At 33.0% G+C, this 63,440-nt stretch overlaps 6 protein-coding genes, 1 long non-coding RNA gene and 2 other non-coding genes across 19 annotated transcripts in view; 6 read left to right on the top strand and 3 right to left on the bottom strand.

Moving 5' to 3' along the window:
* The window catches only part of LOC135147317 (uncharacterized), a 2,343-nt gene extending 203 nt beyond the window's left edge, over positions 1-2,140 (bottom strand). The window contains exons 1-3 of one of the 2 annotated variants that reach the window (XM_064080362.1): positions 1,955-2,140; positions 439-539; positions 1-315 (exon numbers count right to left, since the gene is read on the bottom strand). The exon at positions 1-315 is cut by the window's left edge and continues 202 nt beyond it. In XM_064080362.1, the coding sequence (XP_063936432.1) occupies positions 281-315; positions 439-538 (135 nt within the window). In that variant the 5' untranslated portion in view covers position 539; positions 1,955-2,140 and the 3' untranslated portion in view covers positions 1-280. The other variant, XM_064080360.1, reaches the window with a different exon arrangement.
* Positions 2,141-19,542: 17,402 nt separating this feature from the next.
* Positions 19,543-20,381, top strand: LOC108224840 (large ribosomal subunit protein bL12c). The gene has a single exon (XM_017399574.2). The coding sequence runs from the start codon at positions 19,670-19,672 to the stop codon at positions 20,234-20,236; it is 567 nt and encodes a 188-aa protein (XP_017255063.1). The 5' UTR covers positions 19,543-19,669; the 3' UTR covers positions 20,237-20,381.
* Positions 20,382-24,186: 3,805 nt separating this feature from the next.
* LOC108226803 (uncharacterized) lies at positions 24,187-25,675 on the bottom strand. Its single transcript, XM_017401795.2, has one exon. The coding sequence runs from the start codon at positions 24,862-24,864 to the stop codon at positions 24,433-24,435; it is 432 nt and encodes a 143-aa protein (XP_017257284.1). The 5' UTR covers positions 24,865-25,675; the 3' UTR covers positions 24,187-24,432.
* Positions 25,676-27,752: 2,077 nt separating this feature from the next.
* LOC108225379 (uncharacterized) lies at positions 27,753-32,226 on the top strand. Of its 5 annotated transcripts, none has more exons than XR_010284225.1 (10): positions 27,753-28,113; positions 28,323-29,388; positions 29,507-29,592; positions 29,685-29,881; positions 30,014-30,039; positions 30,543-30,976; positions 31,148-31,225; positions 31,312-31,385; positions 31,510-31,669; positions 31,940-32,226. It is a non-coding gene; the product is annotated as an uncharacterized LOC108225379 (long non-coding RNA). The 5 variants fall into 5 exon arrangements; XR_001807580.2 differs by having other exon boundaries at positions 27,762-28,113; positions 28,323-28,382; positions 29,292-29,388; positions 31,148-31,385; XR_001807578.2 differs by having other exon boundaries at positions 27,762-28,003; positions 28,323-28,382; positions 29,292-29,388; positions 31,148-31,385.
* Positions 32,227-33,657: 1,431 nt separating this feature from the next.
* Positions 33,658-33,746, top strand: LOC135147454 (small nucleolar RNA snoR1). The gene has a single exon (XR_010285028.1). It is a non-coding gene; the product is annotated as a small nucleolar RNA snoR1 (small nucleolar RNA).
* Positions 33,747-33,797: 51 nt separating this feature from the next.
* LOC135147459 (small nucleolar RNA snoR77) lies at positions 33,798-33,934 on the top strand. The gene has a single exon (XR_010285033.1). It is a non-coding gene; the product is annotated as a small nucleolar RNA snoR77 (small nucleolar RNA).
* A 1,038-nt stretch (positions 33,935-34,972) lies between these two features.
* On the bottom strand, positions 34,973-38,432 carry LOC108224695 (cinnamoyl-CoA reductase-like SNL6). The gene is made up of 5 exons (XM_017399387.2): positions 38,099-38,432; positions 36,669-36,850; positions 36,164-36,358; positions 35,933-36,086; positions 34,973-35,312 (listed from the first exon to the last, which is right to left on the bottom strand). Exons 1-5 carry the CDS (start codon positions 38,355-38,357, stop codon positions 35,011-35,013), a joined length of 1,092 nt encoding a protein of 363 aa, XP_017254876.1. The 5' UTR covers positions 38,358-38,432; the 3' UTR covers positions 34,973-35,010.
* A 6,015-nt stretch (positions 38,433-44,447) lies between these two features.
* LOC108227970 (probable phospholipid-transporting ATPase 8) lies at positions 44,448-54,029 on the top strand. 6 transcript variants are annotated; one of them, XM_017403388.2, is made up of 12 exons: positions 44,448-44,858; positions 45,204-45,721; positions 47,205-48,562; positions 49,376-49,486; positions 49,589-49,865; positions 50,050-50,138; positions 50,224-50,332; positions 50,404-50,613; positions 50,720-50,845; positions 51,427-51,525; positions 51,851-52,042; positions 53,117-54,029. In XM_017403388.2, exons 2-12 carry the CDS (start codon positions 45,329-45,331, stop codon positions 53,696-53,698), a joined length of 3,546 nt encoding a protein of 1,181 aa, XP_017258877.1. In that variant the 5' UTR covers positions 44,448-44,858; positions 45,204-45,328; the 3' UTR covers positions 53,699-54,029. The 6 variants fall into 6 exon arrangements, with proteins under 6 accessions (XP_017258877.1, XP_017258876.1, XP_017258879.1 ...); XM_017403390.2 differs by having other exon boundaries at positions 44,451-44,858; positions 45,600-45,721; XM_017403393.2 differs by having other exon boundaries at positions 44,451-44,858; positions 45,643-45,721.
* Positions 54,030-57,565: 3,536 nt separating this feature from the next.
* Positions 57,566-59,004, top strand: LOC108226643 (uncharacterized). Its single transcript, XM_017401634.2, has one exon. It carries the CDS (start codon positions 57,724-57,726, stop codon positions 58,480-58,482), a length of 759 nt encoding a protein of 252 aa, XP_017257123.1. The 5' UTR covers positions 57,566-57,723; the 3' UTR covers positions 58,483-59,004.
* The last annotated feature ends 4,436 nt before the right edge of the window (positions 59,005-63,440 follow it).

Below are 63,440 nucleotides of genomic sequence, written 5' to 3' on the forward strand. Positions count from 1 at the left end.
GTGAGTAAATGGTAACTTAAGACATCTTTATAAAAGCCAAGGCCAACTCCATCCTCTCTTCAACTTACACAAATAGTATCATCTTATGAATATACATATTCATACTATTACTGATTCTTCCACACCCCAGCTACCTAGCTTAATTACACCCTCCTGTCTACTCTGTTTCGAAAATGGACCGGAAAGCTCAGCAGCAGCAGCAGCAGCAGTTGGATGTGGAAGTGAGGAAGGGGCCTTGGACTATGGAAGAGGATCTGATTCTGATCAATTACATCGCGAATCATGGGGAAGGTGTCTGGAATTCCCTTGCTAAATCTGCAGGTAATTGAACACACACACAAACACGCTCTATTGGTTTTTAGTTACAAGAGCTAGGTAATTGAGTTTATGTTTGATTACCGATAAGAATTGTGGGAATGGAATAGGATTGAAGCGTACCGGGAAGAGCTGCAGGCTCCGGTGGCTGAACTACCTGCGTCCTGATGTGAGGAGGGGGAATATCACGCCGGAAGAACAGCTGTTGATCATGGAACTTCATGCTAAGTGGGGAAACAGGTACGTACATGCATGCAGATTCAATCATATTATTGAATTTATGCCTATTTGAATATTTCTGATACTTCGAATATTTCTTTTTCAATTGTTGAGTAAAGGAGCTACTACATATAGGTTTCTATTTTCTTCGATTCTTGAATCTTAAATCTCGTATCATATTCATCATGCACCTTATTTCGCTTCAATCCATTCGTATTTTATACCAAATTTCCCTACTTTGCATTCATGTTTTCGAATAGATCTCACGGCCAGATATCTGGATTTCAGAAATTGTTCAGTTAAGTTATAAATCTCAATTTCTTGGCTACGTACGTACAAAAACCAGTATGCAATATGCAGAAGAGAAATATTATGGTTTTGTGTTTTGTTTAATCGCGAAAAAAATGAATATCAGTCTAAATCTGCCAGTAGTTTTCCATATGCATGATGCATGTTCTAAACGCTTGTCCGCCATCTTACTTGTTGTCGATGAGCTTTAAGCGGCAACACCTGTCAATCATCAAATACATCTGCCTTCTTAATCATTAGAATCATCACTTGCTTCATCAACAACCTACGACCCATCTAGCTTAGCTTGTCACCACTCTTTTTCCTTCCCTTCCCAAAAATCTTTCCTCCTTTTTTCTTTCCATATTAACAAAATAAAAATCTCTGTACGTAAAAATTTCTTCTGAAACTCAATATATTCATGTTACTAGCTCGTTATGATGTTTGCAAGGACTTTATTGTTAAACAACCAGTTCTCGTGAAATCTCAGAGTGTTGGGAGAAAGACTTATCAGGATCATATTGTATTCTAATATTTGATATTGTATATGCAAGACTTAATTTTAAATAAATAAATGATGGGAGAAAGCAATATAGATATATACTGCTAGTGAAAGATGAGTTTAGAACGCGGCATAGCTAGCTAGGTAGCCCCAGGAAGCGTACGCCAATGGAAGTTTCCATTTCAAGGTGTAGCCATTTCAATGGCCATACTGTAAAGCCCTTGCCCTTAGTTAAAATAGCCCCTATCCAAGTCAATTTGATGATTTACTTGATCCTGACTAGTGCCCTCAATGTTTTGGCTCTTCAAGACATTGTGGCCCTCCCTACTTAGTCTTTCATCCCCATTAATTCCTCAATCCCCCAGGCCCCCTTTCCTCATTACCCATACTAATCTATGGTGCTCCTTTTATCAATAACCTTATCTACCTAGAATCCTTTTAATCCGTCTTCTGTACTTATAAGTTATAACCCTAAAGTAGCTAAACCTCGCGAGGACTCTACGTGCAATTATTCACTATCCCTTCCGGTACAAGAATAAGTACATGTGAAATATGTGTCCGAAGATATGATAGATTTTTGTACATTGTCTAACATGGCAAGATCATGAATGTAGCATTAGAAAACCAAACCTTGTCTCCACCGCGATGAATACACTGATCCATTCTGCAAAATGCACGATTCTATTGAGATTTTCAGAGCACGAGCTGTCTGTCGAATGAGATTGAGTTTCGCATAATGCAGCTTAGAGCCTGTTCCTTTAAATAACAAGCACAACATATGAATTAGGCTGAGCTCATTTCAGGACCGTGGAACATGAGCTTATTTCTCTTGATCCACTTAAAAGAAACATGTAACATGCTTCAATTTCAACATATGTTGTATTGTATTTACTCTGTTTTTACATTTTGTAACTAATAGTGGGCCGTAACCTAATTTTCAGGTATTTTCTTTACCATACCTTTCTGTGTCGGGTCGAATTAAATTTTGTATTAATATTAGTCTCTGTTCCGTAGGTGGTCGAAAATTGCTAAGCACTTGCCGGGGAGAACCGACAACGAAATAAAGAATTTCTGGAGGACTCGAATTCAGAAGCATATGAAGCAAGCTGACCAGCAGAATTTCAGTACTGGACAGAGCTCGAATTCTGAGCACATTATGTGGACCAATGATAATCAAGCGAGCTCGAGCCACTTGGCTTCGGGGGCTCCACAAGATCACGCGATGGAGAATTATTCGCCGCCGAGCTACCCCGTGAACATGGACACTGGGGCGGCTCTGCCGCCGCCTTCTTTTCCGGCGGATCAGAGTAACGAGAATATGTGGAACGTGGAGGATTTTTGGTCTATCCACCTGCTAAATAATGACTAATTATGGAGTAAGGCGCGGGTTCTGGTTTAGTACAAGGGACTTAATTATAATTAAGTTTAATTAATCGACATAACGCCTTGTATTATAATATTTGTATAAGGAACATATAGCATACATCTATATGATGTATGGATGCATTTTCTATATTCGAAGTAGGTCCAAATTTGATTTGGATCATGAGTATATCAGTACAGTGTTGTTAATCGTTATTGTTATTACAATCTGTTATTCAGGTCTTCCAATATTAGGGATTTTTTTTTTTTTGAATATTTAGTTGGCAAAAGTAAAAAAAAATTCTGAAAACAAAATTGAAAGAGAAAACAACCGCAATGAAATTACGACTTCCAATATTATCCTAAAAATCAATGACCAATCATAACTAATTCGCGTCTCATAATTCGCCAGATTAATACTTAGGATTCTCAATTAAGTTATTTGTCCAATTTCTGATTAATCTAATTAATCTTTAATTCATATATTTCATGATTAAGTCTGATCTCGGTTTTTTATCGCCTAAACATAGTTAAGACTATCTATTGCATATTTTAAGAAATTTTGCTATAATCTAATTAAATCGATCGTCACTCGTAACTCTTAAAAGTATTGACTTCGTGTCATAGAAATGACCACGTCAATGAAATCGTCCGTACACCGCTTTATCTAGCAAATGTGATCAGTATTTGATAATCTCTACTCCCTCCGTCCCAGTCAATAGTATACATTGGGGTACGGGGGCGCGGCACGGACTTTAATGCTTCAATATAGTATAGTTCTGTAAATTATTTTTAAGATTTTCTTTTTTTGTATAAAAATATAACATTTATACTTTTATACAAAAAAAGAAAATCTTAAAAATAAGTTGTAGAACTATGTTTTATAAGAGCCTTAAAAAGCGTGTCGAGCAGTGAAAAAGAAACGTATACAATTGACTGGGACGGAGGGAGTATTAGAACTAAACTTTGATTTGACTGATGATTAAAAGAGTGATAGGTGGGAAAGTATTGCTTATATATCATGAGTAGACTTCTTAAGCTTAAAAAAATTGTGTTTATCTAACAATATGTTTATCCTGTTAAGGTTAGTTTTATGTTAATTTGCACATAATTATTGATACTTTTATATGGTAATCTTAATCCGTTTACCAACTTTTGTCAAAACTTAATTAGGCACTTACGTTAGTCACAACTCACAAAAGCTGCATGTGAAGTATTGTCCAATCTAGGCGGGCTCCTCTGGTGCGTGCTTAGGCTCAGAGTCTTCTACGTAAGTTTAAAATAATAATTTAATTATAAATGATAAGTGTTGCGAGTTATTAAAACTATAACAAAAGTTAAATCTAATAAATTATTTATTTCAGTGTTAAAATTGATTTTTATTAAAAAATTATAAAAATAAAATAAATTATTTAAGAAAGTACATGCGGCTAGGTTCACTACTAGAAAAACGGCTGGTTTCGCCTGAAAGCTAATTTCAACCGTAAACGTCGAAAATAAATATTGTTGAAAATAACCGATCAAAAATGCGAATAGATACGGTCAAAAATAAAAACAGTCGAAATTAGCCGGTCAAAAAATAAATTTATATTCGACAGCACAAATTCGACTACCCACTCCAGTTTTTTCCGTCATTATTTCAGTCGAAAATAAATTTGTGATGAGAAACTACTTTTCACCATAAACGATCGAAAATAACTATTTTCGATCGTTTTTTGACGGTCGAAATTAGCTATCGTAGTATTTTAGTGTAATATCAGATTTACTTTTAACATAAAGATAGCTTCTAACTTTCCTAATATTTCTCATGTTAAAGTCGAACACTCGAAAACGACCGGAACATTACCTTTCAATTAATCTTTCCTGCTCTGCTTAATTAATTTAATTCTTCCCGCTCTGCTTAATTAATTTGTTCTCATGTTTATGTTACTATCTGTGTATGAGTGTTTAAAATTAAACTCATGCTGTTAGAACGTGAAAAGGATAGGCATTTCAAAAAGAAAAATCTAAATTTCTCAAATTCTAGTTAATAATATTTTCTTTAGTTTAACTCATATTATTAATAATAAGATTGTGTTCATAAATTAGTCATTTATATGATACTTCATTAATAAATATGCAACAAAACTTGGACAATCATCCATGACGAAATCATGATTTTAAATAACTAATTCAAAATTTAAGTAGCTCTATTTTTTTTATTTATAAAAAACGGATTTCTATGATGTGCTCGTGGGCACATTATAGGCACTAATATAAATTTGAATGATTTTGATCGTCTACTATTCTTTAATAACGATGGACCCCGCATATACAACAACCATACTAATTTGAGCCAAAAGTGTGAAATTTAGTCATTAGCATGTGCTCACGCGTGCAAACAAGACAAACAGCGTGAAAAATTACAGAAAAGCTATAATCATTTTATTCATTGAAAATTTTGTTTATAGCTAGCTGGGTCTAGTGTGAGTACTGATGCTAGCATATTGATTTCATAATCTTCTGTATCTAACTAACAAACGTAGGTTATGGCGATATAATTAGGGTTGGCGAATACCGAAAGCACGCCAAACTAAATTACTTGTCAGATGAAGTAAATAATGAAGTAGTTTAAGAAAATTGAACAAGTGATGCTTCTTAAACCATATATGTGCCTTACCTTTTGTTGTATGAAAGTTAAGGGAAGCCTAACTCAGAAGTGCTAATATAGAACTCTCCACATGGATCTTCTTTTCCTCATCTATCTAACTTTCTTATGTAATTCCATACCCACTTGCACATATTTCACATGTCAGGTTGGCTCGATCATTGTTTCATGTTATGCAATTTTCATTGCCGGATGATACCGTCATCATTATAGATGTGAATACAGTTCCTTAAATTTTCGCAACAGCTATTATGATGTAACGAAAAGTCGAAGAAAATGTAAAGCGGGAAAATCTCCGAAAAGATGACTAATAATGCAAACGGTTTCGGGTGATCAATTTATCGGTTGAATAATCAAGTGTTCAAAAATTTCTTCTTTGTTGTTTCATATACTCGACCTTAGCTTTCCTCAAAAATTTCTGACAACATATACTTTGATCTATTAAGGAGACTTCTATTGGCACTTTACAAATTGCAAAGAAAACAAATATATACTTGTTTACTGTTTACGTTCACTGTTTGCACGCATTTTGGGCTCTTATAAAGTATAATTTCATAAATTTTTTTTTCAAAATTTTCTTTTTTTGAATAAAAGTTTAAGTATCAAATTTTTAATTAGAGAAAAAAAATTTAAAATATATATTATGAAACTGTACGTTGAATGAGGGTGGAAAAGCGTGCCAAAAAGTAACGTAAAGAAATTAGAGTAGTAAAACAGTCTCGCATTATACACTCTTTGTTGCTCTAGTTTTTCTATAATTTTTTAATTATCACTAATTTGTTTACCCTATTTTTGCAATATTTGACATTTATTTTTAAATTTATATAAAATATAATTTCATAACTTATTTTTAATTTTTAAATCTTTTCTATACGTATTTAAAATTTTCTTTAGAAGAAAAACATTAAAATATTTTATAAATTTATATTTTATCAAAGATATAAAATACATGTGAAATCCATTTTACAAGATAAATGACTTATTTTAAAATACAAGTCGAACCTCATTTCACAAGATAAAAAACCAAGGGAACAGAGAGTAACAGATAATCAATCTATTCGCAAAAAATTTCATATATAGAGAGAGGTCGGATCACTTATGAAAACATATTTATAGATACAGTTTTATTGATTTATTTTTCTATACAAAATAATGAGTCCATCAAGAGGTAGAACCGGCAAACATTTACGAGATTACAAAGAGATCGATCGCATAAAATTCTCTACTACAATAATTTAAAATATCAACGACCGACTGAAAGCTACAAGTATGCACCTTAACAAGGTCCCCATGTAACATTGACAAGCACTAAATCGATGTATATTTATAGTGATAAATGTACACACGCACACATACTAATAATGAATAAAGCTTCTCCTTCCACTCAATCTCCACCTTTACATGATAAGTAACACATCAGAGACAACTCCAATCCCCCGGCCATGTCTTCTTTTATGATTTGATACATAGGAGTTATGTATATGTTGTTGTACTGCTGTTGTTTTATGTATGTGATGATAGATGGAGAGATACATACGAATGAGTTGTTGATTCTCATAAAGTAGCTAGTGATGAAAACTCCTTTCTTGCATTGTCCTAGACAAATTGGAAGTTTGTTGAGGGCCTTGCTGTTTACCCGAGTTATACGAAATAAATTCTGGCATTATTTATGATCAGTAATTGTGTTTTTGTAAATTTATATCGAATTTATATCTAATATTATCTTCAATGGAGTTGGATATAATCATCGGTTAAATTGGAGTTCTAAGAGATTATGTTGTAAAACATTTTATTTCAATGATACTCTTAAGATTTTGGTCGGCTGGAGTTGCTCCAAGTTCCATGATAAAAACAATTGAGATTTTAAATTATGTGCTACAAAATTTGGTGGTATTTCTATCAGAATTTTATATTATGCTTAGAAATTTAATGGTATTCAATGAAGATTGTTTTGAAATTTATTAAAATGAATTCAAATGCTAATGAATTTTTTAGATTTTATAAAACGATGGATTTTGTGAAATTTCTCAATGTATTTTAAGTTTTTTGAAATACCATTAAATTCCATGAGATTTGTACTTAAATCTTAAAGAATGTATATCAACTCCGGTACATTTTATCAAGATTGTATATAAAATCAAAATCATATACAATTCATTAAAATTTATATATTAAAAATAATGTATTAAATTTTCAATCGAGTACACCGGCTCAGTAAGTAAATAGTATATATATATATATGGGCTGTTTGTTTTGAGGAAGTGGTTCCTGTTTCTTGCTTCTCTTTTTCGTGACCCGTTTGTGTAAATAAGTAGAAGCACTTTTAAGAAGCTGAGAATGCTAGCTTCTCTCTCAGAATTTCTATTTTTTTTCCAAACACTTTATTAACTTATTTACTTCTCACTTTTGCTACACTTCTTTAATTTAAGTTAGAATCACTTTTTTTAAGATAACTCAAACGGTACATAATAGTGTTGAAAAATAACATGTCATGGAATTAGGTTATCGATGGGCTTATCTTGATTTTACACTAAAATACTAAATGGATTAAACCTGCCATCATAAGCATACAAGAAACTTAATTAACACAATATGGGCCAACTTTATATCTCGACCAGCGTTTCAGTAATAGTTGAACCTAGTCTTGTATAAATGAAATTTAATTAACACCATTGGGCCAAATTAAGTACTACTATAATCATTGGGTTTCAAGTGGCCCCTCTTTCTTGCCAAATAACTAAAGTGTTCAAGTTGTTTAAAAAAAATAAAAATAAAACTAAAGTGTTCAAGAAATTTTTTAACCCAGTTAATATTTTATATTAACTGTTCTTTTGTTCGAAAGTCTTCTTCGTAAATAAAAACACAATATTTTTCGTCAACCACATAAAAATTAATGTTATATATAATACATAAAGATTCTATGAGATGAAGATGCGTTTGGTACAGGGTTTGACGAAACAAAGAACATGGCGTGATAATGCAGAAAGAGCAAATATGAACGTCCACAAACTATGATTGTGCATGATGAAGATCGGTGACTGGGGATAGATAACTGATGACTTTTGTGTTATGTATACACTCACGAAATGCAAAGTAAAGAGCTCTGAATATGAAATGTAAAGTTGTGTCACATTACAGAGAGAACTCAGCTTTATACAAGCTGTTGAAAATGTAACAAACTCCTATACACACAGATACTATATATCTATATTCTGTTATATGTAAAGTACTATTATGCCCTGTGATAATACTCAGTTTAACACTCCCCCTCAAGCTGAGCTGAGGTTGAAGCTCCAAGCTTGGACAGGAGGTAAGACTGTTGATGTGCTGGCAGCTGTTTAGTCAGAATATCAGCAAGTTGTTCATGAGAAGGCACATGACAAGTGTGCAGTTCACCAGATTTCAGTTTGTCCCGAATGAAGTGACAGTCTATTTCCACATGCTTAGTACGCTCGTGCAGAACAGGATTAGCTGCTAGAGAGATTGCAGCTTGATTATCACAGTACAGTGCAGTGGAAGGTAAAGACTTGATCCCCATGTCCTTGAGCAATGCATGTAACCAGGTGATCTCACATGCTGTCATTGCCATTGAGCGATATTCAGCCTCTGCTGTTGATCTTGCCACAACTGCTTGCTTTTTACTTTTCCATGAAATAGGAGATGAACCAAGGAGGATGCAAAACCCAGTTGTAGAACGTCTAGTAGTTGGACAACTCGCCCAATCACTGTCACAGAAGGCTTGGAGTTGTACTGCAGACGAAGATGCCAGCAAAATACCTTGTTGGGACGTGCCTCGGAGATACCTGAGCAGTTTTTTAGCAGCCTGCATATGAGTAGTTGTAGGTTGGTGCATAAACTGACTCAAGACATGTACAGCAAATGTGATGTCAGGTCGAGTCACCGTCAAGTAAATCAGCTTGCCCAAAAGACGTTGATAATCAGTAGGATTAGGCAAAGGATCTCCTGTATTTGGAGTGAGCTTTAAGTGACAGTCAAGTGGAACCTTCACTGATGTAGCTGAGTCCATGTGAAATTCTTTTAACAAATCTCTCACATACTTCCTTTGAGACACAAAAAATCCTGCTGAACTCCGTTCAATTTCCAGGCCAAGGAAATAGTTCACATTGCCAAGATCTTTCATGTGAAACACATTAGACAACATCTTCTTCAGATTGACAATCTCAGATTCTGTGTCACCAGCAATAAGAATGTCATCAACATAAATGAGTACCAATGTAGAGGAAGATGCTGTGATGATAGTGAACAAACTTGCATCACTTTGTGATTGAACATAACCCAGTGAAATTAGAGTGTCTGATAATTTCTTGAACCAATTCCGAGGCGCTTGCCTGAGACCATACAGGCTTTTCAAGAGTTTGCACACCCAATGAATATCTGAACTTACATTCATCTTTGCTGATTGACCAGTTTTAATTCTACTGCCATAAGACGTATAACCTTGAGGCAACGTCATGTACACATCTTCATCCAAGTCTCCATAGAGGAACGCATTCGTAACATCCATTTGAACTACAATCCAATTATACACAGCAGCTACAGCCAGTAAAGCTCGAACAGTAGACATTTTTGCAACAGGTGCAAAAGTCTGTTCATAATCGATACCATACTGCTGCTTACATCCCAACACCACAAGTCTGCTCTTATATCGTTCAACACTTCCATCAGCTTTGAATTTAGTTTTGAAAAGCCACATACAACCAATTGGTTTCTTATCAGGTGGAAGAGGAACAATGGCCCATGTGCCATTACGTTCTAGAGCATCAAGTTCAAGATTCATTGCTGCAACCCAATGATCATGCTGTACTGCATCAGCAAATGTTTTAGGATCTGCAGATGTTGAAATAGTAGCCAGAAAACAACTGAACTCTTGTGAAATAACATGATCAGCAGACTGTGCTATGTTAGCAGCTTTAGTAGGTATAGTAGCATAGTCTTGTAGCCAAGATGGAGGTTTACTCTGTCTACCAGTGCGCCTGAGTGGTATATCCACAGTATTGGTGGATGTGTCTGGCTCAGATGCATTGCTAGTTGCAGAAATGGGCACAAATTCATCAATGTCAACAAAAGAAGACACTGGTGGTGCAGTGAGTGACATAGGCAATGGTAGAATATAGGGTGTTTCACAGGACTTGTTCAGTGGAAAAACTGTCTCATGAAAGTTTGCATCACGAGATACAAATGTAGTATGATCAATCAGACTCAAGAATTTGTAACCCTTTTTACCTGTTGGATATCCCAAAAACACACAAGGAATGGCTTTGGCTTCAAATTTATCTGATGAAGTAGAAGGATTAGCCACAACTGCCAAGCAACCAAAAATTCTGAATTCACTGTAATCAACCTTCTCTTTAAACAAAACTTCATAAGGAATTTTGTATTCCAAAGCTGATGTAGGCAGTCTGTTCATTATGTAGACAGCAGTCATGATACAATCACCCCAGAATTCCAAGGATAAACCTGACTGAAATTTTAAGGCTCTTGAGAGCTCCAAAATTTGTCTGTGTTTGCGTTCTACTCTGGAGTTCTGCTGAGGTCTGTGAGGACAAGAAGTCTGGTGTGTTATCCCATGCTGCTGATAGAAAGCATTTGCACCAGAATCTGAGAATTCTGGAGCATTGTCTGAGCGCAGAGTTTTCACAGTAATGCCAAAGTGATTATAAACATAGTTAAAAAATGTATTAAATTTCTCTAAGAAGTCTGACTTATGCTGCATGAGGTAAATCCAAGTCATTCTTGTATGATCATCAACCAGAGTCAAGAAATAACGATATTTGCCCCGTGTGCAGACTCTGTATGGACCCCAAGTGTCCAAGTGGACAAGATCAAATGATTTTGCAGCATGACTATCACTCAGATTGTAAGGTAATTTTGTGAATTTGGCTGCAGGACAAGTCAAACACACCTTCTCTGTTGATTTAGTAACCACATCTTTCAGTTGTGAAATATGCTGTATTGTACTTTTAGAGGCATGGCCCAATCTTTGATGCCAGACAGTGTAATCATGTTCAGATGAAACAATTTTCTGAGCAGCATTCAATTCCTTTTGTTGAGATAAGACAGACCTGTCTGAAATACAGTACAAACCATTTTCAATGACCCCAACAGCAAGTACTTGATTATCAGCCTTTCTCAGAATTTCACAATCAGAAGGATTGAATTTCACATAACATGAATTATCTTGTGCCAGCCTGTGAATAGAAAGCAGATTATGCTTGAAAGAAGGCACATACAAGACTTCCTTAAGTACAAGACCATTTTTCAGTTGTAATGATCCAATATGTGATATCTCTGCACTGTGATTATTTGGCAGTTTGATAACACTATTTGGAGGGGCCTTTCTAACATCAACAAGATTCTGCAGATATGCTGTCATGTGGTCTGTAGCACCACTATCAATTATCCAGGTCAAGGAACTACACTTAGCAGTTGACAAGCAACAAGTCACCATTCCTGAGAAGGAGTCATCTAATTCTTCATCTGTTCCATTGCCTGTGTTAGGCAAAAGCTTAAGTAACTGTTCTAATTGTTGAGATGTCAAATTGACAGTGTCTGAAGCCTGTGATGAGACACTGGCCTGAGCATTGTTGCTCATTTTCTTATTTCCATTCCATTTAGGAGCAGCTGAACCTTGTGACTTGAAATTAGGCTTAGGTTTATGCTTATCATGCCATTTCGGATAGCCAATTTTAGTCCAACACCTCTCAGCAGTATGACCTTTTTTATGACAAATTACACATTCTAAAATCCTGTTTCCTTGACTAGTGTTCTGACTCAACATTGCTGCACTCTCAAAATCAGTAGCACAGTTTAACACTTCTCTCTGTGATTCCTCTTGCTGTATAGCTGCACAAGCAACTTCAACAGTAGGAAGTGGAATCATCATTAACAACTGGCTACGCTGTGGAGCATATATCTCATTTAATCCATTTAAGAACTGAAAAAGCTTTGCCTCTTCTTTGAATGTTGTAAGAGTACTCATCAATTTGACAATATCAGGATTTACAGTTGCAACCACAGGCAAAACATTCAGTGAATCAATTTCATCCCAAACACAAGTTAGGGCAGTATAATACTCAGCAATTGAAGATTTGTTCTGTTTCAACTCAAACAAATCCTTATTCAACTTATATTTACGAGATCCATTAGTCAACATAAAACGTTTCTCCAACAAACTCCAGATTTCACAAGCAGATTCAACATATAGAATAGAATTGCGAATTGCTTCAGAAACATTGTTGTGGAGCCAAGAAATTACCAGAACATTACACGTATCCCACTGCAAAGCATCAGTTTCATCTGTTGTGCTGCGTAGAATCGTGCCATTAACAAATCCGAGCTTCCTTTTCGAAGCTAATTGGATCTCAATAGAGCGCTTCCATGAACGATAATCAATCGCACCTTGAAGCTTCGGTACAACAACCGATGTAGGTCCATCTGAAGGATGTAAAAATAGTGGATTTTGCAGATCAGCAAACGTAAAACGTGCTCCCGCCATTAAAACTCAACTGTAAGCTTCAAGAAGATTACGCAGAGAAGAGAAAGATGAAATTTGCACTCGATCTGTATATACAAAGCTCTGATACCATGATGACTTTTGTGTTATGTATACACTCACGAAATGCAAAGTAAAGAGCTCTGAATATGAAATGTAAAGTTGTGTCACATTACAGAGAGAACTCAGCTTTATACAAGCTGTTGAAAATGTAACAAACTCCTATACACACAGATACTATATATCTATATTCTGTTATATGTAAAGTACTATTATGCCCTGTGATAATACTCAGTTTAACAATAACATTCAAGATTGATTACTCCAGATACATCAGCGTCAAGTACGAAGCTTTGTGATTGCATAGATCAAGTTAAATGATTAAATAATTGCGGTGAAGTTGCTATTATTAAAGCTCGCAACATACTAAATTTGGAAATGATGCTCCATGTGACGGGGAGTTAACATCGAAATAAAATGGCAGCTCCATGAGTGATTCACTGTTTGTCAACTGCATTGATAGCGGATGAGATGTGAAGTGAGGCTCAAGTGAAAGTATGTGTCGATGCATTATTATTCACAAATCCCATCTTATTGCGTTACACTAGCTGTCGTTACTATCTTCTTTGCCACAATTACTCGAACCAATTATTTTCAGTAAATTAAAAGGAGAAAGCTTTTTTAAGATGCTGTTTATTTGTTGGTAATATAATTGTTGTAGCTTCTTAATTTTTGATAATAATTTCGGAATGGCTGTTTGTTTATGTATAGAATTTAGTTTTTAAGACTTTGTGATTATGGATTAACTCACCAAAATAATGTAATGAGCTTTAAATGATCGTTTTTATCAAATAACCGATAACAGGAATATAATTTTTTGAAAATATAATCAATTTGTGTCCTCAAGTATTTTTCATTGGGCCTCAAAGACGGACTTCCTTGTACGCCAAATCACACATGATTCATTCCATTAGCCCAAATACTATCCCAAGAATCAGCGAAGGCACATTTTTTTAGCAAAAATTAATTCAATAATGAAGTTATGTGATATTGAAAATCGAATCGAGTAAAAGTCATCAGAATTTCATATAATCCAAATCACTTTTTTTTTTTGGGTTAATAATCAAGTGAGTCATCAGAATGTGCTCGATATATCAAGTTGATCACTGAACTCAAAACCGTCTCAAATTGGTCACTTAAGTCGGTTACACGTATCTTTAAATATGAGCTGAAGGATTAAAAATATTATTTACAGAAGTTTACGCATTATTCTTGAATATTACCACAACTAAGTACAATGTTATGACTTCTAGTATTTATAATAATATATTTTGATTTTATCAAGTTTATTTATTATTCATTTTTAATTAAAATAAAGAAATTAACTATATAATAAAAAATAAATAACAAATAAACTTGATAAAATCTAAATATATTATCATAAATACTAGAAGTCATAACCTTGTATTAAGTTGTGGTAACATTCAAGAATAATGTGTAAATCTATGTAAATAATATTTTTACTCCTTTAACTCATATTTAAAGATACATGTAACTGACTTAAGTGACCAATTTGAGACGGTTTTGAGTTCAGTGACCAACTTGATATATTGAGTCCACTTTGATGACTCATTTGATTATTAACCCCTTTTTTTTTTTGTCAGGATCTACATACTCGTAGATGAGTTGTATCATAGATACAATAGCCGCATCAGGGATTACTTTCATCCAATAAAGTTTATCATCTAACTGAAAGATACGCAAAGATATCTCCGGACGTTTAGATATTAAGACTTTAAAGTCTGATAAGAAAACCCGTAAGGTCTCTCTCCAAGATCCTGAAAAACAAAGCAAGCAAAAACAAGCATAAGAATGATAAATTAAAGAAAAAAAATATGTTGGAGGAAAATAAACCCAACTATGACATATAAATCCTGATAAAAATCTATCTACTTATATATATAGTAGCCCAACAGGTTCGTGTCAAGCCTCCCTCCTGAGCAAATAAATTACCTAGCTCCGAACCTGAGCCTAACTCCGAACCTAACATCATCTCATATATATAAAAAAAAGATGTTATTCATGAGGCTCGAACTCGGGATCTCTCCAATACAAACACATCACTCAAACCACTTGAGCTACGCAAACAATTAGTTTATTACTCAAAAGCATTAATCACATACTTTAAAACTTTTGTATTTATATTCGTCTCAATATCTTATTTATTTGAGATGAGTTATTATTTCAGTTAAGTCTCATATATTGTTTACATGATAGATTAATATCTATAAATTAATTATTTACATAAATAAATTTAAAATTAAAAAAAATATGAATAATCGGGTTCGTGCCATGATTCGGATTTCAAAAAATAGATATAATTCGTATTCGAATTCAAATCTAACTTAATAGTTTAAACGAGCACCGATACAATATTATAGAAATTTTTAAGTCATGAATGTGAGAAATAAGTACAAAAACTGAGGTTTAAGCGAGCATCTTTGAAAGGAAAAATTGATGGGCTTTCAACATGGGCTATGTCATATTAATTTCTTTTATTATAAAAGGCAATTTACAAAAGAGATTACAATATTTTGGAGAACACGAAATAAGGTGACTGAAAGAATATTCCTATGTAGAATATTTTTTTATTTTAAACTTATGAATTCAGAATTTGATGTGTAACTAAATCTTTTTTTAAAAAAATTATAGATATAAGGATAGTGACAATACATCAAATTTGGTGTCGGAAAATATATCTAAATGATATAATTTTGATGATATATGTATTTGAAATACTATAACTTGTGATATGAAGGTGAATTTAAGGAAATTTTATATTGTTAATCAAAAGTTAACCACATAATAATAAAACGCGTTTACGAGAACTACTAAAAAGATTTGAGTTATAAATTGTACTTTGTTAAATAAAATAACGCAGAGAAATAAGTTATATATATTAAAGTCTTAAAACTATAATTTTTAATATGCCATCATCCAATATATAACATACCAGTTAAATAAAATGATTCAAACTACAGTTAAATTAATCATTTACAAATTAAACTAATAAAATATAATTAATTCTGAACCGGATAATCTGATGCGATACGGTGAAACTAATATCTGGTTAAACGGGACTAGAACAAGAATAGTTTTTTCATGATTCAAAATATCGAATATATAACTTGATCTTTAACAATTGAACATGATATGCCACATTGATCACTCCTAATAAATACGAGTATCAAAATATTAAAAATGTGAGTTTGCACAAAGCTAAAAAAGTAACTACACGACTAATTGAACTAAATATTTTATGGTTTTATGAACTTCATGATGCCTAACTCATATCTACTCTCTTTTTGCTATTTGAAATTCCATAAAATCATTTGTTTGAGATCTGTTTTATAACGATTACATGAAAAATCATTAAAAGTCTTAATAGACAAGCTCAAAAAACTAATTATAGAAAATTAAAATTTTATAACAAGATAATGTTATAACATACTGTATCAAAGTAATATTCATCAAATATTTTTAAATTAACAATAAAAATATAATACATTGAAGTACTATATAATTGATATGAAAAATAAAAGGATAAGACACATCAAAGGTGTCAGAAATTTTTGGGGTGCAATTATATGGTTAGTAGTTCAATTGATACTTTTATAATAAAATAAGGTACGTGTCTTTTTACGTACAACACATGTTTCAATTTTTATTTATACAAAATGTGTGCAACATATGCTAAAAAGAATGTGTTGATGATCTGTTCCATCATGTATCACTTTAATAATTATGCAAACGTACGCTCAAAAAAGAAGAAATAAATGTAGGGCAACGCGGACCACACATCTTCATTTAATCATGATTTAGGATATCGTAATTCACATATCAAAAATAGGTTTTTATCAAAATCATGGTATATTAGTTGAAATAATTTAATAATTTCAACAATAAATTACAGATTCTTTTAATGAGGTATAATATATTTAAAATTTAAAATTTCAGTATTAATTTCGAATATAATTTTGAAAATTGATAATATGATGATGGTCTCTATATCCTAACGAATTTGAATATAGAAATATCAGTTCAAATGTAGTTTTTGATCTATAATTTTTTTTAGAAATATACTCCCTTCGTCCTATTTTAGGTGACCTTATTTGACTTTCACGGAGATTAAGAAAAAAGTAGTAAAAAAGAGGAAATTTAGTTGGAAAGTGGGTAAAGTGGTGGAATATATCAAAATTTAATAATAGATTTGAGATAGTGATGGTAAGTAGTGAGTGTAATAGTGTTTATTTAATATAAAAGAGTATAAAATAGAGAAGTAGTGTGTGTAATAGTGATAAGTAGTGTTTAAAAATAGTAAGTATAGTATGTTCACTATTTTAGAGATGTCTCAAAAAAGAATAAGGGTCATATAAAATGGAATGGAGGGAATAGTACTTATTATTACTATTAATGCTATTAGCTTACATATATTACATTTTTCATGTTTACATATTTTGTCAAAAAGTAAAACGTAATAGTTACGCTCGAAACAATATGATGACACACGGATATTATTTAAAACATAATACAAACTCAAGGTCCGTACAAGAACAATATAATGACATATGAATATTATTTAAAATGCAGTAAAAATTAGAGCCCCGTGCCTCGCACGGGCTTTTATGCTAGTAATTATAATAATATAACATCTTATTCAAAAATAAGAATTTTAGAACTAACAAAAATAAGATACAATTATGAAAAGTGATCATGTCTAACCAAAGTAAGAACTTTGGTTAGACACGCAATACTAAATAAATCATAATACATACTAATCTTTCTTATGAGAACAAAAATACATAAAAAAACTTAAGATTTTTGTTAGGAAAATAAAGAAATCAAAATTAAAACATATTTATATCCCAATCAACGTAAATTTATTATTTAATTATCCAATTAGTCAACGAAAGGGTTATCATAACATCACAAAGTAAAAGAAATAATATATTCTAAATTTAATACAATGAATCTAGTCATCAATATGACCTAAAATACCTCTTAAAGACACAATTATGCCATCAATCATGACCCCCAAAATGGTACTTTGACTATAAAAGTCACCAAACAAGCCATAAGACTTGACTGCTTAATCAAAATCATTTATGAACAATAAAGAAAATTAAATGATATGTATAACACATTTGCACAATATAAAACCGTCTAATTAACAACATTTATTTGAAAATATACAAAATTTGAATCTTAAGAACTTTATAAAAGGAATCAATTTTCAAAATAAGAAACTAATTGATTATAACATATATCACTCAAGAATAATTGTCCAACTTTCAACACATTTTGAAAGAGCATTAAAAACACATTTAAAAACATATAAATCACAATAATTTCTTGCCTAAAGTTTCACTATGAAAGTAATGCTAATTTATTAGTTTTTCCAAAAAACATCACGATATGAAGATCGTAAAAGAAGATCCTTAATAACTTAAAAGTGAAAAAGACTGATATACAAAATTTGTATAATATAAAGTCATGAAAATACATGCAAACTAATATATTTTATGGATATATCTTTTGATGATCTAAAGCAATAACCAAAGATAAGAATTTAATGTAAATTATTCGTACAAAGATTATAGAGGCAACACGAACAAATAATCATATATCTCACTTTCAAGAAACTTATAAAAATGCACCTTCATACACACTAAATCAAGAAGATATAAATCAAAAGAAACGATCCAAACCTAATTTAGTAATAAAAAGATTCACAAAAAGTCTCAAAAGGATGGTTTATAAGACAAATAATACATACTAAATTATGAACAAAAATATAAAAAAATATAAGATTTGACGGTAAATCAGGACTAAATTCATGATTAAAAAGAGGTTTTAATAATAAGGATATGAATTTCAGAATGAACATGACAAAGATCGTCTTGATTTCGAAGTGATTTTTCAATCTTGAAGAGAGAAAAACTTACTTGATACTATATAACTCAACTGAAGATCGTATCAGTGTCTTTTCACTTTGATGTAGCCTGTGCCAACAACCAAAGCAACAAATACCTTTGTAGCACCAGCATCAAGACTATTGTATATGAGCTCTTCCACCACCCTTGTGAATCGAACACAAAAAACCCATAACGAACCGAACTCTTCCTTGAATCATGCTTTTTGAAAGGGCAAGGAGTATAACCAAGAGTTGAACCATTGTTGATGATTAGTTCAACAAGATCTGAGAAAAATTAAGAACAGAGATGTAATCAGTTATTATTAGAAAAATAAAAACAAGTCAGAAAATATTTAACTTAACTGATTCAAGATGTTCCATCAATTTTTAGAGTCGTGAAATAAAAGAGACGCAAAAAAGTTTCGCCGAGATATTTTTCTTTTTAAGATGTTGGATTACTTTAAAGTAAATTTAAATAGTGGGAACTATTTAAATAAATCTTAATTTTGAAATTGTGGATAACTTCTCGGTCGGATGATACATCTTTATTTTGTTGATGATAAGAATTTAAATCTTTTAATGAGTTGTTTGGAAAATTTAAATTGAAGAAATATTTAACCACGGTATGCAGTATACACAATACTCAATTATGTTATTGGGTTAAAAATTCAACATGGGCTTGGATACAATAAACTTGGCCCGTTGACAGTGTATTTTGATGTTCGAAAATTCATAAGCATCATCACTTGTTCACCCCATCTTCTTCACTCCTTATCCTCCTCTATCCTATTTCTTATCCTCCATTCCATTCCATTCCATTCCCTTTCTCTCCAATTCAATTCAATTCCAATGGCTTCTTCAGTCCTCTCCACAGTCGTTGTCTCCCTCCGCTCCACCACTTCTTACCCTACACCCTCTTCTTATCCTTCACCCAACCCCCTCACTCTCTCTTTCCCCAAACAAACCCCCTTCTCTCTCCGCACTCACCGCGCCACTCATCTCCGCCCTCTCGCCGCCGTCGACGCCCCCGAAAAAGTCGTCGACCTCGGCGACCAGATCTCCAATCTCACTCTCTCCGACGCTCAGAAGCTCGTCGAGTATCTCCAGGACAAGCTAGGTGTGTCTGCTGCCTCGTTCGCCGCCGTCCCTGCTGCCGCTGCTCCTGGCGCCGTTGCTGATGCTCCGGCGGCCGTTGAGGAGAAGACGGAGTTTGACGTGATGATTGATGAGGTGCCGAGTAATGCTAGGATTGCCACGATTAAGGCGGTTAGGGCGATTACTAGCTTGGCGTTGAAAGAGGCGAAGGAGTTGATTGAGGGATTGCCAAAGAAATTTAAGGAAGGCGTGTCGAAGGAGGAGGCCGAGGAGGCTAAGAAGCAGCTGGAAGAAGCTGGAGCCAAATGTTCGATTGCTTAGTTGGCAATTGGCAATGTAATGTTGTTGGTATAAATTTTATGTTCATTTTGTGTTTTGAGGTAAATGAATTGAATTAAATCGAAATGTGTTGTTTAGTTGCAGCTCTTAGCTCCAGTTGTTAATGATAATTGCGAAATTTAAGTTATGTATTTCTGTCTCTACGATATGCACATCATTTCTGAATTGTAGTCGTATATTCTTAATTATATAAACTATCTATGTTATTTCTAACCGAAATGTGAGGTGATTGGTAACTGACATTGAGGTTAATGTGTTATTCATAAATGTATGCACATCATTTCGGAATTTTAGTGATATATTCTTATTTTTATTTATTAGTCTATGGTATTTCTGACCGTAATGTGAGGTGATTGATAATTGATATTGAGTTACATTTGTTGTTCATTACTCCTCATGAACCCGTGGTTACTACTTATACATATAAGTAGATTTTGGATGTCATAAAGAGAATGTATGAACTAATATGTCCTTGTGGTTGAACTCTGTTTATTTAACACTATATAGTATATATGTATTATGTATATGAATGCATTTCATTACTTTACTGAAGTGTTCTGCTCTCGCTTATGTCGTCACTATTTGTTATTTTTGTTATTACTTTTGTGCTTAACGTAGACTATGAGCTGTGACATATCTTGATGGGGAATTCTTTCTCTCTTGGTGACATGTTTTGTGTAAGTGAGGTTTTCCGGATTGGTAAGAATGGTCTAGGACAGTGTACTTTTGTGGTTCTTTGTATATGTTTCCATAACAGTGAGATATCTATATACTTTACAAGATTTTATTGATAATAGTTCCCTGCTAAACAGTAGTGCTTATAGTTAAATTCAGTATGAATAAAAATTTTGGCCGTAGTTATCTTATTATCATAACCTATATACTTTCCGTAAATCCCTGTTTTTTGAGGACACTGCATTTTCTAGAAAACTTACTTTTCTAGATGTTGGTAGGTCTCTGATTTCCACAGTCTGTTGTATACCTTGATAGGCTATTGCAAAGAAGGTGACTCCTGTATTTTTAAGTATATGAATTCTCTGCACAACAAATGATCCGTAGCTGTTAAAGAATTCTATATACCGTTAGTGCCTTATTGTTTAATTCTTTCCTTGGTACTCCAACTGTTGAAGAATTCTATATCCTGAGCTGTGTATGGTTTTATGCTCTTGCTTTGCCTCAATTTTGAATATCATCCTCTATAGCTTTCTAGTTTAAGATTTAAAATTTGTGTTCCTTGTTTCAGAATAGTTTTATCTTCTTAAATTAGTTCAATGATAGAGTTTGAGAGTTTTTTTATCCGCTTTCTCTAGTTTGTGGGAAGTCCATCATAATTTCTCCACCTTTGAATTTGTTCTGGTTGTGATGTTCTGAGCTTTGTATGACATTGTCATTGTTGGACTTGTCACTTTTGCTGTCTATTATTTTCTTCATAATCTTACCACATGAGATAAATTTTTCAACCATCAGCTCAATGGACTCAGACTCGCATTCATTGGGTTATAGATGAATTGAGGACCTATTAATATAAGAGTGTTTCAGTTCAAGTGAAAACAAGATCTTCCAATAATGATAGTATCTTGAAGAAGAGAAAATCGCTTTAGATGACAATGCTGTGGACTTAAGATGTCGAAACTTCATACCACGGATGTAGCTTGTTTACAGGACTTTTTATGTTATGCTTTATGATAAACTGCTGATGCTGATAAAAGTAATAGTTATTTTTAGTGCAGTATCATTGTAATTCTCATCTATCTATTGTTCAACAATTTGGAGATATTTCAAGGAGTACTGCAGAATAATAACATCACTAAGCATCTAAACTGTCTGTCATCACATGCACTGATTTGAGCATGTACTCATCTGCCTCTGGAGAGTCAGAAATTAGCTCAGTTCCACACCAAATATTTTCAGTTCCGCCCCTTTTTCCTTCCTTGCGGTATCCTGCAGTGGTTATATCTGAGTGGCAACTTCATTTTAAGAATTTTTAGTCAGTTGTTGAGAATGTTTGTGTATGTGTAATGTGTCTGCTACTGTTCCTATGTGGGTGTTGGTCTCAAAGTCAGTTCCTCTGTTTGAAGGTAGATAATGAAGGTTTGAAATATCGGTTTTTCTATGGTGTGGTCATGGGCACACGATAAGCACTAACTCCTATGAGTTTGGTGCATTTTTATTGGTCACCTAATCATAAATAAAAATGGTCCCCATTTACATCAAGTCCACCAATCAAAATCCACCAAAACCATCAATTTTAGTGTATAATGTGTGCCCATGGGCACACACTAGACAAACCCTTGAAATATTCATATCAGAAAGATGCCTGCATTTTCATCTTTACCTTTCTATTTTTGCTGAACTCAATTTTTGTGCCGGCTGTCTTTTTACAGTGCTTAAACCTTTTTACTATCTGATGTCTGAAAATAACAAAAAGAAAAAAATTACCGTACATTACGAAATTTTCTTAGTTTGAGATAGCTGGTACGCACGGCACTTCATTGAGATTTGAGACCATGCTAAGTGAAATAAGAAGAGGTTCAATACTTCAATTCACATAAAAGAAGTTTAGTGAAATTCAATGTCAAAAGTAATGTCACTGTCATAATTTAATTTGACACCAAATACAAAATATTCCAACTCAAAACTAAAAAGCAATTACGAAGATTGTAAATATGGATATAAATATGCATACATATATATTTGATGTCAAATTCGCATCTAAGAAAGCATTAGTGTCAATTGGAGAGAAACAATACATATATTTAGCATCCAGATGAGGAGTGAAAATTAGAAAAATAGTTAGAGGTTAAAATGTTAGCTGAAAGTTTAAAAATTGTTAGATTCGAAACTAGTTTATGCGTTTAGTATTTGAGGTGTGAGTTTTACTTTGACACTAAAAAATACATTTTGAACACAATATCATAGAACTGACTGTAACTATTTTATTATAATAATGTGCTCGTAGTTGGCTCTAACATCATAAATTTGTAAATTGTAACCAGTATTCTTATGAAGTACTCCTTGTCTCTTTTTATTTCCTTTAGTCCTGTCATCTTTAATTTAATGACAACTCTTTCTAGTAATTTTACAGAATGAACTCATTAGAAATTTGGATAAATTTTATAATTAATTTTTGATAAGCTCCTAGACATGCGGATAATGTGGGTGTTTGTGTGACACTTATAAGTCGAGCTTCTGGGATTATAAGTTAGGAGCACTTATTCGTACCGTTTGTGTAATAAGTCAAGAAGCACTTATAAAAAGCTAGGAATGCTAACTTTTGTTTCAGGACTTCTACTTATTTGCCAAACACTTTAATCACTTATAAGTCTTGTCTGGCTTCTAACTTCTCCTCCACTTATTTATTTTAAGCAAGAAGCACTTATTTTAAGCTCAGCCAAACGGCCCCAATAACTTTTACTTGGGTCGGCAGACCCGACAATGCACGTTGCATTGCTTTTGATATGATAATTTTCGATTGTTGGCCTGTTGCATTTGCATATGATAAAGAGTGGTCAAATGTATGCAAGGTGTTATTTTTCCTAATATGATGTACCTTTCCTCGAATCAATAGTTAATACTAAAAGTTGATGATACTAGTCTAACATAACTTAAAAAATGCTTATTACTTCTAATTGTGAATTTTTTTTCTTAGACTTATAAATGTGAAGTTATAAATGTGAAGTTGATTATAAACGAGAAGTAATTTTTGTATTATGTATTTGACTAAATTATGACAAATCATGATATGAAAATTATTAATATAACAATACATTAATATAATTAACTTTTAGAATGATCATTTTGTAAAATCAAATTTCAAAAAACAAAAATCACTAAAAAAATTAGAATTTTTTATCTCTTCAAGTGTCAATTTCCTAATCACACCTGAAACAACCGGTGGAAATATAAACAGACGACCTCCATACACATTGCGGTTGAATAATTTTATACATGTATTAAACATTTCATGTTTTAAACGAAATCGAAATTAACAGTCGTCAACACCAACACCAGGAAAGAAATCGAACTTTTTTCTATAGAAAAAGTTAGAATGTTTATCGAACATACCTACAAGCTCCAAACTACAATACACCATCAATTAATCTAAAAAAATATATGTATATCATCATTCATCACCATCATGTGACAGATAAGATGAAGAAGAAGAAGATAAGATGAAACTAAAGCAACTTTAAGTTGTTGTCTGAAGAAAAAAAATCACCAGTAAAAGAAACTCTACCAAAACCCACATGACCAAGCTGCTCATACAATTCCTGCCAAACCCTCTCTGCTTCCTCTTCTATTTCCCATGATTCTCTCCTCTCCAACCTCTCTATCTCTAATTTCCACCCTACACTCATCTCCCTCTCTCTCTCTCCCTCTCTGTAATCAACATGCAACTTTCTCTTCCTCCACATTTTCCTCACACACTTTTTTCCCACCTTATAAGGCACTTTTATAAATGCTAAAGTCAATAAATTCACCGCTGCACACGGGCAGCAACACAATGCTACACAGTCTGCTATCACTCCACCCGCGGTTGATCTACACGCCTTGCCTGAGCATTTGAACCCTTCTTCTCCATTCCCACTTGACCCCTCCACGAGATTCATAATAACGATCTCGAGTGACGGAAACAGGATTTCGAAAAAGAACGGAAATAATGTGAAAAAGGTGAAAGAATGTGGTGCTGATTTTTGTGGCTAAACACTTGCATTTCTTTCTGAATCTAAACAACAATGTGAACAAGAACACATAGCAACTTATATGTAGATCTAGACTAGACCTAGCATTTGGGCCAGGAGAGGCTTAATGGGTCGCACGTACAACTTTTTTATCGTTTCTTTTGATTGAAATTTTTTAACACTGTAAACAAGAGTAAAATATTGCAATGTTGCCAAAAGGGTCCAGATATTCATGTAAATTAATGTTACTGGTGTTGAATCTTATACTTGAAGTAGGGAAAGGAGGTCAAATCTCAAGACTCACGCGCTGGAAAACCGGTGTTAGACACTCGAGGGAACTGGACCAGGCCCAATGGGCCCCTAGGTAGGAATCTGAAACTGCAGCTCTTGACCGTAGAGTAACATGAAACTGGTACTCATAATAATCTGAAGTACGAACGTGCTACAGTTGTTGCAGGCTCTTTATCGCGCGTGGCAAGCTGAGAGGGGAAAGTTAATGACAAAAATGCTCTCGACCCATCTGAGTGCGTGAACAAAAAGGTGAAAAGACCAAACTGGTTTTCACGGAGCAGCGGTAATTTGGAGGTGGGTTCAAAAGTGAAAGTGAATTTTTTGTTACAGGCCTAACCATATAAAGTTGCCGTAGATGTACGAGTACATCCATCTTGCTTGTCCTTCCGCCTTCGTTCATATAATCATATTTAAGCAGCGAGTACTTTGAGCTGGCTGGCCACGCTTAATTTTGCGGTAAATTATCCGTTGTTTTTCGTAGTGAAAAGATATTTAAATTTTTTATGTGTATGTTGCTCATCTGTTTTTTAGGCATTTAATTCTTTCATATCAGTTGTCAAGAACCATTTTCTTCGTATATTACTCCTTCAATGTGGAAAAATAGACCGTTTGATTTTTATGGGTAATCGTTTGTTTATATAGTTAAAATTATTAATTTTAACTTTTTTAAATAAAAATGTATGATTATTATTATTATTCAAAAAAATTATAAAAATTAATAATTTTAGATATGCTGTCAAAGTGTGAAAAATAATTCATACTAAGGGGATGTTTGGATGGTTGGTGGAAATGAGTATCGGGAATGGTAATAAGCGGTATGGAAATTGGGAACGGGGTACGGGAAAAGGTAAGCGGTGTGCAGCGTGATGAGAAGATTTACCCTCCAAGAGGGAATGAGGTTTCCATTCCATACAAAAATTTTGTTATTCCAAACACAAGGTATGAATATGATTTATGAGGTTCCAATTCTCGTTAACCGGACTCATTAACCATCAACCAATCCGGCCAGCGTTTTTTAAAAGCGAGGACCCACAAGTGTAAACATTGACATGGTCCAGTATATGAGGGTAGAGTGTGGGAAAAGGACACCTAAAACAGAAGCAGGTTTGTGAAAACGCATTTTCTTCCAATAAGACAAGCATGGATAGAGAATTTTATCGTTTGCCCCATTCCTGTTTAAGCTTTAATTTGTAACAGTTACCGTCTTGTATGTTTCTGAAGAAGAGAGTGATTGTCATTTTAATTTTGGTTCCTCCCTCTTGTTTCATTTCTACACAAATGTTAAAGTTTGTTACATTTAAACAGATTGAAATTACTATCTCAGTGGTCTGTACTTTAGAATTTTGTCCCCAGATATTTACTACTTGTTTACCGGTTTTTCAATGTTTATAGTTAATTGCACCAACTTTATTTATGGTTCAATTCAGAGCTAAAATGTACAAGGTACATTGCAAAAAAGAGGTTTTGCATCACTTAAATTATATTTAAGATTAATAATATCACACGATAAACATAAAAGCAAGTCCAACAATGTCCTGAATTAAAATATAAGACAATTGGATGAAATGTGTGCTCCAACAAAGTCCTGGTGCCTTAAACCACTAGTACATCCAACAAGTGTCTCATTTTTGGGGTATTTCTGAGCATGTCATAAACTAATTTTTTTCATTAAAATATTAACTTCCCACCATTTCAATGCATCTTTCTCCTCTTACTTTTTCACTTCCCTCCAATTCTAATTCAAATAAATTATTAGTTTAATAATAAGGGCACACATATAAGGCATGTTGTTGGAGTTCATGTATCAAAAAAATGTTCTAAGTTGCTAGGACACTATTTTTTATTATATTTATAGGGCACTTGCTAGGACACTGTTGGACTTGCTCTAATGAATTAGAAATTCTATTACAGTTAGATGAATATCATTGACAAGTTTGCACAATCATTTTCGAAAAGAATAAAAATATTATACTCTCCCCGCCCATTCTCCCAACTAAATATATACAAATGTTTGGGAAGAGAGTAACTACTCAAAGACACTTTTCAACATTGCTCAAAAATCAATACTAATCCGTTGATATATATAATCAAGATTTATTGAATTTTTGATAAGTCAGAGACTTTTAAATTTTAATCAAACCACAGTATAATAGAATAAATCGGTAAAATATTTTTTAACGATTAATCAATAAATCATTGGAATTTTTAATAAACTAATTTTTTTAAGACACTAGTTATATATTGTTGTAATATCGAGAATCAGCGCTAATCAGTTGACCTACCTAATCAAAATTTAGGAGATAATTAGTGAATGTAATTGGTAAATTTTTTTATAAAAATTAACACTCGATTGGTAAAATAGTTCATAATAATTAATCACCAATTAGAATATACTAAAAAATCATTTTCGTGTATTAACAAATGATATAAAATTTTGTTATAAATGGTCAGAGGTGTATCATCAATATCAATATCAATTCAATATAATCTAAATTCCTGCTAATACCCATTAAGTATATGGATCTTTTTTTCCCAACCCGACCCGGCAGTTACCTTCTCACCATTTCTTTTTCCTGTTTTTTTTCCACATTTCAAATCTCCCACGTTTCAAAAGCTTAAACTAGACTACTCTCAACGGATTAAACTGCTTTCAAGCTTATACGCACACTATTGATGGTTGGTCATGTCTGCCCATGATTTCAGGAGCCATTTCCTCCACCGCTTTACTGTTATGGAGTTGCCTGTGAGTCTCAAGCAAATAATTATGTGGACGGTGGTAAGTATCAATCTTCGCCACGTGTGCTTTATCGTGTGTAATATCTTTTGTTTGGCTTTCGAACTGGTTAGTCTTCTCAGTCGGATTTTGCTGCGGTATTATTGATCATGGTGGGTTTCTTTGCCTGCAAATTTCTCTATTTACCGACTTTTCTTTAGCTTTGAGTTTGATTGGGATTATAGAGATTAGTTGTATTTAAATGTTTCTATTAGCATCAAAGAAACAAATAAATTGATTTTGTGTATTGGAGAAGGGCCATGGCCACAACTAGATGTGTTTTTTGTCTTTCCCGATTTACACAATTACTTTGCTTTGGCAGGGATGTCTTGAACTTTTGTCAAGAAGTGGTATTAGCATCAAGGGAATGAAGGCAGTAGTGGTCGGTCAAAGTAACATTGTTGGATTACCAGTTTCACTTCTTATTATTCCCTATTGCTTCTCATCTTTTTTTTTTGTGGTGACGTTTTTCTGATAATTTCAAATATCTGATTTTAACCTTTACGTGATTCTGGTCGTGCTTTTGTTGGTTTTTGCTCTTTAAATTTGATATGCAGGATTTTAGTGATGGTAATACTTCTCACTTGGCACCCTATATTTGGCTTAAATTTATAATACAGTAAAGTATGGTTATCAATAGAGTGTCTATTAAGTCTTTAAGTATATCTATGTATTAGGTGAGCCAAGTACAAATCTGGCAATGCTTTTGATGCATTTTGGCGTAATAGAATGGTTAATAAGATCTATAATAACGTATCAACAACCCATGATAATTGTGTTTTTTTATCACTCTACTATTAAGAAGTAGTTTCTGGAAGGCATGTGAATTCTCCTTTATTTGCTAGGTATCTAAGCTTCTGACATTACCATCTTGGTATTAAATGCTCTGATTGTTTGATTTCAGCAGAGACTTGAACTTGACGGAAACCAGTTGGTACATAGTTTTTATTGTCTTCCTAGAATTAATTTTTAATAGGAAATGAAGCTATTTATCAATGTAGTAAATTTGCTTTAGGTAATTTAACTTAATTTGTTACAGTTCAAATTGGATATTTCTAAAATTTTCATCTTCATATATATGAATTGTACAAGAATGAACTACCGAAGTTATCTTCTTTAATTTGTGATTTTTCATGAGCATATATATATTTTGCATGAATAACTATATGCAGCTACGTCCTTATATGTTTACCTTTGTTTAGATTTTATCAGAGGATGCAGTTTTTATATGTTTGTTCTGCTTCTGTTTAGAGTTTAGTGTGTCCACAAACTAACAAACTTTTCTTAACAGTCTTTAAGAGGTCCCAAAGGTGGTATGATTTTCTTCAAAAAGGACCCTGTTCTTGGTGTTGATTTAGGATCTGCTATCAACAATGCGGTTTTCCCAGGTTTACAGGCAGTTCTCTGTTCTTGCTCTATTACCATGAATGACTTTGCTTGATTATAAGATTCCAATTTGATATTATTTTCGAATGCAAATTTAACGTTAGTTAATCATTTTTACAGGGTGGTCCTCATAACCACACAATTGGGGACTTGCAGTCAGCCTGAAGTAAGCGCAGACTCCAGAATTTAAGGCTTTCCAGAAGCAGGTATTTTTTTCTACATATTTTTACATGGACAGATGGACAGTTGAAAGAACTTTGTCCAATAATTCTGACCTGGTAATTTTTTTGAATTATAGGTGGTTTCTAACTGTAGAAGTCTTGCTTCTAAACTGATTGGTCAAGGATATGAATTGCTTCAACGTTTTCTCATGGAATTTGTACGTCTCTGGTATCCAAATTTGCGGAGAACTACTTCTGTTAGATTGGTAATCAACCAACCAGCTTGGTCTTCCTCTGAAAGTGAAGATGAAAGAGAGAATTTGAGTTTTCCGAGGTTATAGTTTTCATGAACATTTCTGTGACTTGCTTTATTCCATAGTTATATATTATATATGATTCATTTTATTTTTTTGGCCATTTGAGCTGACCTCATTTCTTTTGTGTAACTTTTTAAAAACTTCGACAGTGAAGATTTCTGCTCATCCAGTTCAGGTATGCATCTTCTTCTGAACAGATAAAATTCCATATTAAACAGTTGAAGGAACTGACTTCAACATTTACATAAAGCTTCTAACAACTAAAAATATAGCTGAAAAACTAAAAAATAGCTAGCATGAATTGATGATTATCTTGCACATGTCTTCTTACCTGTTTGTAAAACCTGCGTGTTCCGCTCTTTCCAAATGAAATAAATGAAAAGTGCAATAAAAAGGATACAGAGTTGTTGTTTAATGACATATGATATTAAAGAGTCCCAGAATTTTGCATCATTTAACCAGTTCCGAGGAACACTAACAGGCCCTGCTATCATATTCAGTTTCGAGAACATATTAGGGTAGTCAAAAACTCTGAACCTTGGTTTTATTTGACCCCTGTGTTTTATTTATGTTCTTTGGTGTATCTTTGTCTTATACATTTTAGCTATTTTTAAGTTTGCAGAGTCGCAATATATGGATATGATTGTAAAGTTTACTATCTGGTCCTTTTGGTGACAGGCTGATGTGTTCTTCAAGACAAGTGTTGATAATGTATAGCCACACCATAATATACTAGCTCAGATTGTTGTGGACAGAAGTTCCTAGCAAAGGACGATGCTATGCTCCTGGACTCAAATCTACTCGCTCAATCAATTCTGGAACTCCTTAGATGAGCAAGAATAATGGTTTTCCATTGCTTGATTATTCTCCTGCAGCCAGTAAAAGAGATCATCCAGAGTTCACTGACAAGAAAACAATCCCCACTATGTTTAGAAAGCTTGATCGCAAAAAGTCTCCTAATCAGAAAATTGAAACTGCAACTCCAGTTTCTGTAGTTGTTTCAGATGATATTAAATTTAGGAATGAAAATTTGTGCAACCAAGATGGGGAGGAGATCAATGGAGGATGAAGGTTGACGGTCTACCGATAATGAAGTGAAAAGCCATTTGCAGGTATAATGTACATTAATATCCGATATTTCAGACACACTAATGAAAATAAAGATCCCAATTCAAACAACTCTGCTACTAACCATTGTCGAACCTTCAGCAAATCAGTTGCGACACAGACAGTTTTTCATGTATGGTGTTCGTTTGTAATCTTTTTACTGCAATGACATACAGGTTCCAAGAAAAGGGTTACTTCTACTACTGCGTTCAATATTTAGTTAAATCTGTTGTCTGTTGATTCGCAAAGGTCAGGTAATATCATATTTACTAAATACACAACCCTGTGTTGTATCAGTATAGAACCATTTCTGTCCATATTAGTGTTAATGTCTTTGCAGCATGTACTGGTTTTTGGTCAAGAAAAGGTCCATCACCCAAGTTTATGTATTATTTGGTGTCTCACAATTATCAGGTAAGATTTATTGTAATATTGTTCTTTTAAACTTTTTAATAAGTAATCTCTCAATTGTGAGGCTTTCCACCACTACACAACCATCTTTATTTTGATTTTACATAACTAACGTAAAGATATGCAGGTGGAAAATGCGTATCCTATAGTCTGATGTCTCCTTCTTCCATCAACGTTGAAAAATATGTAAGAGGAAAAAGAGGCATTTAAGACAACCATATTCTCATGGCAAAATAAAAAGAAAAAATACAACCATATTCTTGATACTGCAGACGGTGTAACTTCAGGTAATGCAACTCAATATTTAAATTATAATTAAAATATATTTATGTTTAGTTGATTTATTTGTATGCCAGTTTAGTATCTTTTCATAGTGCATTATTTGTTGACACCATATATATGAGTGTGTTGATTGTTTGACCTTACTGGAACTGATAGACTTGGTTTACCTTTACAGTACTTTGGATTTTGGTGTAACATCTGATTTTTTAGTTAATGTGGTTGAGTCTAATGTGTGGACACATAATGATCTAATGCCATCTCTCATTTATGTTAAGGATTGTGAGTCCGGGTACCTAATTGAGGATAAGCAGAAAATTGACAGAAGCTTAAAAGATGCTTCTTGATCGTGGTCCTTGGTCCTTACTGCGTACATTGAGTTATCAGAAATTTGGAAGTAAGGTTTACTTTTGTCATTCTCTATGACAAAGTTTTACTATAGAGTTAGCAAAGCTGTTTTACCCTACACTGGTGGTATGTTTAATAGCTATAATATTAATTAGCAATTTACTGTTTAGTTTGCACAATGTTGTATGTATAGTATTCTAAATCAGAAATTTTCCAATCAAGCTCATTTAGTTTAGCTCAACTTTCATAAGCAGGTTTCTATTTAAATAACAAATAATTTTTTTTATATATAAATATTTATTCTACAAAAAGACATTATTTTGTAAAAGTACTTATGTAAGTTTTCCAAAATCCTTTATTATAATACAAAATCATATGTTTTACAGCAAATTCAAAATATAAACATATTTTTTTAATTTGATAAACATGTATATTTTTATTTAAATAATATAACATTGAAAATAAAATTTATACACACATATAAATAAATTTTTGTTACGCTGAAAAACTTTAATTATATAATAAAAATTATTTTTATATTTTTTATCATGCTAAAAATTAATAAAGTATAATTTAAAAAATAAATTTAGATAATTTTTATCATCATCTTAACTATACAATATGATGACCTGACAATCGATCTATAAAAATATTAAATTTTTATTCCAAATATGAAATGTTATATTTATATTATATATTTTATTATATTAATGATATTACAAACTTATATGTTTCACATTGTTAGAGTTTGAAATATAACAAAAATTATATGTTTTATACGTCCAGAGCATTTTCTAAAATAAATATTTTAATAATATTTAAATTATACTGAAATTAATTTTGTTACTTTTTATGATATCAATACTGAAAATAACTTTAAAATTTCCGCCTAAACTTAACTTTCTGGAGATTATAATTCTTTTTTATAAAATAATTGAGGATAAATTTAAGATTTTTCACATTTCCGTGTGCGAAACACGGGCATAGGTTTAGTCATTCTTTGTCAGGGTAATACACATGACCTTCAAAGCACCTTCAAATCTTCTTCACAGCTTTTATGGGATTTGTTTTTATCACTTGGTCCAACAAGAAGGAAGGTAGCTATATTCATAACACAAGCCAGCTTAAATGAGCATACCAGGCCTCAGGATTAATTTGCAAAAATGATAGTAGCCTCTGAGTTCTATTGACCAAGGTTTTAGTATCCGTGTGCGAAGCACGGGCATAAAGCTAGTCTATAGTAAAAAAAGTTGAAGTGTTCGAATTTCTTACATGGTCGTTATAAATTTTATCTTGGGCCTAAAAGCCTTTTTTTTTTGTCAGGAAAAGTTAAAGCCTGGAAACAATATAAGGTTATTAGTTCATCAATTTCGTTTATGTATATATCTGGGTTTCATCATTCACGACTTCACGTGTGTTTATGGGCCTGGGCCTGTATAAACATGTTACAGTGTATTAGTAACTGAATGAAAGCCAGCCCAGTTAAAAAGTCTATATATGATTAGATCGCATAGAAGTTGAACGCAAGCTGCTTGAACCTAGGGTTCCGCCGCATCCTCTCTCTTTCACAATTTCTTTCTGGATCTGTTGTTTATTGTTTAAATTCATTATGTTGTTGTGGCTTGTGTGTGTTTTGAATTGAATTGTGGGCAGAGATGATTGATGCTATATTTCTGACACCTCTTGTATGAGAAAAGTCTTGCTTTTCGTTGAGCACATTAAGCACCTCTCTGAGCCCTCTCTCTTTAATTTTTGTAATTTTGATTTTTAATATGCGAGTGGAAATTCAGGCAGCCTCTTTTACTAAGAAAGATAGAAAAGAAGGTGTTTATCTGCTCGTAAATTATACCACACAGCTGTTGCTCTTCAGATTTGCTGAGATTTTTATTAGTCTTTGAAGCTGGTCTAGTAAGCATCAGTACATTTTTTTCTTATTTTTTTATATTACAATTTATTTTTATATTAATTAAAACTAAATTAGTTGTAATTGTTTTATGTATAGCTGCTAGAAGCCCCGAGTTTTGTGGTAATCAATGGGTTTATAAGCTTGATATGTTAAGCATTTGTTATGTGTGAAAAGTTCGGAGATGCAAAATTGGAATTAGTCAATGGTTTTGTATATCCCTGTAATTTATCTCGGGGATTGACATTATGAACGAGATCAAAATACGTGGCAGAAAAAAAATTAGTAGTATAATTCTTGTGATCAATATGTGGCGAGATGTTGGGCTAAAATCCAAAGTTCAAAGGATTAAACAAGGGGAAATTTTTTTTGTTTTTTTTTTTCCAGAAAAACAATGGGAAAAGTTAAAATTGCAAACGCTATCATATGCTCCCTCTGGCCCTCTCATTGTCCCTCTCATTTCTTTACATTACCATAAATAGTAAGTTTTTTCAATCATTACACCCACTACTTATTTTTCATACATTGTCTTGGTCTCCGTGTCCCCTTCCAATGTAAACAATTGAGGGGGACGGAGGGAGTAGTTTTTGTGTGAAAAATTATACAATTATTAATTGGTGTAAATTTCACAAGTCACAAGACTGGTATGTCAATTCTCGGGCATTCGCGGCCATCTCAATACGTGGGCCTTCGGCCACCGAAATCGAAATTGAGTTTTATTTCAGTTAACCGAAATCCAAATAAGCAAAAAACTAGCTATCAAAAATGAACTGAAAATTTTCAATTTGTAATATAAACCAAAATTATTGTTTCTGTTATGACCGAAATTCAAATCATTCTTTGCTATACCTAATGCCGTATAAATTCATAACAGGGAAAGAGACTGCAGGCTAAGGAAAGAGATGCATAAGAGGGATGGATCAGTTTTTTACCAACTGCCTCATTACATCTCTTGGACTTTTTCTTAAATCCCTAGTTCTGAGACTTTTTACACAAAATATATAAATTATTAATAATACATTGAAATCGGATTGAATACACATACTAAACTATGGAGTAATTTGCCTTGCAATTGAACAAAATTTTATTAGCTGAATTCTAAAAAGTGATTTTACAATTTCTAACCCTCGACATCAGTCTGGAAAGTTTTAAATTAGACAGTTGAAACTGTATAGTAGCATCTCCTGATGCATTTTCAGTTTCAGATATAAAATTTACTCGAATGCCTGTCTCCTGTGCCAGTGTTTCTACCTCTTCCTCGTTCTTGATCACTTGGTCGAAGCAGATGTACCTTCCAGAGGCTGTCCTGCTCATTTCCTCGAATACACATACATGAGCCTCGGCTAATCTATTGACATCAACGCTTGCCAGTAGTCCTTTTTCATACATTTCTTGCGCACCTGCACACACATACAATCTCCTCAATGTTTGCCAAATGTCTGCAGAATACTTAGAGCCCGTTTGCCCGGGTTTAAAGCTGAGCTTTATGTCATTTTAGACTTTAAACTTAAAAATGTCTGGTTGTGTAAGAAATCAGTTACTTAATTTTTTTGATAAAAAATTACTCATACTCCCTCCGTCCCACCAGATTCTTTACAGTTACCTCTTTTGGACGTCCCATCCATTTCTTTACATTACAAAACTTTCCCAAAATAGTTAATGGGTCCCACCACTTTATCATTTTTCCTTCCTTTTCACACTACTTTTACTCCACTATCTCTCTTTTATATATTAAAAATCAATGGGTCCCACCACTTCACCCACTTTTCTTCCTCTTTTTCACTACTTTATACATATTTCTTAACCTCCGTGCCCAAACCCAATGTAAACAATTGGGTGGGACGGAGGGAGTATATCATGAGTCATCCATAAATTACTATTATTCTTATTATGATATTTTAATCACTCATTTATTAATAAGTCAAATTTATTGAAACAAATATTTTACATCAAGTCATAAGTCATAGTTTCAAATTCAGACAATGTTCTGGGAAGTTGTTGGTGATAATGATAAATTTACCTTTTAAATAAGCGATAGTTGATGTTGTATTTCTGTTGAAGAATTCTGGACCTCTAATGAGGCCTGGGCAGATTGTGGTCAGCTTCAGTCCCCTCTCTTCCGCTACTCTCCAGGCAGCCTTTTCCGCCCTTAACTTGCCCAGAGCATACCAAAGCTGCATATTTAGATATTAGAAAGGCTAGCAACGCCGAGTGTGAAGAGTGTCTTCGATGGAGTATAGTGTTTAGGTACCTTTTTCTCTATACAAAAAGACTCATCACTCCAGCAATGATGATTAATCACAGGAGAGACATTGTTGGCTGAGTAATCTTTCCATGTACAAGCCAAAAGTGAAGATGTAAGCACACAATGTCTGATTGAAGGTGTTACTGCGCATGCCTCGATTACATTCTCTGCTGCCTTCACCTCTAAATCAGCCATAAATTTCTAACCAAAAGCAAGGAAAATATTAGTAAATCTGCAACAACTGCTTCTCCTATCATCGACTGAATTACTGAAAGGAATACATCATTCTTACTATCTAAAACTATGATTTTGAGGGGTTCCTTTACTTCAGCAAAGTGTAGTTGTTAATTTGTATATAATGAATGTTTCGTGTTAAGATTAGAAACTTTTTCTACACGTTCCAAATTATGGGTCTGGAAGCATAGGCAAAACGAATACAGGAGCCAAAATATATCGGAAAACCAGTAATTACTGGCACACCACACAAGTAAAAAACTTAATATAAGCTTACAGAATAGCCAGAGAGCCCAGCAGGGTCAATAAAAGCTGAAGTGTGAAAAACTCCGCAGCAACCACTAAATACATCTGATAAACTCTCGGCTTCGTATAGCTTGGCCATGACAATTCCAATCCTGTTATTAGTTCCCCTCATCTCTCCAGATCTTTCCATCTCTCTTAGATTATCTACATCATCTGCATGATTAAAGAAAATTCAATGATACGATTCACATATATTTTTTATTTTTTTTGTGCAGATACAGAAATATCAATAAATTACTGCCCAAAAAGATTCAATTTGCCATATTACACATGTTTAATGTTGGATAACAGTACTATTTGCAGCAAAAGCTAGTTATCTGCACCCTTTCATCAACAAACCTACCACGCCATTGCAACTTTAAATTAGCAACAAAAAAAAAAAAGAAGCATTAATGTTCAGTATTTGCCACAAACCACGGACCTAACTCCACTATTCACAATTTGACATACTAAAAAAAAATAAATCGAAAATAACACTAAGAACTACTCTAACAACCCGAATTGACACGTTTGCATACTCGAACATGAGTACATGACCGAAAATCCGAAACTTTCAATATCTGTTGATTTTATCACGCAAAGAGGATGCTCCACACAATCTAGAGCGTTTAAAGTCTGTTTATCAACAAGTATGTGATTAGGTATTTGATAAAACAGCCTTAAAATAAGGCTTCCGTTAAGCTTTTCTTCAGACGCAGCTCTTTCCTTGACAAGTAATAACTAGACAGATAGGAGCATCTTGCTGGCTAACTGGAATGATAAATATACTGGTTTTTATCTTATATGCATTGTCCTCTAAGAAAAACTAAAAATCAAATAATATGATATGTATATTTACAGATCTAGCAGGGAACATTTATGCTTAGCACAACAGGGACGGATACAATATTCCCCTATTAATTTTATAAAAACAAGAGTGACTCGCAAGTTTGTAACAAAGATAAACATATAAATAAATTACTCCCATGGTATTACGTAATGCGGCACCACAAACAAGTCTCGAGAAATTGATGTTGTAATTTTTTATTAGGATGGAAAGAGAGACTTTGTTTTAGATGAATAATTCATAATGCAGTGTCACAAATGTGACAAATATGTTAAAATTTTAAGAAAAGAATCAAAATTCTCGTATTATTTACACAAGTTGAAATAATTGTTTAATTCTTCCGTCATGAAATGCCAGCAAAAACTCAAGAGCAAACATGTGGCAGATAAGTTCTCGAAATTTTGTAGAATTGTAGTTCATCGAATCTAATTCGGATCCCCACAAGAAAACAAAGCCCTGGCGGCATACCTAGGAGAAGACTTTTCATTACGGTATTAAATATTTTAGAGCAGTTTTTTGAAATCCTGATTCCGTGACCGACTCTGCTCGACTCGATTACTGATGAGGGAAATTACCTTGATTATCAACAATGATGCGAACGTTATACCCACGGAGTAGTAGCTGGTTGACAATAGCGATTCCCAAGAAAGATACACCGCTGGTGACACACACCACCTTATCATGCACCACGCCGTCGTTGTCGGCGTTCATGACGGGACTGTTTCTGATCTCCTCCTCCTCTTTACTTTTACAAGCGCCGGCGCAAGATAGCAGGAGTCGCCGGAAACTTTCAATCTCCGACCTGCGGTGTTCATCGGTGCGTACAATACCCATTTCTCCGCCAACGTCTTTATAAGTGAGAGAGAGAGATTAACGAGATTGAAGTAGTTGCAACACTTAGTTTGTTTCTACTTGCGTTGTATAAATAATGAGATGGCTCGGAAGACTCATGTCAGGTGGTCCCCAGTCTTTACTGGTGCCAGAAGATCAACATCTACGTGTTAATTCGTCATTATCAAAATCAGTATTTATATATAGTTTATTATATAAAAATATTTAATCTAAATTTAGTTAAAAGAATTCGATAACTATTTTTATTATAATAGCATACACTTACAAGTATATATCAAAAATTAAAGTATTAAAAAATATTGAGAATATATAAGATTCATCATAAGGAATATAGATTATAATTTATAATTGAATTATTTATTTAATTAGACATGAGAGATAGACCTTCAGAATATATTTATTATTTCAAAAATTTTAAGTTATAGTTTTGTCAATGCAATTATTTAAATATAAAATTTAAATTCAATAATAAGAATTATGTATTATAAGCTTTTTCTTATTACATGCATTGGGTTACTCATTTGTTAACAAACACAACAATAATCATCTTCATTTTTAATTTTCAGAATATTTGTACTCAGTTAATCTCTAAACAAAACGGCTAATTATTTAGTTCGTATATTTGTTTTTCAACTTAGTTGCACGATTAGTTCGAGTTTGTCTTGTTGATTGAGTGTCTTCCGTATTAATGAAATCGGTTCTAAATTTCGACAAAAAAATAAAAATAAAATTATGTTGTCCACTTAATGCTTGTGCAGTTTATATTATTCCCCTTATCGTCGTATGCTGAATTGCTGATATATGGTTCCTCTGTGATTTTTATTAGAATTACTATGATTCCGGTATTTTAACTTTCGGTGTTTGATTTATGTATTATATTTTAATTTTATGTCCTGATTTATATATTATGTGTATCATATTTCTTGTTTTTCATAAGATATAATAGTGGGTGTTTGGCAACGGCTTAAAAGCCAGCTTCTGAGTTTATAAGTGAGAAGCACTTATTTCATACCGTTTGTGTAAAAAGTTAAGAAACATTTATAAAAAGCTAGGAATGCTAGCTTTTGTTTCAGAGTTTCTATTTATTTACCAAACACTTTAATCACTTATAAGTCTTAATTTGCTTCTAACTTCTACTCCACTTATTTATTTTAAGTAAGAAGGACTTATTTTAAGCTTACCCAAACGGTAATTACATATTTTTTTTGATTTTTTATATAAAAATTTAGAAGAAAAAAGTTCAAAATAATTTATCCAAACTATATTTTATAAGAGTTTTAGAATGCGTGCGAGCTCTCGTCTTCCAATCTTTATAGATATAATAGTTAAAATATATTCATAAATTCTTATTTTCTTTTAGACTTATATACCTATCAACTTTACTGCAAAAACTAGAAATGTACTTTGTACCTTTTGTTATTTTTTCTTGAACTAACCACTTACTCGAGCTAAATAAGGAATGCTAAGTTTCCACAATATTAAAATTTATAACTTTGTAAATAATATATTTTTTAAACAATAATTATATTACAATGTAAATAAAATAAAAACCACTCATATCATAAAATATATTTATATACTTTGATAACTCATTTTAGCACGTAAATTTTTCCATTCCTAAATTCACACATCATCCCGGCTCGGCGTCAACCCAATCATAAAATACATAAACAAGACTGTAGGTCACTCCTCGTGTGTTGAACGGCGGATACAAATCAACTACAAATGCTGCGGTGGTAGCTGAAACGTGTGTCATGGAGGTTACGCAAATTAAATACCCCATTATTTATACAAGAGCATACTATGATTGAATATCTACAGACTACTACTATGATTGAATATGATCCACTTAAATTTGTCACAACAAGAATTCAACAATAATTGGCGCATCATTTTAAAAACCGTGATATGAAAATGTCAAAACTACTAATAGAGTACTTGGATTCAAATATTTATAACATCCTGCTTAGGATTTAATTTCCCCCATCCTGTTATTATATACTATTAACGTGATAATAATAAAATTGATCTTTTTGATATGAATTTATTGAACATAATAACAATTACTTTTTGCGACATACAAAATATTATGAGATCAAAATAACTAAAAACTCTTTTACTAAATTAAAATTTTATTATTATTATTATTATGTGTTATGAACACACCAGGAAAAAAATCATAATAGATTTTACTATAACTATTATAAATTGATTAGGTGCACATTATAAACGATTATAATTACGTGATTCTTTTATTCTAAATAATGCTTGTTTTGATTTTTTATACGTAAATTCAATCATATAAAAATAAATTTTTATATATTATACTTAACTATTTCTAAAGAAAAATTAGTATATACTCTATTTTTATTAAAGTTTACCTTTAACAGTCAAAATAATACGGAGTAATTGTTTTATGTCTGAGGAATACACTCGTGGTCGTGGCTGTAATAATTGTCAAACTTCAAAGGGGATAGCACGCCGCCATACGTGTCTGCATATAGCCCAAGAGACTTAACTAACGCCTACTTGGTACTCCCTCCGTCCCAGTCATTTATATACAAATGATTGGGACACGGAGACTAAGAAATAATATAAAAAATGAGTAAAGTTAGATAAAAAGTGGGTATAGTAGTGGGGTCTATTTATATTTAATAATAAATTTGAGATAGTGGAAAAAAATAGTAGATGTAATAGTGTTTATATTATTGTGTGCTCTTGGGCACACATCAGAAAGACCGTTATATTATTATAGAATGGAGATATTGGAAGAAAGTAATTGGTGTAATGATGTTTTATATTATAAAAGTTTACTACTTTTTGTATGTATACAATTGATGGGACGTCCCAAAAAGAAAACGATATACAATTCATTGGGACGGAGGGACTACCCCAATGTTTTTCGTGTACTATTTATAGACCCTACTTTTGTTCCATATTGGCGCTTGTTCAGCGTTAAATTAATACTCACTCCGTCTCTTATTACTTTTCCTGTTTCTTTTCAGCGCGTTTGCCAATACATAATTTTGATCATTAATATCTTTAATTTCGTATTGGTATTAAATATAAAAACTTCATTGTATTAAAGTACTCGTGAATACGAATCCAACAAGATCACTCACGACTATATTTAGTCTTATAGATTAGACGTAAATTAGTAATTTATCTCATGTTATGAACAGTCCCGACATATGAAACGAGAAAAGAATAAAGAGACGGAGGGAGTAAATTCATACAGAACCTAAAATGAGAAGAAAAAAAAAAAAGAGTTACACGCTGCATTAATTCAACATTTTTTGTACTATTAATATTGAAAAATATTACATTTATAGAAGTTTGATAGATTTTCATGCAAATGTGAACACCTGTTTCATGTCCTTGGGAAAACAGAGAGCATGATGCATCATGCATAGAAGATCCCGTTCGATAATTGCTTAAAAGCTCAAAGACTTGAGCCCAATCAATCTGTTTACTGAATATGTTTCTAGTGTTACTTTACGTCATAGCGGTCAGCGGAGACAAAGGCTACACAAGGTTAAGTACTAATGATATGAAATTAACTGACGATCGGTATTGGTAAAAGAAAAAAAAAACAAAAAAAAAACTGACGATCGGTATGAAAATTTGGATTTTGTTTGAAATACGAATCTGAATTTGATTTAAAATCCACAATATTTTTGAATATTAGTATAAATTTGATAATGTGAAATAACAACTCACATTCTACTATTTGATCAACGTCCTCTAAATAAATTGTTATTTTTCATGATGTTTTATATTTTCTTCGTTATGGTGGGCTAAAGTTCAGTCCAAAAACGAGAAAAATATAAGAAAAAATTGATATTTTAAGGTATAATTTGATAAAATTTCTGAATTCTAATAATATCTGATGTTAATACACACACACTACATAATTTAATTGAATATAACTAGCAAAAATAAACAAGAAATTTATATACTTTACTAATATTTTATTTATTTAAATATATGATATTTTATTTATTTAAATATATAATTTTTCATAATATCTATACTATACTATTAAAGCCGAAACACTAAAAGTTTGGTCGGTCGGTACGCGGGCTTTTATAAATTAGCGGGCTTTAAACAAAATTATTGGGCTTCAAACAAAATATAAACAAATCAAAACATAAAACAAATATAAAACCTATTTAACTATACCAAAATCAAAGTCAAACCTTAAAAAATACTATATTATTAAAACCGAAACATAAAAAATTTGATAGGTCGGTACACGGGTTTTTATACGAACTTTTATAATTAGCGCCTCAAACAAAATTAGTGGGTTTCAAACAAACAAATCAAAACATAAAACAAATATAAGATCAAAACATAAAACAAATATAAGACCTATTTGCCTATATCAAAAATTAAAGTTAAACTTAAAAAAATATATACACATCTGTACTATATATTAAAGCCGAAACATTGAAAGTTTGATCAGTCGGTACTTGGGCTAAAATACGGGCCTATCTATATACCAATTATTCTTTCTAATTAAAATATGTTATCTTTTTTTATATTTTCTAACTAAAAAAACTCCATCATTTAAAATAATATCGAGAAACATAGTAATTACCTTTTGAATTAAAACACATTATCATTTTTATATTTTCCAATTAAAAAACAGATCTTCTACGATTAACACGAGCTACATATATAAAAATATAATACTATTATATATAATTATTAATGAATAACCTGTGATATTTTTCAACTAAAATATATTAACATTGTTTTTAAATACACTAATGGACTCACTTTAAAAATAATATTATAAATCTATAATATACTATTATACTGTTAAATTCGAAATATGAAAAGTTCAATTAGTCAGTAGGTCAATCGAGTTTGGTGAGCCGGTTGGTATTCGACCCATGAATATCTTTATTCATAACATGTTGTAATATATTTTTTATTATCTATTAAACCAAAACATTTAGGTAGCATGATAGTATGTTGGGTTAGTATTTGGTTTTACACGTCTTTTTTAACTTAATATGTTCCATACTATATTATTAATTATCAATAACGAAATATTAAAAGATTGATTGGTTGATTTATATTTGATTTTATAGATCTTCTTAAATTATAACATGAAAAAAAATGTATTTCAACATTCTCAGTAAAATATATATGTTCGACCTAATTTTTAATTAGTCATTTGACGAAATTAACAATTAAGAATTTATATAAAAAAATTATTTAATCATAGTATTCTATCATAATTTTATTCTCACAATGATATTAGTTTAAGTTAAAATATATACGATAAAATAACAACTATTATAACCGCCCGTGCATTGCACGGTTATAAGCTAGTATGTATATATAATGGAACGGAAGAAATAATATAAAATTTTGTGATTTAAGCATTTTATGTACAGTATAAATTCAATTGGGTCTTTATTAACAGGGCCGGCCCTTAACACACGTTTGAAACTGACGAGAGGGAACTCATACGTGTCGAAGGTGGAGACAATTTAGGTCCAATCATATTGACTGTGCTGGACTTCTCGTATATCCAATCCGACTATACACAATTTGGGCCTTAGTATGCACGGTACATGTTATGCGTACGGTGGAGACACCGGATTTCTTCCCGACTTAAAATGCTAAACAGGAGTTAATATTTTTTGCTCTTAAATCAAATTTTTGTTTTGATTTTCGGTTTTCTATGATTCAGATCCAATTTAAAATGAAAATAAAATAAAATGTAAATACGATATCATCTATGATGATTCAACATCATACCACCGTCATAGTTAGGGTCGCAAATAAATTAGGTCGATTTTATTTTTTATTTATGAAATTTGAACCTTAACTAATCGAGCTTGGTACTTAAATTTGTCGAACACTTTTTATTGCTCAACTTCGAATTTGTTAAGACCTAGATGACTCTTCGCGAGTAATTCAAGTTTGAGTAGTTTGTGAAAACCTAATTTTTTTAAATAACTTCAATGAATATTTAAAAAGTTTTCGTGTTTCGACAGAGCATAATTTCTTCTTAACAAGCAAGTCTGGCGCGTGCACCTTATATTTCTACAATTTTAGCTGCAGATTGATTCTTTGCATTATTCATTTGGAATTGACGATTTTCGTTTACAATTCAAGTAAACGAGAAGTAGTCCTGGGTATGCAAAATCAAAATGAAAAACGCATGTTTGGTTGTTGTTACATGATAAAGATACAACTACTTACTCTACAATAATACAAGCACCTTTGTTTCACTCATCTCTCTCCTCTTTCCTTTGCTTACATGATCGGCAAGCTCAAACTACATAATCTCTCTCTCTCTCTCTCTCACATGCAAGAATGACTTGTTAATATGTGTGCATACTAAAAATGGAAAGTATATTATTTTTAGACAATACGGTGTCTTCCGTGTACACATGATTCTTGTCTCTTGAGTGTTGAACATCGGCGAAGAAAGAGATCTTTGGAACTTAACACATCATCAAAGTAAAGAATACTTTTATCACCCTTCTTTCTTAAGTTTTTCTTAAAGCTTTTCTTGTTATCTCAATTTCATAATATCCTACTTGCACTTTTCAGTTTTCACTGCTTATTTTGTCTTGGACTTTGTGTAGTGTCTCAAAATTATTAATTTTTGGAATTTCCCATTTGTGGAAATCTCAGTTTAGCTGACTAAGATTCAGTGATCAGTCAATAGTGAACTCTCTAGGAAGTTTCCTTTGATTAATTAGGGAATAAATTTAAGGAATTGAATGTTTGTTTGTTTGTTCAACTTTTTGTTGTGTTTAACTTTTTCATTGTGTATATAATATGGGCTTACTTCATTCATAGGGAATGTCATGATTGTTTGAGTTGTATTGGATGATTCTTTTGTATTATAAGTGGAATTTGGAAATGGCCAAGTTGAATATTTGAGGGGGAGGGGGAGGTTGAAATTTGTGTATATTGTAAAAGAAATGTCTTCTGCTAGGATGAGGGGGATACACTTTAGCAAACTGTATTCGTTTTCGTGTTTCCGGACGCTGTTTAAGGATGAACATAGTCGTCTTGGGGAGAAAGGGTATTCTAGGATTATATACTGTAATGATCCTGATAATCCAGAAGCAGCGCAGCTAAGGAATAGGCGGAATTATGTTTACACAACAAAATACACGGTTGTTAATTTTATCCCTAAGTCTCTGTTTGAGCAGTTTCGAAGGGTTGCCAATATTTACTTTCTTGTTATAGCTTGTGTTTCGTTTAGTGAGTTGGCTCCGTACACTGCTTATAGTGTTCTTGGACCCTTGATATTGGTTATTGGAGCTACTATGGCAAAGGAAGCGGTGGAAGACTGGAGGCGGAGAAAACAGGTAACAATTGGTGATCAGTTACTTTTAATTCAGCCGAAATGTTAATTTTTGCTATTTAGTTGGATTAGTATAAGATAGTCTGTTCTGTTGATGCTTTCTTTTATGAATCCACTCAGTAGTCTATTTAAAAATTTCGATATCATTTTTTTGGATAGGTAGAATCAATACATTAATTTTATATTCTGTTGTAACAAAATGGTGTGAAATGCTCTTTCTGTTTGGTCATTAAAAGATTTTGGGACATTGAAGTTATATGTCAAGATCCTGTACTGAAAGCAACTTAGTGAGCATTTTGAGTTAGACAGTGCTATCTATTTCTAATTGTCTGGCACCGGTGGGATGGGGCTATCGGGTGTGTGAGAAGTTATTTGTGTTTGGTGGGCAACTATAGTGCTTTCTGAAAACGTAGTCATGTGCTTACTTTGCTTATGACTTAGTTATTAGGAAAGGTGTTAATTTTTATAGATTCTAGATGATGGTCGAGAAAGAAGGTTTCAAGAACTTGTAAGGAGGTTTGTAACAACTGTGATCGTTGCATTACTACTTGTAATAAGAGAACTTTAGAGTTATAGTGAAGCTTTTTGGACACTATAAGATGAACTATTCTATTCATGATTTCAAGTTGCCAACAGTTGTATAGGGAGAGTGATGTTTGAATTGATCACAAGAGACTTGAGTATTTTTTTACATAGAAGGAGCTTAATATCATGCGTTGGCTGGAACTTATCAAAATATTATGATGTAGAAAGTTGAACCATTCAGGTAAGGCAAATGTTGTGGCAGACGCTCCCAGTAGAAAAATCTTGGTAATTGTTGCTACTCTTTATGCGGTTGTATCTCATGTCAGTTTTGAGCGTATTGGTGTATAATATTTTGGAAAATTTTATGTGGGCATTTCAAGTTTCGAAGGTTTTTCGAATTTCTAGTCAGTTTTGACAGATTTTTATTATCGAGGTCGTACTCAAGTGAACGTCAACATCTTGCAAGACACAGACTTAGGTGGCACTAAAGCATTTTTTAAGGGACGTTATACCTTTTGGTGATGCTAATGGCTAAGTGTTAATTTTATCTCAATTAATAAGTTTTTACTTGAGTTTATCATGATGCTTATCTGTACATAGCAGTATGTATCAAACAAGGGTCCAAAATTGTAAAAGAGGCTAAGCCATATTTGTTAATTCTTAGTATCACACATATACACTAATAGTGTTACAGATGCAACAGAGCTAGTTTAAGTTCTTTCTTTATCAAGCTTATGTCTAATATCAGTCACCAGCATAGATGTTGCCATGCATTACGAGTTTGCAACGTACAACACATTCTGAAGTTTACACATCAGTCTGATTAGTGATGATGAATTTATTTTCTTTATATATGGTGTTACTGCCATCACTTCTTATTCTATTTTAGTGAATTTCTATATTAAATTTAGTGGAGCCTTGTTACATATCTATGTGTTAATGTTTGCATTTGTAAATTCCAGGATATAGAGGCAAATAATAGAAAGATCGAAGTCTATGGCAAGAGTGGCACCTTCGTTGAAAGATGGAAAAACCTAAGAGCTGGCGATTTGGTAAAGGTTTACAAAGACGATTACTTTCCTGCTGATCTGCTTCTGCTTTCATCAAATTATGATGATGGAATTTGTTATGTCGAGACCATGAACCTTGATGGAGAGACTAATCTAAAGTTGAAACATGCCCTCAACCTTACAGCTTCACTACGAGATGATGATTCATTCAAGCATTTTAAGGCAGTGATCAAGTGTGAGGACCCAAACGAAGATCTTTATTCCTTTGTAGGAACTTTGTCCTATCATGGTCAGCAGAGTCCACTTTCTTTGCAGCAAATGCTATTAAGAGATTCTAAACTTAGAAATACAGAGTATGTCTATGGTGTAGTTGTTTTTACAGGGCATGACACAAAAGTTATGCAAAATGCTACAGATCCTCCTTCTAAGAGAAGCAAGATTGAGAGGCGAATGGATAAAATAATCTACATCCTCTTTGGTGTTTTAATCTTGATATCTTCAGTTGGATCTGTATTCTTTTGGCTATCGACTAGGAATGACATTCGCAATGGAGAACTTGATAGGTGGTATCTTCGACCTGATGACACAACCGTACTTTTTGACCCTAAAAGAGCTCTACTGGCTGCATTTCTCCATTTCTTGACAGCTCTCATGCTGTATGGGTATTTGATACCAATTTCATTGTATGTATCGATTGAGCTTGTCAAGGTTCTACAAAGTATATTCATTAACAAAGATCAAGAGATGTATTATGAAGAAACAGATAAGCCAGCACATGCACGCACATCTAATTTGAACGAGGAACTTGGTCAGATTGACACTATTCTTTCTGATAAAACGGGTACTTTGACTTGCAACTCTATGGAATTTGTCAAATGTTCAATTGCAGGTGTTAGTTATGGTCGTGGTATGACAGAAGTGGAAAGGGCTCGTGCCATGAGAAAAATATATGAGCATCCTGAAGTTGGTGACAGTTTAACTAACTTGCTAAAAACAAGTGATGCTGAAGTTGGCTCATCAAAGTCAATCAAGGGTTTCAACCTAAGTGATGAACGGATTATGGATGGGAAATGGGTCAGAGAACCTAACCGAGATATAATAGAGAATTTCTTGAGAGTATTGGCACTCTGCCATACTGCAATACCTGATGTGAATAAAGAATCAGGTAAAATATCGTATGAAGCGGAATCACCAGATGAAGCTGCCTTTGTCATAACTGCTCGAGAGCTTGGTTTTGAGTTTTACGAAAGGACTCAGACAAGATTATTTTTGCATGAGTTAGATCCCTTGAACAGGAGAATGGTTAACAGGTATGTAATGTCTTGCATCTCTTTACCATTCCTAATGGAAAAGGGTATTTCTTCTGTCAATTGCTGTCATAAGTCATTATATGACTTGTGCTGCATATAATATTATAATTAGTGGAACTATATGGCACCAGTTTCTAAATAATACCTTCTTTCATCCGAGGCCTGAGTTGCTTCAGCATTCAGCATTCTGTGAAATTTTTTAGTTTGCCGGCATCATGCTTTGCCAAGAAATAACATGGTCATATATTACGTGTTAAATGCACATTAATCACAAATATACTTCTGTATTAACCCTGCAGAAGCTTAATTATTGTAGCTTTCAGATGCTGGCTGATTTCAATGCTATTTTGGAAAGATGTTACGCAGTTACATTTACAAATGTTTGGAAAAGCTGTTGTACATTTGCTATTCGAATTATTATTGGGCTTACAGATTCCAATTTCCTGACAAGGCTGCTGGAAATTTCTTCCTACTATTTAGATCATACAACTATACATTCTTTATCATGAATCTTGATTTCATCTGGATATTCTTTATGTTGCAAATACCATGCAAATGCTTAATATATCTTGAAGAGTTATAGTGCATGATTTTCTATTAACTAAGAAGATACTTGTGACTGAGTCAAAAAAAAAAAGAAGAAGATACTTTTGACACTTATATATTTAGGAGCTGCAGAGTAAAAGTCAGTTACCTTCATATGCATGATAGCAGGCAACATATTCACTTTACTAGTATACATATATATCGACTTCTGAAATATCTAATATCAATGTTTAGATATCTAATGAGCATTTTGTTACCATCATGCAGGTCATATGAGCTTCTTCATGTCTTAGAGTTCAGCAGCGCTCGTAAGAGAATGTCTGTTATTGTGAAGACTGAAGATAATAAATTGATGCTCCTTAGCAAGGGTGCTGACAGGTTTGACTTCCACTGGACTGACAAACTTATGGAATCAGTACTAGTCTAATCCATCAGCAACTTACACATAATAACATAAATTTTTACATATTTAATATCCAGCATAATTTTTGGAAGACTCTCGGATGAAGGGCGTGGCTTTGAAGCTGAGACAAAGGAGCATATCAGTCAATATTCTGAGGCAGGTTTACGTACTTTGGTGGTTGCATATCGCGAGCTTGGTGAAAAAGAGTATAAATTGTGGGCACATGAATTCTTCAATGCCAAAACATCTCTAGCTGCAGACCGAGATGAAGTGTTGGATGCAACTGCTGATAAAATTGAAAGAAATTTAATCCTTCTAGGTGCAACAGCTGTTGAGGACAAATTGCAAAAGGGGGTAGGAAGTTAACTTGTCTCTTAATTGTTTTAAGTATGTTTGGGGTGTGAAGAATGAGCAGTTTGAACTTTATTACATGTTAATGAAAACAAGTGGACATATTATGTGCCACTAGGCTTCTCATATAAAACTGTGAAATCTGAATAATTTGTTAATTTTTTTGTTGTCCATTCATAATCATAAGGTTCCTGAGTGTATTGACAAGCTTGCTAAGGCTGGAATCAAGATATGGATCTTAACTGGGGATAAGATGGAGACTGCAATCAATATTGGGTATAGTGGCAAATTTATTTTAAACTCAAATTAATATAGTTAATGTAATATAGTTGCACTTTGATTACATATACAATCCGTATAGGTATGCTTGTGGCTTACTGAGACAGGGAATGGAGCGGATTGTAATTTCGTTGGACAATCCTCATATCGATGCCGTGGAGAAACAGGGGGACAAGGAAATGCTGGCAAAGGTACTAGATCCATGATTAATTACATTCCAGCGACTCCTCTATTATTTAGCTAAATGAAAAGAAATATGTAGGCTTCCGGTGAAAGTATTGCAAGGCAAATACAAGACGGTCGTTCGCAGCTTAGGTCCTTTAAGGAGAGTCCCATTGATTTCGGTTTGATAATTGATGGCAAGTCCTTAAATTTTGCCCTGAGCGACGGTTTAGAGCATTCATTTTTGGGGCTTGCACTTAGTTGTGTCTCTGTAATCTGCTGTCGCTCTTCACCTAAACAAAAAGCTCTTGTAAGTGTTATTATCAGGTCTATCTATGACTTTTTATATTGTCTATACTGTCAGTATTATTTTTTTGAAAATATTATAACCTGAAAGAAATATTGAAGATAAGCAGGTTACGAGATTGGTTAAAGTTGGAACAGGAAGCACAACACTAGCCATTGGTGATGGGGCAAATGATGTTGGCATGCTTCAAGAGGCTGACATAGGTGTTGGTATTACTGGTGTTGAGGGTATGCAGGTCTCTGTATCAAGTGCTCTAATCTCTCTGATTTATTTCATTTTCCCTGTTCTCTTCTTAACATTCTTCCCGCTTTACACTTCCATCTTGTATGCTTGTGTCTGATGTTGAATGACATATCTTCATATTCTGTGGGGGTGGCCTATAGGATTATTTGGTAGCCCTGTGCACTTTGTACCACATCGTTGTATACATTATATTCTCTATTAAACAATACTGAATAGATTATTATAACATCAAGGATGTGGCCGTAAATAATCCTATGCTTGAGAATTATTTGTGGCCTTGTGCAATCTCGAGACCTCTGCAAACTCGAGGCCCCAACAGGATCATATATTATTGAACAAAAAGTAAGACAATTCTCTTTGGTTGTGAAAGTTATGAAATAGCACGCTAGAGAAAAATTCTTGCATTATAGTTGAATTGGTCTTCTTAAATATAAGTAATAAAGTTTTTCAGCATAATTTTTGCAATCTATTGTAGAGTATATTTTTTGAATGTTTATGCACATTTAGTTAAGAATTGCCTAGATTTGGAAGCCTAAGAATCAGTGGGATAATATTAATTGCTGAATAATGCAGGCTGCAATGTCTAGCGATTTTGCAATAGCTCAGTTTTGTTACCTTGAACGATTGTTGCTGGTACATGGTCATTGGTGCTACAGGAGGATTGCAATGATGGTATGTTACCACAATATGTCATTCTAATAATATAATGCAGGTTACAGTACTTTCATTCCCATGGAAATTCATTGATGAGTAGTAGAATACTATTCCCATTTATAAAGTATTAGAAATTAACTTAGGGAAAGTATTGTATTAAAAGAAGAACAAAAGAGATTGAAAAGATTTTATCTATATGCGAGATGGAGGAAAAGTGAAAAATCTTTCCATTATCGACAGTTCTGTATAATAAACATATTTCTGTTGTATAAATCTGGCAAATTATGGTGACACAAAAAAATGTTAATCACCAGTGCATGGTCTCTCTGGTTTTTTGATGCAGATATGCTACTTCTTTTACAAGAACATAGCATTTGGTTTAACGTTTTTGTGGTTCGAGGCCTATGCTTCTTTCTCTGGACAAGCTGCGTATAATGATTGGTATATGGCATTCTATAATGTGTTCTTCACTTCACTTCCAGTGATTGCTCTTGGCGTTTTTGATCAGGACGTTTCTGCACGACTTTCCCTAAAGGTTAACTCTTTTTGTATCTTTTTGAAGGCTTTTCAGTTGCATTTATAGAAATTGGGAAGAAAGAAAAGAATTGGTAAACCGTTGACTTCAAACTTGGTAGCATATTAGAGCAACTCTAGTGGGGCTGCCAAATATGATGCCAAAGTGCCATTTGGCGTGACTTTCTTGTTGGCTCTCCCATTGGAGTGGTCGGAGTGTCCATGAAAGTTGCCAACTTTTGGCACCCTCCCAAAATAAAAAACACCTACATCCACATCAAAGGCATATTCCTTCATATATCATAGTTATACTTGTAGGATCGTATATTCGTATTGGCAACTTTGATGGCCAGCCATTGGAGCAAGAGAAAAGTGCCACAAGTAGTACAATTGAAGAGAGAAAAAAAATTAAATATAACTTCTAATATTTTTGATGATTTGATAATATTGGGCAACTTTGGTTGGCTTTGATAATATGGCAACTTTGGTTGGCACCCGAGATGCTCTTATAGCAAATTTTAGTCATAGGTCTGTAGATGATCAGCTTCACATAATATGAGCAATAATTTAGATTTCTTAGTCTGATATCATCCAGAACCTTGTAAATTGCACCTTTAAAGGCCTACAGTCTACAAGTATTCACTTACCGTGGCAAAATAATGTGCCTACTTTGATTTTCATCTTTATCAAACTAATTATTTTCCCAGACACATTGATGTAATAACTTAAAAGACAGGAAGTTATGATAAGGTTTTAATTTTTCATCATGTACAGCTTTACACCTCTCTAAGTATAAAAATTGTATTTAATGAAGCAGAGAAGAAGAACATTAATTATGGTATATACTACCTTCACCTATCATCTACTCTAAATTCACTAAACTTGAGACAGATACTTAGAAAGATACCTTCAATAGAGTGAGATGTTATGAATTGCTTGAGGCCTCAGTGCTGCTGATCTTAAGCATTCTGTTATATTCAGCATGTGTTACAGTAATTTGTTTATTTCCGGATATGTAGCTGTTTATCAGACTTGCATGTTCAAGATCATGAGGTATCTATAATGTCGGCTTTGGCCTTTCATATTCATTTTGCAGTATCCTCTTCTATATCAAGAGGGAGTCCAAAACACCCTCTTCAGTTGGTCTCGCATACTCGGATGGATGTTTAACGGGTTCATCAGTTCAGTGATAATATTCTACTTCACCACCAACTCCATCACACTCCAAGCTTTTCGCAGCGATGGCCATGTTCTCGACTATGAAATCCTTGGGGTCACAATGTATACCTGTGTCGTATGGGTTGTGAACTGCCAAATGGCGATCTCCATAAACTACTTCACTTGGATTCAGCACTTTTTCATTTGGGGCAGCATTGCTTTTTGGTATCTCTTCATAATCATATATGGTTATCTGCCACCCACAATTTCAACAACAGCATACAAAGTCCTCGTAGAGGCCTGTGCACCGAGCCCTTTCTTCTGGCTAGTCACCCTTCTTGTTGTGGTTTCAGCCCTGGTTCCCTATTTCACATACAGAGCTTTTCAGACACGGTTCCATCCAATGTACCATGACATAATTCAGATAAGCCGATCAGAAGGCCGGGAGAAAATGAGTCCTGCAGAGTTAACTGAACAAGGCAAGGATGGGTCAATATCTATAACACATATAGAGGATTGAATAAAAGCTTGTCATGAAGATGTGGATAGAGATTTACTTCGCTTTCTAGTGATCCGATCCCTAACTAATCTAACATTAGAAGCCAAAGGCCAGAGGTTTTTTCTTGTGTGTTTCTTTCCTTGCAGAGACTGAGGTTTGTGTAGAGTGTAGTAATGTAGTATGCCTGAGTGTTGTTTATATGTGATTGTACATCAAGCCAAGTTATAGTGCATGTTTATCTTATATTAACTATTTACAGTGGCAGAAAGTGTGAGTATGCAGTGTGTTAATATTTGCTGCTGGTTCAGTTGTGTAAACTTGGGTGATACATCAGAAGCAGTTTTTAGTTAAATTTGTGTTGATTCAAGTTATAATATTTTTCCATTTCTGCTTAAATCGATTTTGATGAATCAAATTGTTTGATACATTTTACCGACTGAAGTATTGATGTTTTTGTTTCCTCTCCGCATCGCATTTCTCCTGCCTTGGAGCGGATTGGATTTGGGAAATGATATATCCAGATCTAACTTTTTAATTTCTAGAGCAATTTGCAGGAATTTGTATTGAAAGTGTATGACTTGTGCAGATGATCAGAGAACATTGAATTTGTTCAGGAACTAAAAAAGTTGTTCTCGAAATAACATTTTCCATTGGATTTGCATAAATTCTTATTCAAATTTATTTGATTTTATCAAATTGTAACAATTTTTTTTCTTCATTTAGTTAAATTCGTATAGTCTGGCAGATAAAAATATTTTATATAACTTAAATATGAAATTGAGTTTAGAATAATATTTAACGGTAAGGATAATAGTTGGTTTTAGTACAACTCAATTTAAAGATCATAAAAATTTCTTTGTATTTAATGAATGGATTGAAATTCAGATTTAACTTGATAATTTATTTGTAAGTTTATTAAATAAACGTGTAGAAAGTCATAATTGATTTTAATATTTATTAACAAGTGGACTAAATTTCATGACACAATTATAAACTAGACGCAATTGATGAAAATGTTACTCCTCCATAATTAGTTTATCAAGATTTAAGGACCGCACAACAAATTATGAAAGTGAAGTGCTACCTATAAGTCTTTGTGCAAAGTCATGAACTCATTTGTCAAAAAGTCTTGAATATCTCTTTCCGTCATCGTCATTAGTCGTTGCTGCTTTAAGGTTCTGCTGCCATTTTTACGGGGAATCTCCCTTTCTTTTTTAGGGAAATCTTAGGTATTTTGTCCTCCCTGCGAGTTAAAAGCAACTCACTTTTGTCCTCACTCCTTGCCTTTGTTTCACGGTTTCTTTTTATGATCGGTTTCAAGATTTTATTTTGAACATCGAAAATAAGAAGGGAAAAAAATGATTGTCAGGATTATTTTATAAAGAAGATAAAAGAATTGGAAAGAGATTTTATTGGGGTCGTTTGAGTGAGTTTAAAATAAGTGCTTATTGCTTAAAATAAATAAGTGGAGTAGAAGTTAGAAGCAAGATAAGACTTATAAGTGATTAAAGTGTTTGGGAAATAAGCAGAAGTCCTGAAACAAAACTAGCATTCCTAGCTTTTTATAGGTGCTTCTTGACTTATTACGCAAATGAATAAGTGCTTCTAACTTATAATTCCGGAAGTTGGACTTATAAGTGTTCACCAAACACTCACATTATATATTTATCCAAACAAAATTCCTCACTTTTTATAAAAAAATTGTCAAATAAATTCGATTAATCTTTATGCTTTTCTTTGCTAAACTCTGAAACACACTTTTGGCATAACTCTTGTGATTTTATATTATTTTCTCAAAATTTTTTATCATCGAGTTATGCTACGATCAATGATGCAACCAAGGACGGTGTTACTTGTTAGCTCATAGCCACACCAAGTTACTGAATACATCGGAATACGATAACATTGAAATTATTATTTTAAATAATTAACTAATATATCTTATAATAAATTTCTTCTCCTTCTAGAAGTCTCTAAATTGTTTAGCCATTTATTTCTTCTTTCTGGGGAGAAATTTGGCCATTTGTCTAGAGCGGACTTTACACAAAACAATCAAAGTTTATCGAGATTCCGACAGCTTATCTTTAAAATCCATCTGTCGCAAGTTGTTATATATCTATCTTGCTGAAACCACCCAAGAATCCACAACTACTACTCTCTAACTCTCTGCCGGCATTTTGATAATGGATACACATGTGAAATACTGCAGTGTGAATCGTAGGGCAAGGCAACTTTTCATGATACTAAAAGTATCTAGTTAAAAATAGATGAAATATTGAAGATAATAATTTTGTTGGTCCAAGTAATTATTATACGAAACTTTTTCACTCCATAAGGGGATAAAATAGTAACCGGAAAGTTTATTTTACAAAATCCTTTTACCTAAATAAAAAATTATATTTTGATTAAAAGATAATTTAAATTTAATTTACGGACCTATTTTTTCTGAATTTAAAGCTCATACGGAAAACAAAGACACAGATAATTTGGAAATGTATAGTAAAATACTAATTATTTAACAATCGTACACAAATATAGATTCGAACATTTAAATTTAAATAACCAGCATGATCAGAAACGTAGAGACGTGGTTTAAAATACAGTGCATCGATTGGTGAGTATCTGAAAATTTGATGAATATAGAAGTTATTATAGTAGTAATGGGAGAACAGCAAAATTCTGATTAAAGTAGTAATTTTTTATATTCGGGTGAAATAAAATAAATTAGACCGAAAATGATACTCCCTCCGTCTCTAAATAATTTTCCTGTTTGTACTTTTCACGTTTGCCAACACACATTTTTAATCGTTAATATCTTTCATTTCGTAGTAGCATTAAAAATAAAAACTTCACTGTATTAAAGTACTCGTGAATACGAATCTAACAAGATCACTCATGACTATATTTAGTTTTATAGATTAGATGTAAATTACTCCCTCCGTCCCTATTTATTTGTCCATTTTGGAAGTAAAAATTTGTCCCCGTTTATCTGTCCATTTATATTTTCAAAACTAATTTAATGATAGTTTTTCAAATATATCTCCATAATTTCAATTTTCAAGGCTTGACTTATTTAAAACTTGGTTGAATTCATGTTTTCAAGACATAAAGTAGGGGTATTCCACCATTTTCAAGATATTAATTAGAGGTATTTAATGGAAAAGTTCATACAATCAATTATTCCTTGGTATGTGTTTTTTTTTCCAAAATAGACAGATAAAAAGGGACGGAGGGAGTAGTAATTTGTCTTATGTTATGAACAGTACCGACATCCCAAACAGGAAAATAATAAAGAGTACCGACATCCCAAACAGGAAAATACTCCCTCCGTCCCTTTTTATCTGTCCATTTTGGAAAAAAAAACGCATACCAAGGAATAATTGATTGTATAAACTTTTTCATTAAATACCTCTAATTAATATCTTGAAGATGGTGGAATACCCCTACTTTATGTCTTGAAAACATGAATTCAACCAAGTTTTAAATAAGTCAAGCCTTGAAAATTGAAATTATGAAGATATATTTGAAAAACTATCATTAAGTTAGTTTTGAAAGTATAAATGGACAGATAAATAGGGACAAATTTTTACTTCCAAAGTGGACAGATAAATAGGGACGGAGGGAGTAATAAAGAGACGGAGGGAGTAATGACTGGTGTTTAAATGCATGAACCGGGAGTAATTTTGAAACAGTGTAGTGGATGATGACAGCAGTGAGAACAGCGTGTCCATGCTTACCATTTACCGCAGGTAACGTGTGAATAGGGAGCGTTGAGAGTTGAGGACGCGCATATTTATTGTTCTTCCTTTACATCCTATTCCCACCCGTTTCTTCAATTTTTACTGCACAAGTAGTAATTATTAATTGATTGATTAAATGCAACTCCCACGCTAATCTCTTGTTTAAGACTTTTTGTTATTCTAATCCTACCCAAAAGTCACCCCTTGTATTTCTACCTACAATATAAACCTTCTCCTCTACACTACACATAAATATATAACCACCTTCTCTTCTTCATTATTCTTACTTTGAATTACAATTACAAAATGCAGAATAATTTAAACGACAATGTCGTGTGCCCTAGCTTCAACAGCTATTCCTCCGATAAACTCGCCGAGATCGCAAGCAAAGTCACCGACGAATTCAACCGAATCACTCTCGTTCACGACGAAGACGAGTTCGAGTTCTCTCTAGAACTCTCCGCCGATCAAATCAACAATCAAGGTCCTATCTTTCCTATCTTCAATCGTCAACTATACGATCAAAATAACGAAGAAAAAGCTTCAGCGAATCTCCTGCCATTGAAAAATCTCTTTCTCGAAGAAGCCGAAGCGTCTCGTTTGTCATCTTCATCTTCGTCCGAGGCTGATGAGCTGGAATCAATACCGCCGGGGACGTACTGCGTGTGGAGGCCAAAAGACGACGTCGCGTCGTCTCCGGCGAGCTGTAAGAAGAGCAAATCAACCGGATCGGCGTCGAAGCGGTTCAGGATCCGAGATTTAATTCGGAGGAGTAACAGTGAAGGAAAGTCGTCGTCGTCGTCGTCATCGTTCGTGTTTTTGACACCGAAGAAAGAAAAATTAGTGGATGAAAAACTGAGGCTAGAGTCCGGGAAAGTCGCCGGGAAAATGAGAGCGCCGGCATCTCCGTCGTCGTCGGCGCACGAGACGTTTTACATGCAGAATAGAGCGATGAAAGAAGGTGAAAAAAGGAAATCATATTTACCGTACCGTAAAGATCTGGTAGGGTTTTTCGCAAATGTGAATGGGCTTGGCAAGGCAGCTAAACCGTTTCCTCCGTATTAAAACGTCGCCGTTTTTACTGCAATGCATATACTCCCTCCGTCCCTATTTATCTGTCCACTTTGGAAGTAAAAATTTGTCCCTATTTATCTGTCCATTTATACTTTCAAAACTAATTTAATGATAGTTTTTCAAATATATCTTCATAATTTCAATTTTCAAGGCTTGACTTATTTAAAACTTGGTTGAATTCATGTTTTCAAGACATAAAGTAGGAGTATTCCACCATTTTCAAGATATTAATTAGAGGTATTTAATGAAAAAGTTCATGCAATCAATTATTCCTTGGTATGTGTTTTTTTTTCCAAAATGGACAGATAAAAAGGGACGGAGGGAGTATATACTAGTGTTCTGTAAATATGGTAACTAATTTACCTTTTTTACTTTTTTTTAAAGGAGATGTTAGTTTGTTGCAGCATTAAAGTGGAACATGCCTAAAAATGTACGAGTTGGTTAGTAGGAGTATTAAAATATTGTTTGAAAAACTATAGTTTTGGTAGCAGTGAGATTTTAGCTACATGAAAACACGGATCATGTGATGGGCGTGCTGTCGATATTTATTGTAGGTTATGCGTTTTGTTATACCCTAATTAATGGAGTGTGGGAGTATTATTAAACTTGAAATAAAGTAGGTATAAGTTGAAATAGGGCTTGTTATAATATTAAAGTCAAGTTAATGTGGGGGTTTGTTTTTCTCCCAAGCATTTGTGGCTTGTCATCAACATTTGACTTTCTACCCCTTTTAAGTCTCAACTAATTTACATACTTCATGTGAATTGCCACAACTCTCACAAAGCTCTAAGGGGATGTTTGGATGATGGGTGGGAATGGGGGTATGATTTACCCTTCAAGAGGGAATGAGGTTCCCATTCCAAGCAAAAATTTTACTAATTCAAACACAATATATGGGTATTAGGTTCCAATTCCTAGGGGTGAGCAAAAATTCTCCAAACCGCCCGATCCAATCCGGCCAAACCGAATTTAACGGTTTGGTTTGGTTATGGTTTCAAATTATAAAAACCGAATTATTTCGGTTTGGTTTCGGTTTTTACCTTCAAACCACCCGATAAATCCGAACCGAATGTGTAGTTTCAAATATTAATATACATGTACTAAAATGTATTATTAAAAATAAAATTATAATCTACAAAAAATTGTAAAATCTTAAACATATAAAAAGTATCCTAGTAAAGATTTTCTTTAAAAATATTATTTATTCTATTTTATGATATTAATTTTGATGTATGTATTATGTTTCAATTCTTTTTATTTATATTTTTATAAATGTATGCGAATACATTTTATTTATTTTCTTCCATCTTTGCTTATTTATCAAACTAATATATTCTTGTATCCTCTTTGAGTATGATTAAATAGAAAATATAACTTGAATTTTCCATTCCTTATTTTTCAAGTTAAAATTTAATTTTGTTGATAACTTTGTTTTACATATATAAAACGGTTTAAACCGAAACCAAACCGAACCGAATCGTTTTAAACGGATTGGTTTGGTTTGGATTTTAAACATAATGGTTGATTTTGAAAAACCGATTATTTCGGTTTGGTTTGGTTTGGACCCTCCAAACCGCCCGATGCTCACCCCTACCGATTCCCGTTAACCGAGCTCATTAACCATCAACCAAACGCTCTCTAGATCTTTTTTCCCGCTCTAACAGATTTTCATTTAAATTTAGACAGCAATGTTAGATGTTATAACTGTATTATAAAATTAATTACTTATAATTAATTTTTTGAATTAAAATACATGTAGTTTGTGATTAATAGTGGTGGTGGTTACATGTTTGTGTCAGCACAACATTGTTTAGGAAGAAGTCCTTGTCTCGCGCGCTTTCGGAACTCGACACCAGGCAAGCTGTATCGAGTACAAACTCTTTCACACTCTCGCGTAAAAATATTAACGGTTTTTCTATGGTGTGCCCATGGGCACATGCTAAGCGCGGAAAATTTTGTGCTTGGATCATTTTGATTGGTTCCTATCTCATGATAATGGTGGACCCCCCTGCAAATACACCAACCACACCAATCAAAATCTCCCAAATACAAAAATTTCCGCGCTTAGCATGTGCCCATGGACACACACTAGCCAAACCGAAATATTAAATCGGAAAGCTAGTGAGTAATGACAAATGGTTGATGCTTAAATTTTGATTAAATTATATATAAAACAAAGAATATAGGAGAAAATATATATTTTCTGTGTTTCATAATATGAATCAAATTTTTAAATGTTTTGAGAAAAAAATGAACTATTCATTTTGAATTTAGAATGAAATTCATGTAGAATGACCAAAATGATTTAATAGTTAAAGATTAAAAAACCTCTAATCTAAAACTAATCTAGAGTGTTCAGGTACCAAAATTAATATGAAAAGATACATCATCCATGTATTCCACACTAGCAGCTGATTTTAACAACAATAACTAAAACTTATGAAATGCTTATAATTACCGATGTAGGAATGGTTCTGCAGCAGAATCTTAATGGTTCTCTAGTTGACTGTTGTTCTCTTGAGCGCGACCTTATAAATGTAATATTAGTGACTTAAAAAATTTATTATGTAGTTCACTAATATGTTGTTACAATTGTGAATAGTTGACTAGTAAAAAATTTATTTGTCTCGTTATAAAATTTAACGGAATAACTAAAATCACACACGTTCATAAGGTGAGTGATAATATTAAATAAACTTGTTGTATAATGATAATACTAGAGTGAAAAATCTATTTTCTCTAATAAAAAACATGTACATTCAATATTCTATTAATTTATTTTTTGTCATATTTTCGAATAAGGTGCTACAATTCAGTTTCCTAATTTTTCTTTATAAAATCTTGTTATTTAAATACCAATTATATATTTTAATAACTAACGACAAACTTTATTATACAAATAAAATTCTTCTTGCACGATATACTCCTTAAACAAAGTCAAAGTAATGTGTTCCATGTCTTGGGCTTGGCCCAAACGGTAGTCTCTTAAAGGCTTCCTTCGGGTTGATAATTCAAAGCAGTTCTCTAGTGGTCATCGTGGTTTTATTAACACTGGCTTATATTATGTTTGATACAATTAAATATTTTAAACTTTTTATTAATTTTAAATTTGTTATTTTACAATAATTTTAAAATAGATTTATTTTCTTTATATTTTTGTTATTACAATATTTTGGCCACTCAGTTGAATTAAAATATTATGGTCATTTTTATGAACAAGACTTTGAGGACCTTTACTCACACATGACTTGTTACGACAATAATTTGAGCAGTCAATGATAGTCAGATGACGCATAAATCAACATAATGTTGACATTTGAAATAATAAAACAATGCTCAAAGTAAAAAGCGGTGGCATATAGTTAACTATAGAATCAATCTACTGGATATCATGGTTTCTATTTTCTTAGGTGCTTAAATTATTTTAACAGTTTTTCTTTAATTTATAAGTTAGTTTTTAAACCAAGAAGGAAATGGACAAGCATCGAACAAATTTTTAAAAAGAACGTACAAATTTTAATTGTGAGAGCATTTTTTATATATTTTTCTAAAATTTCGAATGATGAAAAAATGTCGTACCAATCCGCTCACTCGGCATAGCCAGATGTTTGTGCATATAGCTGCAAATTTCAGCTTTAAGCTTTAGTTCTAATCCGGTGTTACTGTAACTGGATGTTATTTATATCATTTTATAAATAAAAGTATCACCATTTAATTGTAAGTCTGAGATGATTGTTTATGTGAAAAGAAATATTGACATAAATAAAAGGAATTTGCAGGTGGTAGACCAAGTAAAAAAACAAGATGACAACATAACTCAGTGATGACTAAAAATGTTGACATGAAGTTCAGAGCCAGAAATGAGCAATGACCCATATATACAAGAAACCTGCAGTCACCTCTAAAAATGAAGAACACTCAATCTTATGCTCCAAACTCCGCGATTTGAGTCCAAGAACAATGGAGCATAATTTCTCCTATAATGTTTCAGTTTCTGCACTGTCCTTCTTTCATAGGTATGGAGATGCTCAGATGCATCTTGTTAATTTCATTTTGATATTTATAATAGTCATTTGGTTTTATGCACTGCACAGTGCTGCAGTAGGCAATAAAAGGGAATCTGAAATGCAGGAATTTAGCAGCAAGTTAAGAAAGGAGAGAAACATGCAGAACCATGTTTTGGAGATAACACCCCTTATCCATCTATCCAGTATGTCTTTGAATCTAAATATAAAGTTGTGCTATCTGATTTTTGTATTTTATCCAAAATTTTGAGACCTTTCATGCTGTAATTTCTTCACCTCCCCACATTGTCCTCTTACTTTATCTCTGCCCTTATCTTCAGCTTCATTCTCCACCTTAGATCTGTCTATGCTTACCCATTTTGCAACGCGGCAACCAGATATTGTTTTCACTCACCACCACAGAATTAATATACTGAATACAATTCAAAATATCATAATTTGTGGTAACATTTGCTGGAGCATCTCTGGTATACATTATGCAATATAACAGCACTCGGTTTAGTCTTTAGAATTGTCAATGTTAATCAGGAGGGTCTCGTAGAAGTAAATCTAAAATCTGACTGTGTTAAAGTTTATATTTTTCATTTAAAGCTAATGCATATATGTTTATGTAATTTCAAGTTCAGGATGTCTATCGCACTATACTAGTACTATTACATTGAAGTCTGCAGAAAAGAAGAGTTTGTTTTAATATATAGAACTCAGAACCAAAAGAGCCATTCGCGACAGAATGGCATGATAAACAGGACACAGAGGAAGGGGAAAAGAACTGAACTATGTGAAAATACTAATTACATGTAAGAGTTCAAGTGTTCAGTGCTCAGCCATCAGTGCAAGAACTTGTGGTGCAACTTAGCAGGAAGAACATCTATAACAGCAGTAAAAATAAATTGCATGCACGAGATTATGGCTAAAAGAGTTAAG

The sequence above is a fragment of the Daucus carota genome, chromosome 6 (assembly GCF_001625215.2).
Source record: "Daucus carota subsp. sativus chromosome 6, DH1 v3.0, whole genome shotgun sequence".
Classification (NCBI taxonomy): Eukaryota; Viridiplantae; Streptophyta; class Magnoliopsida; order Apiales; family Apiaceae; genus Daucus; species Daucus carota.

Bases quoted from the DNA above. Each gene is read 5' to 3' on its own strand.
- LOC108227970 (XM_017403387.2), top strand. From the start codon at position 45,329: ATGTCTTCTGCTAGGATGAGGGGGATACACTTTAGCAAACTGTATTCG. The intron at 50,614-50,719 runs GTAAGTGTTATT...GAAGATAAGCAG, and splicing joins CACCTAAACAAAAAGCTCTT to GTTACGAGATTGGTTAAAGT. The intron at 50,846-51,426 runs GTCTCTGTATCA...TGAATAATGCAG, and splicing joins CTGGTGTTGAGGGTATGCAG to GCTGCAATGTCTAGCGATTT.
- LOC108224840 (XM_017399574.2), top strand. From the start codon at position 19,670: ATGGCTTCTTCAGTCCTCTCCACAGTCGTTGTCTCCCTCCGCTCCACC.
- LOC108224695 (XM_017399387.2), bottom strand. From the start codon at position 38,357: ATGGGTATTGTACGCACCGATGAACACCGCAGGTCGGAGATTGAAAGT. The intron at 36,851-38,098 runs GTAATTTCCCTC...TTAATCATGCAG, and splicing joins CATCATTGTTGATAATCAAG to ATGATGTAGATAATCTAAGA. The intron at 36,087-36,163 runs GTACCTAAACAC...CTAAATATGCAG, and splicing joins CTTTTTGTATAGAGAAAAAG to CTTTGGTATGCTCTGGGCAA.
- LOC108226803 (XM_017401795.2), bottom strand. From the start codon at position 24,864: ATGAATCTCGTGGAGGGGTCAAGTGGGAATGGAGAAGAAGGGTTCAAA.
- LOC108226643 (XM_017401634.2), top strand. From the start codon at position 57,724: ATGCAGAATAATTTAAACGACAATGTCGTGTGCCCTAGCTTCAACAGC.